This window comes from Chlamydotis macqueenii, chromosome 9, assembly GCF_036417535.1.
Source record: "Chlamydotis macqueenii isolate bChlMac1 chromosome 9, bChlMac1.mat, whole genome shotgun sequence".
In the NCBI taxonomy this organism is placed as follows: Eukaryota; Metazoa; Chordata; class Aves; order Otidiformes; family Otididae; genus Chlamydotis; species Chlamydotis macqueenii.
Window position 1 is genome coordinate 26944715 of NC_141564.1, and position 71158 is coordinate 27015872.

At 49.6% G+C, this 71158-nt stretch overlaps 1 protein-coding gene and 2 long non-coding RNA genes across 4 annotated transcripts; 1 reads left to right on the forward strand and 2 right to left on the reverse strand.

Annotated features, from left to right (window-relative positions):
* Window positions 1-29452: 29452 nt before the first annotated feature.
* RAP2B (RAP2B, member of RAS oncogene family) lies at window positions 29453-33843 on the reverse strand. Its single transcript, XM_086754652.1, has one exon. The coding sequence runs from the start codon at window positions 33725-33727 to the stop codon at window positions 33176-33178; it is 552 nt and encodes a 183-aa protein (XP_086610778.1). The 5' UTR covers window positions 33728-33843; the 3' UTR covers window positions 29453-33175.
* An 813-nt stretch (window positions 33844-34656) lies between these two features.
* LOC147599748 (uncharacterized) lies at window positions 34657-50496 on the forward strand. The gene is made up of 6 exons (XR_015259352.1): window positions 34657-35254; window positions 36254-36311; window positions 40397-40621; window positions 41234-41378; window positions 42938-43127; window positions 46387-50496. It is a non-coding gene; the product is annotated as an uncharacterized LOC147599748 (long non-coding RNA).
* A 3318-nt stretch (window positions 50497-53814) lies between these two features.
* LOC147599749 (uncharacterized) lies at window positions 53815-56932 on the reverse strand. 2 transcript variants are annotated; one of them, XR_015259407.1, is made up of 3 exons: window positions 56720-56932; window positions 54543-54659; window positions 53815-54350 (listed from the first exon to the last, which is right to left on the reverse strand). It is a non-coding gene; the product is annotated as an uncharacterized LOC147599749 (long non-coding RNA). The 2 variants fall into 2 exon arrangements; XR_015259408.1 differs by having other exon boundaries at window positions 53815-54464.
* Between the last annotated feature and the right edge of the window lie 14226 nt (window positions 56933-71158).

Here is a 71158-nt window from a genome sequence, read left to right on the forward strand (position 1 = left end):
TCCCCACCCGCAAGGAGGGGCGTGGTGTCGGTACGGAGCTGGACCCAGAGTCTGGGAGCTGCTCACCCACACGGTGCCACCTTCCCCGTCAGAAGCTGTCAACACCTGCCCCTGTAACTAGGCCTGTGGGAGGGACACGACCCCTTTCAGTGAATTGCTCAGTACCGAATTGCTGAAGGCAGTTTAGGCAGGATCCTTCTGTTGAAATGTGTAAGAGTGGGGAACAGATCGGCTTGAGAGGATACGATTGATGGAGGTACGAGAATCAGCAATACAAGTACAATAATCAGGCACCAAGGACTTCAGGATTAGGTCACCGAGGCCTGAACACCCTCCAACATATAGCAAATATTTCCATTTCTTTAGGCATTTAGTATTTCTAACGTCTTGTCAGATTAGCCTCTGAACTGACACACAGCCTAATGAGAAGAACTTAGACTTTATATATTTTTAAAAGTATTTTTCTGTTTACATGACTACAAGCAACCTTGCAATCTCCTTAGGGGAAGTCTGTAAGAATTAAGAAAATGAAGTTATTAAAGCTGCCAAACCTAGACACGTTCCAGACAATGTAATGAGGTGTATTCCGTAGCTCCGCAGGGTGGAGGACGTTAATCCTCCACTGTCATTCCTTTAGAGAGCTCTGATCAGCGCTCTCTGCGAGGCCTGACGCTTCACACTTAAGGCCGTTAAGTTCCCGAGCCAAATTCCTAACTGCAGTGCGGTCGTGGTGGGGATACTCCTCCCGTTCTCCACGGCTCACAGACCTTGGACCGAGGTCCTTAACCTCTTGGAATTGTGTCCGACATCCATTCTAATAAAACACCGCTGTAAAGAATAGTATCAGAAGATGAGGTAACGCTATTTTCCTCGTCCGGAAGGAAGGTTTTCCTGTTTGTGTCTGAAGTAGATCGGAAACATCACCGCTTGTGTATGGAAAAATGATGTTGGGCAAGCACTGCAGGCACGGCTGGTCTGTAGCGAACCCGCCCGCACCACAGTCCAGGCCGTGACGTTCCCCGACGCAGCGCGGCACTGGCAGAGCAGCGGGCGCCTGCACCGCCCCGTGTGCTTCTGCCGCTGTAACCAAAGGGGGATTGGCAAGAACTGGCTCTGACAGGCAAATCCTTGGCCACAGCAGAGGGAGGCCGGTAAGCGCACTGGATTGTGCCTGTGGTGCTTGGTGGGGTGCTTAGCGGCAATTTATAGCATCTGTGGGCTGCTGGAGCCCGCTGGGAGCAAGACAGAGGGGGTGGGGAGCCTGCCCGCCTTCCAACGCTGCCGATGGACGGCGCGGCCAACGTGGGGACAGCGAGGGAGGGCTGAGCTGGGCAGGCGTCCAGGGTTTCGAGATGCTGAAGAAAGAATTAGCGGTAACAAAGAGTTTGTTGGACTTTTATCCTTTCTTCTCAGTGTAAAAATAACAAACAATAGGGAGAAACCCCGATATTTACTAAAGCAGTTACTATGCAACATAGCTCCATAAATGGAGGAGAAAATGCCGCTAACTGAACGTAGAAGCTGTGGGACTTGCGTTAGCCACAGAAGGAGACCTGGTAGAAGTTATTTTTGTGTGAAAATAGCTCTGACAGAGCTCACAGGGGGGAAAATCAGAGGATTAAAAACGCATCTAGAAAATAAATAATAGAAGAATTAAGATGTGATGGACGGGTGGACGAAGATGCTGTACAGAAACCTCAGGAACTGCAGGTGCATCCTAAGAAGAGGAGTCGTCTATACAAACATAATCACGAGGAAAAAGTAGCATTAATCCTGATCAGGAACAGACTGTGCATTTAACTGAAAAGTTAAGATAAAACAGATAAGCAAACACATGCCTAGAATTAAACAGTTCATAAGGTAAAATTCTTAAAAAGTTAAAGGGAGTAGTGAGTGAACCCAGCAGCTAAGAGTTACATGTGGAGGGAGCTTCACATTTTTTATATTCTCATCTAAGATTCAAAAACTGCTAACTGTCTCCAAAAAGGGGGGTGTGGCAGGGAGAGCTGCTGACGTAGCCTAGAGTACAAGTCCAAGAGGGCACATCCCTTCAGAATGCCAGCAGAACTGGCATGTGAAATAGCAGCTCTTGGACAAAGTGTTTCATGCTTGTTTGTTTTCCTAAACATTATTTTTCCTGGCAGCTTGGGGTGAAGGTGATACTGTAAATTATGACCAGAGAAGGAAGAGACCTGAGGGCAGCGTTCAGTCACAGCGTGAATGCTGAGCACCAGTGCCCAGGGACGCACCCTGCAATTGCGTCTGCTGCCTCCGTCGGGCAGCTGCTCCTGGGAGAGAAACGAGAGAAAGCATCGCTGGGGCACGGCGTACCATGCTGACAGCCTTTTTTCCTTGGAAAACAGACTGGAACAGAGCCACAGAGAAGTGACTGGGATGACGGTAAGAACTGAGAGCCTGGTGAGCCCTGTCAGGTGAAACGAGCTGCTCGGGCTGGAGGCGGCGCTGAGCAGGACCTGCCAGCGAGCGCCTTCCGCCCAGAGATCCTCCGACTGCTAAGCGCTCTCTCTGATTGCGGGACGAAGCTCTGGAGGCCAGCAGCGCTCGCAGCAAGACCCAGACTGGTTCTGAAGAGCAGCCCCACTGGTTTACAGAGAAGGGTTGCACACAGCTGCGGAGGGGGCCACAGCAACCAAACCAGCGATGTCCCCAGTGAGAGGTGGCTGTGAGAGCACCTGGCCAGAACAGCTTTATTAATATTATTGCCATACCTTTCTTATAAAACAAATGACTGTGGTTCCAGAGTCACAGGCGTCCTCGGACAGAAGACATCTTCAGTTGCCAGGCCATGCCCACTGTGCAGCACGGGCGCTGATGAGCCTGGGCTGCAGGGGTGTTCTACGTGCAAAGCCCAGGAATTCTCAAATGGGGCAGCAGTAAGGGATGTCACGCATGGACCAGAGACCTGGGTTCTCAGAGATGCTGGGAGACACTAGAACAGACTAAGGCTTTTCAGCAAAGTTATTTTCTGTCTAGGAAACTGATATAATCAAGCTGTGTAATATGAATTATCCTACCACACCGAAACATCAAGCTGCCATTCTTTTCAGCGGCTGCAGCAGATTTCCACCCTTGTGCGTAACCGACAGGCCGTCCTACCACACACAAACCACAGATTTGACTGTAAAACCAGTAAAGAACGGGTTGCTTACTTAACATCCTGTATTTCATCTGATACTGGAAAGATAGCTTTCAATGAAATATTCTTTACGGAAACCTGGAAAGTTCATTTTCAGCTGTATTTTCATTGACAAATTCATTAGTGTGGAGCCGGGGCCTGATGCTGCTGCAGCCAGCACATTTCCCATTTGGTTCCTGCTATCGCATGAGTACAGTGAGGGTGCATTCGTTTTACTTCCACCAGCAGAAACATGTCTGTTTGATATAACATTAAAAATAAAGCTGCCAGAAAGCAGCCAATTAGAAAAGGCAAAGATAAACAGCAGCCATCAGATCCAAACTAAGGCCACGGAAACAAGAACTCAACGTTTTCCTTCTCTCCCCCGCTGCTGCCTGGCTGCCAGCAGCTTCCGAGGCAAACGCGGGCACTGCGAACGTCACATCTGCTCCGAGAGCAACTGGTGCACCTACAGCCCAAACCTGCCAGAGTACGCGGTGCCACACAAAGTGCTTTGTTAAAACCAAAGCAGGTTTCTGTGCGGCTTTATAGACTCCATGGCCACAACCAAGGCGGTGATCTCCTTGAGAAGCAGATGACGCAGGGAAGAGGGCAGAAAACATTGCCCCCCGTCCCCGGTTCGTTGTTTTCCGGTGCGGCTGACCCTGAAGGAGAATCGGGCAGTGAAACGCAGTAGCCCGTCTCCGTTGGTTTAGGTGTATTTCCAGAATCGTACTGCAAGGACAGAATTCCCCGCGCTGGTCGGGTGAGATCCACAAATACAACTATCACATGCTGCCAGCTCTCCAGAGCTCTTTGAGAGCGCTGTCTCGTTTATGAGATTCCTGATTGATATGACTGGAAATAAAAGACACAAAGGATGTCTCAAGGGACACAGCTTTCCCCAGTTCTGCTTCCGTTAACTTTGATGAGGAGAACTGTGAAGACCCTGCACCCAGCGTGAACGCACCTCACCTGGGTGTCCCGAGAGCCCAGCCGAGCTGCTCCGGTCCAAAGAACAAATAGATTTAAAAGGGAAAAAGGAGGAGGGGGTGGGAAAAACCCTGCAGCTACTCAAATTGCAATATGTAGACAACCTCAGATTAAAACAAAAAAAAACTGAATAGCAACCCAGGCACAATTTTTGATTAAGTACAGCTGGAGATATACAGCTTTATTCTGGCTTGATAGCTAATTACAGTCTCCAAACACTCTAATAAAACAAAACCCGCAGCCAAACAGGGGCTCTAATTAGCAGCCAGTCACTGGCTTCCTATACTCCCTTGAACAGAAACAAAAACCAAAACCCAGCAACGCTGCCCTGCCACTCTGGAACAAAGAGGGAAATGGCATTGAATTGTAAAGTTATTATACCTGGTTTCCTACATTAAAAAAATTGAAATAAAAATCAGAAATGCATATGTCCTATCTCCAGAGAGCAGCTGGCGTCCCAGCACTTCAGGTGCCACACTGCGTGCTGTGAAATGACATGAAACCAATTTATGCCATCTAAACGACTTCGCACTGACAGCGCGTATCGGCAGGCACGTATTTATAGCCGGGCCAAGCACATCCAGATTAATTAGCAGCTTTCCCCAAATGAGGAATGCACGGCATTTCAGCCAGACCGTGTTATTGGTGAGCTTCTGGGAAGACATATTTTAGCAGCACTGTAACACGCACAAAAGATTTACTTGAAAGAAAAAGGCATTGAGAGGACCTGCATAAGGAGTGTGAATCTTCAGAGGAAGTTTTGGGGATACAAAATGCATCTCTCATTATTTTCAAATGCACTGGGAAAGGATCCAGCTCACCCAACTCCCAACAAGTACTTACCATATCATGGAAGTTTTTTTAGAAAATAAGCCACAAAGAAATAAGTATTTCAGACAAAGGAACTGTGCTTCAATAAAAATTACTTTTACTGTTGGTGTTCTCAGTTTTAGCCTTTTAAACACCTCTTAAGCTACCGTAGCAGCTCTACAGTTCCCACCTTTCTCCCTGGTTCAGCTAATGACATGTCACGAAGACATCGTGGAATAATTTGGAGCTATTTATTAACTCTCTGAACCAACAAACTGCAGTCACTGATATCAAAGACCTGACAGACAGCCTTCGGTGTAAGTACACCTTTCACAGGCACGTCTCCAGCTTATGAAAGAAGCTGACAAACAAAGCTCAGGGGGGAGTTCCTCAACCAAAATAAACCACTAATCTGATTTTAAGGAATATGAGGTGACAGATGGTATTCTTCCTGTTCCAATGTGAGTTTTAATTTGTTGAAAATTATGAAAAATTAGAAGTGCTGCAAGTCAAGCAAACCAGTCTGATTTAAAAATAAAAAAAAATAAGACATTGAATTAGATGTGTCAAAATGCATTTGTTCTTTAAAAACTGTAGACTGTTTCTTCTCCCCAAATCAGCTTGGAGAAATAAATGTAAATTTAAGAAACACCTGACAGGCTTTTTGCTTCTCCCCATCAATCCTCCTCCACAAAATATATTTCTACAAACATCACCCGATGTCCATCTGATTAGAGACAGCGCAGACGGCGCTTGGCCTTTCCGAAAAAGATCTCTCACTCACTAGGAAGGAGCTGTAGGTTGTGTAACGGTAAGAACGAGGCAATGCAGTGATCTGGGCAGTGCAAAATGTATCTTCTATTTATTTCATCTCATAGATTTGGGAAATACTTTAGCACAAAATATAAAACCAGTGTGTAAAACACTAATCTTGAAGATTTTTTTTTTCTCTTAAAACCAGGTGTAAGAAGGATCCTGACATAGATCTAACATCCTCACCTGCACCTGGAGCTGAAGATAAACCCCAGCCCAGCTGAATCCCAGCCTAACAGCCTACCGAACACAGGACACACACTTTGAGCTTTGTGTGTGTAGTCTTGCCATGGTTTGCATGCTGATGTGTACTGCTAAGAGCCAGGGGCATCATCATAAACCCTTTGTCTCATTTTCAACAACAGCCTTTCAAGTATTCACTCAGGTTGAGAAAAACACAAATAGGACATCTCCAGCCGACATAAGGAGTGAAGGCTGCTGGAGAAATCTGCGCTCAGTCCTTGCACTCGGAGAGTACTTCTGCATTAGGTGGCAGTGGGGTCTGCAAAATAATTGCCCAGTCCTGGTTGGTGGGCATTTGATCATTTTCTGCTTGGAAAGACGGGCAAAAAATGCTCCCTTCCGACATTCAATTAGGAGAGCTATTTGGTGACAAAGTGCTGAGGGAATTTACTGGGACCAGTTATTGCTGCTTTATGCATAATTCTGAATTTGCTGCTCTAATGAGCCCTTCTCCATGTCCTTCGTGATTGTCACTCATCTTGGTGGAAATTACTTGGCCTGACAAATCCTGTTAAGCCTCAGAAATTAAATGAGATCTGAAAAGGCTGAGTACACAGCCGTAGCTCCGCGTACTGTTCTGATCAGCAGTGTTAGTTAAGCAAGCTTGGAGGAAAGCCAGAAAACCTGCAGCTATCAAACAGGATCACCAGAAGCAATTAACTGGGCCTGAGAACAGGTGCTCCCTACTCCTTAAGATCGCCCCCAAAACAGAGAGGATAAAAACAATTAGCAAAGATACAAGCTAATTACCTGGAGCCATCCAGGTCTATTCTGGGCAGAGCAGAGTGCAGCAAGCCTTACACCTGGAGCTGCAGGACAAAGCGATGCCCGCGATGACGGACGGCACGGTCACGCAGCGCTGCGCCCTTCACCAGCCACGGCCCTGACAGCAGGGGCTGGGGGGCGTGGGAAAACAAGGACCTGTGCTTGTCTGACTGCTGACCCCCAGAGCAGAGACACTCAACTCGGTTATTCCTCAGATGCGACTGCCAGGTCAGAGGGAAAGGCGCAGTACCTTCGCAGAGCCTGCTCAGATTCCTCAGCTCTACCCTGCCAAATCCTTCTCAATACAGACTGTCAGCAGGAGTGCGGTGCCCCCATCTTCATCTTCCACTGGCCAGCTGCAAAAAGGAAACTAAAAAATAGTATTTAGGGGAAAAAAAAAAGTACTGGACTGGGTGGCCTGTGGGATTGTCCTGCCTGTGACAGAGCAAGGCAGGGAAAGTTGGAGTTGAGGGGGAACACTTGGACAAGCTTTTGGATTCAAGACCTTTCTTCAGATCTCCCAAACCAAATCATGCTTCCAGGAATTGGTTCTGACTGTTATATTTTTAATAATTTATTTAAACCAAAAGATCTCTAGTAGTAGACAAAAATTAGTAGGGGCATCAAAAAAGTTATTTAAAGGAAAACACAAGGGGAAGGTGAATTTTATAGTATTGATTTTAAAGCTGCAAAATAAAAACTGATCAGTGAATATTTCCTCGCATATTGTAGGTAGAAAAAAGAGCACAAAGACCATGAGAATATCTAGCAATTCACCTTCAGGTCCAGATCGAGATCAACAGAAGCCATAACAAGCTCACGGCAACCTCAGGGACAGCCCATCTGGAGGCTGGTGGAGAACGCAGTGACCAGACCCCACGAGATGCCCGAAACCCTCAGGACTGGCCTATTTCCCGTGTCTGTACCGCATTCCTGCTGGCCAGGGGGACCAGGTTACACTGGGAGGACAGCGATGTCCGGTGGAAAGCTCATCTGCCTGGGTGCTGTCCTCTCTTTGATACTCCCTACAGCCTTTGAAAATAGTTCCTTTGAGTGGGAACGCCAGTCTGCTCCTGCTGGGCTCACGTGGTGAGAACTCCCGGCCACAGCACCTCTTCCCATCACCTCCGCCCCGCAGCTCCCACCGCCCTGTCCCGGGTGCCAGATTTCATTTGCTCCCATTCCGGAACTACCCAGCAAGTAGCTCCTTGCAATTTTCAGTAAAGCTGAGTTAAGAAAACGGGCTTTCAAGACAGTTGTGCAATGTTACTGGGTTAAAGAGTCAGAACAGCGAGGAAGCGAGCCGGGGTCCGGCGGGTGCGATAGGAGGGTGCGCAGCCGCGACATGCTGCTGTCCACAGGCAGAATTCAAAGGCAGCTTTAAAGGTCATGCAAGTTGACAGTGACGTGGTCTTCCTCTGCAGCTCCGGCATGTGATTCTCTCATGATTTCAGTGATTTGATGTGGGGAGAGAAGACAAGTCAGCATTTCAACCAAATGAGAATCACCGTATCAAAGCAGCATCAGTCAAAAACACTAACCACTAGAAACCCAGCCGTCCCGGTTCAGCTGCTCTGGAAGAGCCTCACTGTGCAACTGCAGGAAAAGCAACCATCTCACCAGCTTTGTGGCATCATTCTTTTTTTAACCCTAACAGCTCTACAGACTGAAGTTTTCACTGAGTGCAGCTGCAGAGGTGTACAAGTACTTTATCCCTGCAGGGTATAGCTCTCATTTCCCTTAATACAAATTCCCTTAATTTGTACACCTAACTACAGTCTGCTCGTGTGACCGAGACACGTTTGTGCCAATCCACCCGAAGCATGAATTGAGAGGCATCCCTGAAAGACAGCCCCAAGAATCCAAAACTGGGAAATGAAATCATAATTCAGTCTGACAAAATAAAACTAGAGCTCAGCTTCAGTCTGATAGCGATTTGCCCTGCTTCAGCCGTATTTAACCCAGCTTCCTCCTCAGCGCATTTCGCCGGGGGAATCACTGCTGACTGGCCTGTCCAAGCCAGGTATTTACTGCAGTTTCATCCATTTGAAACGCATCCAGCTGCACGTGGCTGTTGCACACCCAAGCCTGATACCAGTGCAAGAGTAAGGCACGTTAGATGCAATAGAGTGTGAACTTCAAACGTTTGTCATGTGCAATCTCTGCATTTCTCTGCTTTGAGGGGATTTATCGGATTTTGTATTCCAGACTGAAGAGTCAGTGCTGAACGCTACGGCTATAGTAACATAACACATATTTGTTTGAATAACAACTGCATTTTTCCACATAATCCCTACAAGAAAAGGAAAGAAGGAACAGGACAAGGCTATCTCTTCCGTTGCTGACAGTAGTACCGGTTCGTTCATTGCTCAAATACCAGTTGCACACCGCTAAGCACAGCCCCCAGCACTACGTTTTGCTCACGGGCAGCTCACTTTCTCACTCGCGTGAGCGTACATCCTTCCCCTGAACTTGGTTCCAGCCCGAGGTAAGCCTTCAGATGACGGAGTGCCCAATTTCACGTAGCTCACAAGAGCAGCACTACGTGACCGAGTCTGACAACAGCCAGATCGTATCGGGCAAACCAAAAAACACACACACATTAACAGAATTCCCCTTGGTCTGCGTAAATACAAACTGACTTAGAAAACCAGAAATGGAAATATGCCTCAACCGGCCTCTTTCCCTCGCTCCCACAAAGGAAACCCCCCATGAATAATACACTCTGAGATCAACAATCCCAGAACAACCCGTTTCACGCAAACAACCCTCTTTCTTTGAGGGCATATGGGGTACATTTAGTGCACTTTTAAATATATAGATATATTTATATAGAAAAATAAAACTACAAACCACATATATGTACAGTGTCTAGAATAAACACAGACAGTAAATAGGTATTTAAACACCAGATCCCTGGGCATTCAGTCCAGCCACAGTGACGTGCTCACTGCACGCCTCGGTGACCCAGCAGACACCACGCAACTCGGGCAGAAGACCCTTCCCGCGGTGGCTGCACACACTGCAAACAGGATTTAAACGCTCACAGCTGTTCTGAGCGCCGCTGCTGACAGGAGAGACAGGGCTCGCTGCAGCAAGGTAGTGGGACCCACGGAGACAACATTAAACATTTTTTTTTCTTGAAAAGGAGGAGGTCCACGTGTGAACATGTCCAGCCATCGCAGAAGAGGCTCAGTGCCACGCAGCCACCTCTGCCCCTCCGACACCGGTAGCACACACGCAGGCAGGATCTACCGGAGGTGTAAGCCTGATGCCCAGAGCCCTTCCAGACTCTCCCTCGCTACAGCTGGCAAACAGAACAAATGGGCAGAGACGGAGGAAGGCAGAAGAGTAAAGAGCAGAAAACTGCAGCAATGCATCACTACTTCTTTCTGTATTTTCAGAAGCAAGTAGCTGTTTGGACCCAGGGTACTTTATAGCCATCAAAAGGATGCCTTCACTCAACGGTGGATGTTACAGCCAGGGTACAGACCTTGTTCACCCAGATGCAGTGCCAGCACAGTTACATCAGCGGTGCAGGAATTCAGCAACACAAGTTAAAAGCAGCATAGGAAGCTGAGCTGTCAGGTACAGTCACTGGCAAGAAGTCAGCAGCGGAGCGTGACCGGCAGGAATGCTGGCGCAGAGGGTGCGTGCCCTCTCTGCCCGTGGGCCTCTGCTACGGCTTTGTGACTTGCCTGTGCTCCTAGCCCGGTGGGCTCAGGCGTGCCAGTTGCAGGGACAGAGCGACACCTCCCCAGCACGTCCCCGTAAGCGGCACAGAGGGCACCCGGGGCGGCGGCCAGCCGGAGCTTCAGCTGTGTTTAAGCAAGGCTTCTCTGACTGTTTGCAGATGGGAAAGTTGTGAGGATAACCTTTAACACCGGGCACACAAAACGCTCCTCTGGTCCTTCTGTGGCTGCCTCTGCACTCTGTCCCACGCAGCAACGCATAGCACATACATGAACCTGAAAATAGCATGTGAAAGCCGGGACCTACAAACACAGGCAATGCTGGATGCAGAGCATCAGCCAGGCAAAACAATCGGTACACAGCAATGCTACAGCAGGAGAGAAGGAAATCCGAGCCAGCCCAGTCAGACAGGTCGCTCATTCATTGTCCTTTCAGCAATAAACCAGCAAAGCAGCCAAAAGAAACTTCCAGTGGTTTCCTTTCCATCGCTCCTCTTTTGAGGAAGCAGCGCTTCCCCGGGAAAAGAGAAGCCTTGCTCTTTACTGATGGCTAATGCCTAAGGTGGTAGGAAACCATCGCTCCGGCCTTGCTCTCAGGGCCCCAGTTCTGACACTGCAGAAGCCGCAGGCGAAGTGCAAGAGCAGCAGCGTGCATCAGTGCGCGCGGCAAGACAGGAAACCTCCAGCAGATCCACCCTTCCTTCCTGCGCTCCCCGGCCAAGTCACACACCCCGCGCAGGGGCGGCTCGCTCAGCGCTGAGAAAGCTGAAACAAGCATTCTGCCACTACATTTAGAGATTCTCATACAGCACAACCACTTCGCAGAATCTCCGAAAAGCCACCTTGGGTGTAAGGCAAAAGATGAGACAACACATGGTAGGGAAACACCCTGATTTTTCCTTTCCATCCCGTTTATCTCATTCTGGACTTTACCGTGACCTTAAAGATGTGAGCAAGGCCTAAACTCACCCAGATCTTGTTTGGACCCATGAGGCTCGTTATTTATTTATTTAGCTGTCTGCGAAGAGTGACCGCTCTCTGAAACCACAGAGCTGTTCTGAGTGTTACACCACCATGAAAGCCTGGAACAGTACAGCTGACACGGCAAACGATAGATCTTAGGACAACATCTGGTCCCCCTGAAGCAGGGGGAGTTTTCCCAGAAAAGGACCCAGACCCGCACTTCTAACTTCCTCATCTTTTAACGCTTTTTTCCATGACAAAGGTAAACAGCAAGGCAGCACAAACCCCCTGCGCAGCATTGCCTCTGGCAAGCACAGCCGCCAAGATTTTTTTCTTCATAATTAATGTTGCTTTTTTTTTTTTTAAACTACAAAAAGCAAACCGTGCCCAGGAGCCCCTTCTCCGTGCAGGGGGTAAGCGGCGGTGTTTGGGTGTTTCCTATTGACGGACCCAGTGCAAACCGGCCTGACTTGTCAGGAGCCTTGATTTGCAGCCACCTCTCTCCGCACCCTGCAAGCAGAGCAGCATTCACAAAAAGTGGCTAGGAAGTGTTGGTTCTTTCTGCCAGTAATAAAAAACCCACCCTGAAACAACCCCCACACAAGAAAACCCCTCTGGCTGCGCTGCACAGAGCTCATGCCGCCAGACTGAACTGCACCGTTAAATCCAGCGTGATGCTCTTCAGCCCAGCAGCGCTGTTGGCAGCCAAGGCAGCAAGAGGTTCTGCCTGCACGGCAAATTGGCACGGTTTTCATTCCCACTCTAACATTTCTCCGTGCTTGACAATGGTATCATTTAGGATCTATTTTTATTCAAATCCCTGATGAGACCGATTCAGCTCTATAAAGAGCGATGTGAAATTCTTCAGCGCAGCAGGAGTATTACAGGCAAAGGTAAACAAGCTACAGGGTATATTTTTCTTGGCTATTTACTCCACCACTATTAGTATTTACAGGTGGACTGAAAAGTCACATCTTTTTGCTGTAACAGCTTTTTCCAGCCTCATTTGCTACATAATTCACAAAGCAAATCTCTCAGAGTTGGCACATTCAGGCGTATTCCAAACTTCCAACATCTGACAGACCCTGACAAAGACACCGTCAGCCAGAACAGCAGCAACGCCACTTGAATATCTGGAGCAGTCAGTGAGGAAGGTAACGCAAGCCAGCTTTTTTTTCCCCATTTACCCTGGTCCAGCCCAACTAGCAGCTGAGAGAGTCTGAACCATGCCAGCAGCGTGCCAGAAAATTGTGAGGCGTGATGCGGGGCTGCCAGCTCGCCCTCGTCCTGGCTCTGCAACGTCCCGCCGATGCCATGACATCCTTCTGGAGAGGCAGAGCTTGGGAGGGGGGACACAAGACATGGCTGGCTCTCCAGGTGCCACCAGACGCCTGCCCTTGGCCAGCAGCAGCGGCTAGCTCACGCTGCCGGCCAGCTTGCTGAGGACGTGCAGCAGCAGTGGGATGCAACAGCCCAACGTCACTGCGTATGTAGATGGCCACTTCAGAAGTGCCTAACTGGCATCAGCCATTTAAGATTTATTTGCATTAGGGGCAGCATACACTACAAGTTCTTCATGGACTGATGGAGGATTGAGACATCCCGCAGCGCATTCAGCGATCCAGCTACGCGGAAAGCCTTTTCTGCGCTGTTATGGTTCGCAGGCAGACCCGGTGCCGCTGCACCGATCCCTGCAGAGGAACAGCATGCAGAACATTGTAATACTTCACAAACAGTTTTAAGGGGAAATTATTTCTACAGCCAGTAGGATGAAACTGTGGGAAACATCTACAGAAGCCACTGTGTTAGGAAGCCTAGGGCCTTCCAATAACAGAAAACTGGAGGACAGAGGACAATTTCTCTGTTCCTACCCAAGACACAAGTCTTCCATCAGCAGATGCACCACTCAGAGGATCGCAAGAATTATTCTCAGTTCTATCAAAACCAGAGTCTACTCACATAATCTTTTTTTATTGAGGGAATAACAGTATTTTACTTCAATTCCACATCCTTGAGTTTTTAGTGTCTTTTTAGCCTCACGCTGGTTGTCAGTCGTACTGGTATCTGCACATATAGAAGCAGCACAGGTCTCCTCTTTACATCCTCAGCTCCCTGTCCATCTATGCTGCCCCTGCGTCAGCCCCAGCAGGAAGGCATCCCACCACCACGCACTCTTGTCGTTGCCTGTGGAAGGACACAGCAGGTACTGCAGTTGTAGGGACTGCTTTTAGGAGAAGGGCTGCCTTTGCCCATCTGCCCAAACGTGGCTCTGGGCAGCTGGCAGCACACGGAGGCTGGTGAAACTCTCACACGGCAAAGCCCACCACATGGCAGTCCTCATGGTTAGGTTCTGCAAAGGTTCAGTTTGACAGTCTTGAAGAAGCTAGAGCTGATGCTGTTCAAAAGCGCCGAAGTCCCCAGCAAGCTCATGGTTAGAGAATTACAGATGGTTGCTATCTACCTGAATTTTTCAAAAAGGGAAAAAGATATCATGGCTAAAAGCTTGTGAACTAGATAGACAGAAAGGCATAAAAATTTGTAACTGTCAGTACATACACTCCAGGAAAAAGAAAACGTTGCAGCAGATGCTTTGTCCAGAGGTGCCACCGAGTGGGAGGGCCCAGCACTAAAATTAGGCTCTGCCTGCAAGTTGCTGTTAGCCTGTAGAAATACAGAAGACGGTCCGACTCTCCTCTCCAGAAAACAAACGCATTCCCGTTGCTGGCAAGTTACCTGCAGCAGGAGCTGGAGCGCGGGGAGCTGCGAGCCAAGGACAGACAATGGAATAACATCCGCCTTGCTCCGCATGGGTGCCAACGGACAAGGAGGCGTCGGGGCTTCAGAGAGGCCCTTCGTCAGTCCCTACTGTCACATGTGGTGATGTACTTTGTGGTTCTCCTGAAGAGAACAAAAATGGTACAATCACAAGGATAAAAACTCATGTAAGCCCCGGAGGACTCAAAGACGATGACACAGGATCCCTCACAAAAGTTGCTACTTTAAATCAGAAGCTCATCAGCCATTTCAGCACGTGCAGCTTGCGTTTCTAGGAAGTCTCATGCATTCTTAAGTACGAGAGCATCGTCTTAAATAATTCAACCGTAGTCATCTGCCAGTCTGATTAAAAACACTGAAAACAATTTCATACTGCTCTCTGAAAGACATTAACAGCTGTCTCCTCATTGCAGAAAGACTGGGATTTACATATCGAATCCTAAACCCCTATCTAAAATTTTAGACTTTAAGTCAAATAAAAAACAAAAGGAGGAGAGGGCTGATATATAGCGTAGTACAGTATATATTGCGTGGGTGCAATCTGAACAGAGAACCTGTAAACATTCAGAATATGCACACCTTATTCATCCACCCAGTATGCCTTCTATAAAATCCAACTCCTTCCTGTTTTCTATCAAAGCCAGACTGCCACCAGCAGAAACAATAAATCATATTCCTGCCTCCTGCTGAGGAAATCACTGTGTGACTGAAATGGCCCCAGAGCAGGCCCCTCACTCCCGTCGGTTCCAAGGTCAAGTCATGGTCGATTACAAAAATACTGTATTGCAGCAGCTCATCTGGAAATCAAGGAAAACACGGGTTTGCTAAGATGCATTAAGCATTATTTTAATTTTGATTTTGTTTTCTATTTTATAGAGGAAAAAGTAGATAATGTCAAAGACACTACACACATACATTTCTAAAAATCAAATGCACAGAAACAAAACCGATTCTTGCCTCACTGTGGAAGTAAGTCTTATTGTGGAAATAAGATCCAAGGGCTCACACAACCAGTTCAGAATGACAGCATATGGCAGGTGACATCAAACTAGAAGTCTGGATTGTCATTCAGTGAATAAGAACCAAAAAACCACAGCACGTTATGCAAACCACAGAAATCATTAAGAACTTTGCTATTATTGAATTTATGGGAAAGGACTCAGATATCCTAAAATGATCAGAGTGTTGTGCTGGAAGGAACTTTCTTCTTCTCTACTGGTAGCTAAATAGAAAAGGAACATCAAAAATTCAAGCTACATGGAAGGAGAAACAGTTGGAATATAAGGCTGCTCAGCAAATAAAACACGGATGCATTAGATCAAAATGAGAAATGTTTTGATTTTTGTTCTAGCACCTTCACATTTAATTTTCATCAAATTTTAAATTGAAAATAAGATGTCTTAAAGGAAAACATTTTTAGCACTTCCTAGATAAAACTTGGTTTTGAAAACATGAAACAAAAGGTTTCTGATCGTTTTCCCTGTGCCCTCCCCCGCCCCATACAAACTGCTCACTGTGCGCAGCTCAGGCTGTGGAACAGCTTTGGTCCTTTTTTTCACCCCACACTCAAAAAAGAAGTTAAAAGAAGAACCTTTCTTACACCAGGTCTTCTGTGGCTACACTAAAAGCTAGTCCATTACATCCAGTACTTGCAAAATATATTCCAGTTACTCCCCCACGTAAACTGCTCCCGTCAGCCGTGCAGGCTCTCGGTTTTGAATGAAATGTGAAGCCCAGTGCCCAAATCAGGAATTCTCCTTTTGCACCAGTGTGGTATCATAAAAGAGACCAAATTGGTCACCACCATTTGAAATGCACTATGAAAAGGGCTCTTTTCCAGTTCTTACAGTTGAACCTGAATGCCAATATCACTGAAAGAAAAGTGAGTTATGAAGCCCCCTGAAATCCCCGCAATACGTTATAGTTGGATCCTCTCACCTCCACACATCCCCTCTTCCCTGGCACACTGCCCTCACTCAGCGCTTATCCATTTGCACGAGCCATCACCCTTTTCTGGTAAACTACTATTTCCTTTCCCCAGCCTTTTTTTTTCCACAGATTATAGTCAGCTCCAAGCAGTCACCTCTCTTACTAGGGGAAAAGCCTCAAAACGAGGAGTCAAGATTACGACAGACAGGTGCCCAAAAGGCAAAAAACAGAGAAAGACTTGGCCTGCAGAAGCCTGCCGCCTGCCCTGGGAGAGGTCCAGCGCCTCAGCAGCTCTCCACTGAGGTCGGTACTTCAAATAGCGGGGTGCTTAGAAGCCAAGTAAAATCTCCGTGGACCTAAAACTGACTGTAGTCCACCCAGGGAGGTAAGATCCTGAGCTGGTCTAAGTGTCATTTCCTGGGCCATCCTGCTGTTCAGCCCTGGAACCCAGCAGAATGGCAATCCCTCCTGGTCTTTTTCGTCTGTTTTGTGTGTGCATGATTAAAAAAAAAGCCGGACAGACTCCTTAATAATGGAGGAGCCTCATCTTGTAGCATTTCTGCACTCTAGACCAAACCTTCTCCTCCTCTTATACCTTTCTGTCGCTTTCCTACAGAAGCAGCATTTTATTGCTGTCAGCCTCCTCCTGTCTCGAACCGTCACGCTCACATCTCAAATTTAACAGAACTCCTGCTGCCGTGGGAAGCACAGAGCATCTAGGGTGAGCTGCAATTAAAAGATTCCCAGTGTTAATTTGCAGGCCAGCTGTAATCACAAGTACTTTGACTATTTATCCACTCTGTGCAAGTGTAAATCAGCCTTTCCCTTGCCTTTTCATTTTTTAAGAAAATCAACCTGTCTTTCATTATTCCAAGGAATCGTTCATTGCTTTTACTGTCAACAGCACAGCATTAAAAAAAAAAATTACTGTTCAGTAATGAAATGACCTGCAATTCTGTGCAGCCAATTTATGAATGGGATAAGCTGCAAAAATTCACCAGCCCCACCACACAGGTGAGGAGCTGGCAGATCCAGGACCCACAAGGTGCCGGGAAAGACCCCGCTGCCCAGGAGGTCTGAACTGACCCGAGAGAGACCAAACCGCTGCCATGGCTCAAAGGAGGTCCACATCAACAGCCTCATCCTGGCAGGGACAGCAGCAACCTCTGGTGCCACTTGACGAAAAAGATTACTAAGGGAAGAGCCTGAGTTTGAAGTAAAAGGAGGAATACGGGCAGCTTAGAATAAAGATTAGCAGTGGTAAAAATAAAGAAGAGAGGCAGCGTTTTCCCCAATCCTTTCTCACATCCCTCATTTACATTTTCTGATGCCAGCTCGCTGATACAACATGGAAACGGTTTGACCAAGTGATGTATCTGCAGGTTTCTATGGTGATCAGCACATAAATTGCCTGCCCAGCCGTGTGTGAAAGAAACCATCCGTTCCAGAAACGGCAAATTCTATGCAGAAAAAAAAAAAATGTTCCCTGAATCAGAGTATCAGAGGATTGTGCTGCACAACAGAAAGCCCAGCGCTGATTTACCAAGCTGGAGATTTCTACTGGTATAGAGACAGACTGTGTGGGACAGCACAATGAGGCCATAACCCAGAAGAGGACAAAAAACACTATTAAAAATAATGCTAATTACCACTAAATACCACATAACATCCTTTAAAAATATTGATACAGACAAAATACATACAAAATATTTCTAAATATCTGAAATATTGATTCATACAGTAACACCTGAAAACCCTGCAAACAGACAAAAACTGGCTGATTACACACGGCTACGGGGTGCGTAGCTCCCCTAAACGCGCCTGTGAGAGGGAGAGCTTGGAGGCAAGCCGCTGGGGAAACTGCCAGGCTCCAGCTGGATTTGGGAGGCAGGCAGACACTAGAAGGTGTGACAGGAGCTTAGACTGCTTTGTTTGGTTTACACTTTTCTTGAAAAAGGTGCCTTGAAAATGTTTGCGATCTACCCCGATACAGGCAAAAAGGCTCCACGCAACCAACAGAGAGGGTGCTGACCTCTGCGTTTGTGAGGGTGGAGATGTGGAGGATTTTTCACTTTTTAGGGAACCTTCACCTAGAGTAGGAAGAAAAATGCCAAATGAGGATTTTGTACTACAAAATCTGATAGGGAAGTTTTTAAAGGCCTTAAAAATGATGCTAAGACTAAATCTGACAAAGCGAAATTATTGTCATTATTACTACTAAGAAAAGGAAACATAGGGCAGAAATGGTTGTTAAGAGACCCGAAGCAAATAAAAGATGCCATGGACACTCGGCGAAATTCCCATACTGAAGCTTTTTCTTTCTTTAATGCAGTACCTGAGCTGGAGATTCTGCTAGTCTCTGATTAATCACCTACGCATAATGGGAAAGTTGGAGGGGAGCAGAAAGGGCTGTCTTATGCTGGTATCTTCATTTCCTTGAATTTCTGTCCCAGCCTTAATCCCAGAATAAATATGCTTGACAAGAGTAAATCATGGTCAAATACATATGATCGAAGTTAACACCAAGAATAAACCCTGAACAGGAATTCCTATCAAGGTTTCAATCATCTGTACTCAGGAGTCCCTCCACTGGTTTCCCACCAGTTCATCAACAGATCAAATCCTGTTCCATCAAAAATGAAATTGTGATCTAGGGACAAGCATCTTTGTAGCACTCAAAGTCAGCATCCAAATATTACACAGCAAGCTTTCACCATCTATCCAGAAACCCACAAAACTGATTTTACAAGTACACGGAGAAAGATTCCATGCCCTGTTTTCCTGATGAAAAAGCTACTTTTATTCCAGTTCAGAAAACAGAATTCCCCATGATCAAGCCCCCATCACCAGCAGGCGGAGGCGGCAGCCCAACATGGCAGCCCCGGGGTGGTCGCAGCGCAGGTCATGCTAGCCACCAGCCCAGCACCCCGGTGGGCCACCACAGGGGAGGCACAGCCTGGCAGGTGCTGCTAAATTTCTCCAGGGAACATTTTGATTTTGAGCAGGCACGTAAAGAAAACACTTCAAAATAAATAAGCATATTCATTATAGTAAATAATGTTTTCTGATTAATATATATACATATTTACTAACATTTTGGTACACCAGTGGAGCAACACACGTACTATTTCTGCTTACATGGTGTGAAATATGAAAATACTGTATCTGGAATTTCCAAGTGAAATTCCAGACAGTTCCTGAGCATTGTCCACTCCATTCTGTGGAAACTAAGTGGAAAACAAACAAACAAACACACACCCCGCCCCCCCCCCCAAAAAAAACAAAAAACAAACCAACCCAAAAAACCCCTGAAGTTTCATACCACACTAGTTTTGATGCAACGGTTTCTGTTCCCCTTTCCTAAATTCCCCTCCTCTCCCCATTACCTGCCCCGCTGGTGTTCCTCGAGCAGGGAGCTACGTGCCTTCCCCAGCGCAGAGGGGCTGGCCCGCCCCAGCACAGCAAGGCGGCCACGTCTGTCAGAAGCACAATTAGCATTTTTATTACACACATCCCCAAATCAGAAAAATAACTTCATACGTGTCCCTACCAATGAACATCCATGCAGACAGCAGTTATTATGAACATCTATTTTAAGAAATTAAAGCTCAGAGGAGGGCTTTTCTTCCTTAAAGTATAACTGATCTGTGTTAATGAAACACCTAGGCATGTAACAGCTGATCTCCAACAGCAAGGACCAGCTACGCTCACGGTAACAGGGCAAAAGAGAAATGGTGAAGAGGAATTAAATTCATGTACCCTATAACCAGCTGGTTGTATAACCTATCCAGAAGGCTTCGGACTTTGTGCTCACTGTTCCTGTGAACAACGGCATAAAACCTTGTCTTTATAAAAGTGTGAGCCCCTTACAGATCTTTACGATGCTGAAAAAACCCCTCAAACCCTGACTGCCACACACTTCAGGCAGAAGCACCAATTCCATCCATTTAAGGTATTCCCAAAAGGAAAGCGTGGATAATAACAGTGAGCACTGGCAACATGACAAACCTTGTTAATCGATGTAGGCTAAGTCACTGGCTAGCGCTTTGCAGGGAGAAAGCATCAAGTACATTCCTCTTGGGTACCTTCCCCTGCGCCCAGGACTGTGACTTGCCGATCGCCGTGGCCAACTTGGAAGGCGATGGGCTAACGGCAGGGGTTAGTGCACTTGGTGCCCTTCAGGAATCAAACCTGGAATTGGTCAATTCAAATTCAACTTGGAGTAGACAGTGATCTAAGTCGGGGAAAAAAAAAAAACCAGGGAAAAAACAACAACAACAACAAAGTACGTTTATTCTCTGTTTTTCCACAGATAGGCTTTGTAGTGCCAGCCAGTTCTGTTTTACCCTGTTATGGAGAAACATAAATGCCAACTCCTAAAACATAATAGGAAATTAGTATGGCTAAGAAAAAGGATATAATATACACAATTATTTTCTTTTCCCAAGTCAATTAGTCTAGCTCCCAAGCCTGAATTCAGCAGCTGCTCCGGTAACTCCCTTCTGCAGGCTTGCCGACTCTGCTGGAGCGCAGCAATGGGCTCCCAGCCCCGAGCGGGAACCCCAGGGTGGCCTGGCGTTCTGAGCTCGCTCTGAGCATCATTCATCACCCAGGGCCCCACGGTGCCCATGCCCTCCCACAAGTCCATCGGTAGTTTTGTATTTTGTTAAGCGCCACGTGATCCCACTGCATAGACAGGAGGAAAGTGAGAGATGTGGGTTCCATCAGGCACCTCCGGCATCGCGAACTTGCTGGGCAGCTCGGATTTGCTGTCCGTTCGGGTCACACAAAGAACCGTTAACTACCAACATCCCTGTCACCATCATTTTGTAACAGTTTTACATACAGCATCACTGTATGAAGAGCCGGACACCTCCTGCCAAGACATGGGACCTGAGGGACATACAGATCCAGAGGATCACACAGCCAAGAGATTATCGCCTTCTGGGAAACCTGCTTGCACAAAGAGGAGGATGCAAGAACAGAGCCATAGCACCACTTCTGCTACCTCACACGTGCCTAAAAACCCACAGGAGATGCATGTGTTCAAGATGCCTGATCCATAAATAGTAGAAATATGCAGCCCGTGAACAATAAATCTATACATTTCTTTAGCATTATGCTCCAAATAGTTCAATAAATACAAACCTTTTAACACATAGTCAGTAGTGTGCTGACTGCTTTTAATCAGAATGCTTAAACTCTGATCATTAATCAGCATTTATTGCTTAAAATTAGAGACTGAGAGTTCCATTACTGTTGCCCATGCTCGAAGATGAGCATATTTCAATCACCAGCTAGATGATTTTTTCCAAATCAAGGCAGAGCTTCTGCCACATGGCACCTGTTCTATGCACAGTGAAATTAGCAGTGACTGGAATAACCCATGATTGGAAATTTAAATTTATTTATAACCTTTGTGTCAACCTCTTGAGCTAGTCATTTAGTGCTGCAGCAATTGCTGCATTTTCCATTATGCCAAGGAAGAAGACGACACTCTGCCCTCAGGCGCTGGAGGTGGCAGGCAATGCAAGACAATCACTTCTGCAGCCACGCGTCTTCGTGGGTGCAGGAACTGAGGGTTGCTGCAGCTGAACAGAGCATTCAGCCACTCCAAATGCAGACATGGTAACACGATTCCTTCTTTGCCCCCAAATACGAGTTTAACCACTTTTTCTTCTGTTGGGCTAGAATGGGAGGAAGCAGAAGTATGTGTGTGTAAAAGGGTCAGGAAGCTGAAAACAGTGAAGTATGCTGAGATCTTCAGAAATTTTTCCTCTACAAATCTGAAGGGAGCAGGCACAATTGTCTACCAAAGAGAAAAGACAAACGAGTCGCAGTGAGACCCCGCTAACATGGAGGTGGGCCGCTGGCACTGCAAAGAGGGTGAGGCTCCATCGCTCTTTGCTCTTCAACCGCACAAGTCTCCACTGGAACAAGCTGCGCTGACGCCTGTGCGAAGCTCACCGTGCAGAACACCCACCAGAGACACGTCCCAGGAGACGATCACCTTCCCACGGAAGGGCTCCAACCGCCTGACGGCAGGTTTTTCAGAGCGCTGACAAAGCTGCTCTGTTCCGTACAGCGTAACCACGGCCCTGCAAAGCTGCAGGAGCACTGAAATAAGTCAGGGCTTATTTCAAGCAAGGCTTGCTGGAAACCCATCATCAGGGAAACAAACTTCCTAACAATCACTGCAACCATGTGGGCAACAGAACAAGAGACTGGCATGCTGCCTTCCAGAGAGTGTTTGCATAAATCAGGATCTGATTATGCTACATTCTGAATAGTAGATTTTCCACAAGATGGTGAGGCACAGAGATATAGAACCTGTTTTGCATTGGTAATTGAAATAAATTATCATAATCCTCCCCAAGTCCTGCAGTCACTATTTTTTAGATTGAACCTTTCCTGAGGGTTTTAAATTTTTTTTTCTTTTCCCATAAGGATACTTATGAGATTTAAAAATAATACCTACCCTTGAAAGAAAGCTGGATCCACAACTGAGCACGCACCCTGTCACAATGCCGTAGTGCGGGAGTGAAATACTTGCCTTTCCAACACCCCACTGGATCAACTCTTTTTATTAATTTTATGAGTGCTGTGATGGATCATCACAAAAGCCCTTTTTGAAGTAAGTGTGTTTAATCTTCCAAAGAGATTGATTTGAAATTGACCCAGTTTCAAGTGAATAAAAATTGCAGCAGTTTCAAATTGATTCAATTTCAAGCCTACTCAAATCACATGTTTTACATCTAACCTTTGGATCTGAGAAATATTTCCATTTTTCTTCAAAGAGCTGCGGGTGGGGCCACTCAAAGGAACTAATACTTCTCTTTTCAGAGTTTCTACAGCACAGTGTAGTACTTATGCCAAAGCAATACAGAAGTCTTGCTTCCTGAAGTACAGAACTGCAATTTGAAAAAAAATGTTAGAATATGTATGTTTTCAAATACGTGGAGCATGCGCCTCTGCAGTGACCCACCGGCTCCGAGGCTCAAAGTTCATCTGTTTCCAAGTACAGAGAAGGCAGAAGGGCAGGAGGGAAAGGCAAGTTCATGGCACCTTTGTTCTCCCTCCAGTTCTGACATAGTTCCAGGGCTTATGTAGCTCCTGGCATCAGTCGTAAAATAAAAAAAATAAAAATAATAATAAAAAAAAAATTGATGGCTTCCTGTAACTCATGCTCTTGGATACAGAGTAGAGCGGCTGCGGAGAAGAGTGCTGAGGACACAACCTCATTGCTGGCTGTGATACATCGAGGACATTCACCAGGACTGCTCCAGCTGCGACGCTGCTCATCCCACGGGCACCGTAAGGCACACACCTCCAAAAGATTCAGGCAACAGACATCCCTGCTCTCTCAGGTGTCTCGTATGACTGCAGAGTCATGACCCAGAGGACAGTGACCGTTTACACACATCACCAAATACCCAGTGCGCACAAAGCTCAGTGCCCGGCCAGCACCTGACCAAGGCGTGCTCCGACCAGCACCAGGAGCATCAGAAACGGGAGCAAGCTGCAGAGTCTGAGCAGGTCCAGGAAAACCCTACAGCCACGTGGGAACAGCCCTGCAGAAGACCGCTTTTTGCACTGGAGAGCGCGCCCAGAGCAGGACCTTTATCTGAAAAGAACCCAAGGTGCTTCTCTTCCTGGCTGGCCACTAGCGCAAGTCTTCCACTTTCTCTCTGCTTTTTTTTTTTTTTCTTTCCTCCCCTCTCTCCTCTTCTTCAAATTGTCACCAAAAGGAACTTTCACTGTTACAGCCAATCTACGCCATCAGCCATGCAAATAAACCACTGTGCCTGTAAGCCTGTCTCAACATCCTTCAGACAGCATAGGGAAAAGTCGTCTTCTGTCATTTTCACAAGAAAAATGCTGTTAAAGCCAAACGAGATCTGTAGAGGTCTTACACTGCCAGCGCCCCAGCCTCCCGCTCAGCCAGCGTGCGGTGCCTGTGCTCTCCTGCACACCAGATCCAGGAGATACCACCACGGGGAGAAAAGGCTGTCCACTGGCTGGAAAGTATGAGCATGAACAAGCCTTACTGAAACTAAAATACAATATAATACGAACTCCCGATAGAACGGGAAGAAACAACTGTATAAAATACCTATTGCTGTTTCAAGATGGCATTCACAATTCACAAAAATCCAGTATCACTTCAAGATAAAAAAAACACCCATTGAAGGAAATTTAAAAAAAACAAAAACAAAAAAAAACCAAAAAAAACCCCCAAACAAACAAAAAAAAAAAAAAAACCAAAAAAAGCCCCACCACACCACCATACCACAATAGACTAGTTTACATTTTAGACATCTGAAAATCCAACTAAAGGCACGAGGGAAGGCTTTTCTAAAAATAATTCACAACTATTAAAAAGGACAAAGATGACACTACCAGGTGCATCTGAAACATTTAAAATGCAGACTGGGGTTAAATTCTGCTCTCATTACTTAAATAAAGCTCTGATTTCAAAAGGGATACAAAAGCACAGGGAATCTGGCATACATCCATTTACAGAACCAGAGAGTAAGTCAAGTTCAGGCTTCTTACAGTGTAGGTCAGTACACAAGCACAAGTTCAGTCATGAAGTTATATTAAAAACTCTATCGTAGGCAATTAAGATACCCAACACATCTGTTTAGAGTTTGTTTACATCTTGGAATAATACGCTTTGTGTCTTCATATTAGTATGCACGAACGTGCTTGCCAAATGAACTCCAGTTCCCCATCAATTAATTTCTGTTAACCATTCCAAGTGCTGAGAAACCCCGAGCAATGACAAAGGCAGTCAGCGTCGTCTGCGCACCTGAAACCAGCTGCGACCAGCTGCACAATGAGCAACTCCAATTTATCATCAAGTGTGTAAAGAATTCAAGAATATCTATCCTTGGACTCGTAGTATTTCAGTATCACATGAAATACAGAGGTAAGGCACGAGCCAGAAGTTTTATTCACAGAGAGCACTGACCACAAAGAATTCAGACAAGTTGGACAGGTTGCTATCCCTTCATCTGGTAAGAGGCCACACACGTTTAATAACCACAGTGATTTTTCTGGTTTAGCAATGCTGAAAATGAGTTTGTGCCAGGCGAAAAATGCTTGAAAAGAAACACAAAACTCTTTTTAGGTGCTTCTAATTGGCTAAATAAATAGGTACCTGAGATTCTACGCTACTGGTCTGATATTGAGCGAGTGTAGGCACCCAGTTCCTGATTTTCCATGCTCAAGAGTAGAAAAATGTGGATGTTTCCCAAATTGTGGACACCAGATACAACTTTGCATGTATGCATAAATCTTTATGCTCAGAAATCTGTAACTTTCATTCTCACTACAGAAGTTGAAGTATAGTGATACTGTAAGTGAATAAATACTAAAATATCTGTGAACACACTAACTCACTCCAAGGCTGACCCAGTTCTTTGGTAAATAAGCTTCTTGAAGCCATTTCTCTGCTGAGAGTCCAGGTCTTGGAAGTACCTGAAACACTGTTCTCCCTAAACTTGTTTTTACTACAAAAATCCATGGAGTGCGTGGCATGTATTCCAAGAATACAGCTTGTGCTATACAGTAATTCAAATGTGAATCTCCTCTCTATTTTTTCCTCTAATTAAAGGAAAAATCAAAAGACCCAACAACCAAAGAGAAAGCAAAACCCACACTAAAGCAAACATAATATTTGAAATAAGAAATGCCACAGAAAATAGACAGCCAATTTGGAATGTGGCAGAGTATTCCAAAAAGGAGGGAAATGAAGATCTCAAACATTAGAAACTTAATTACCCAAGTACTTCATTAGCATGCTTTCATCTTAACTTTGTTAATCATCAAGTAAACCTGGCAGCAGACTCCCAACACTAAATTGAGGTACGTAATAGTACTGTAGTTCATTCAGGGAACGAACTTATCACTAATCTCATCCTTAAGTACACATGGCTCCCAACTGAGTCACACTGTAACCACCATCATTATAAAGCTCCAGACAGTTTAGAAGAGATTGCGGTGATCAGTGGTGTAAGGAAGCTATGAAACTCAGTATAAACGTAGAACATCAAAATCATCCTTGGTGGATAAGACTTTCATTGCACAAACTTCCTTTGCACTTTCGAATCTGCCTGGCACCATACAGGGGGGAAAAAATACCCACAAGACAGAAACGATGTTTCTTTACACTTGAAATAGAAGAATTCACCCTATCTCTCCCAAATTCCCCTTGCCCCCAGGGAGACATCCTGCTTCCCACCCTTCCATGCAAATCACGTCTGGTGTTTAGAAAACCTGGCAATGTGTGCCCTGCATCCAGTCTCACACCACAAACCCAAACACAGTCCTCCATCGCGGATTCCTCTCCTACCTAGCCAGTATTTTACTAGCCCTGCACTGCTATTTCTTGATCACTTGTATCTTTCTTACAGAAATGCAGGGGAAGTGTGTTGTTTAATACACTGAATGTCATGGACATGTATGTACAATAACACTCCAAACTTACTTTTGTTACATGTGTGGTACATATTGAACACGCATTTAATTTCTGATCACTCACAAGAGTTTAAGCACCAGACTTTGTTGCTATATTAGGAGTGGTGTGCAAGAGGAAGAAACTACAATCCAGTTGAGGAAAACAGAAGTCACATTATGGGTTTGTGAAGAAACACTAAAATATTCACTGTTCTGACCTCTAAAATACATCTATTTTATGCATCTATGGAAAGTATTTTCAGGATATCTGCAGAAGACTCATCTTTCAAACTCCCTTTCTGGACGAGCAGGAGTGGACACAACACACGTGCACACCTCCTCCTCAGAACGCCAAATCGCATCCGTCCAAGCGCGCTGGACGCCACCACTGTGTCAGCCATAGGAGGATGCCGCGAGCACTCCACTCATCTTGCGGGGAATGGCTCTGGTCGAGGGCTAAGCTAGACACCCCTGTTACAGCTCTCCAAGTCAGAAATCTCTTGCTCCCTCCTTTTCATTTCTGTCACAGATGCAGTAAATGACTCAGAGGCAGCAAGACGGTAAGCAACTCAAATGATCTCTCCCATCAGGAAAGGGTAACGCTTCCCCCCCTCAGGGCTGCCAACACCACGGCTGGAAGGAACACTACCGGTTCTGTCATCTCTTGGCAAGGTAGGGAAATGAGACAACTCACGCTAATTCAACAATAAATGCATCTTATCCTTCTATCTGTTCTCTACCCTCAGAACAAATGCTATCACAAGGGTATCCACAGCCACGTTTCTCAGGAACACTTTTAGGTGGATCACTTCCAACAGCTGAAACGAGACTTCTTTCAGAGACCCACATCAGGCTCCACACCTGAATACCTTGCCTACTAATAATAACAGAGCAAACACAATTGTTCAACTGTAGCTCAGTGCTTACTGCCTTTCCTGCAGTTCTACCTCTAATAAAATAACTAGAATTTGTAAGAATTCATCCTAATTGTTTAAATTGGGATAACAACAGTAACACTGCAGAAACAAAGCATTAGATTAATATATCATAAGTGAGAAACTGGTAATGGAATACTGATGCTAATGCTGATCTGTACCTTTTTCAATATCCAATTCAAAGGGAAAAAAAAAAAACAAAAAACAAACCCAACTTCCACTTCAGATGAGTTTCTCACCCAGAAGTCCATTTACAGCCATCCTCAAAACCAACTGCAAACGTCTCATTTCATCCTAGCACCATCATACAGCAGGATAACAGGACTACATCAAAAGGCAAAAAAATTAGCAATGTCATTCTCATCAGCCTAGTTGCTGCTGCATTTCTTGTCCAGTCATAATCAGTCAATCAAGCAGAGGAGAAACATCTGGGATCTGTCTGTTACCTGGACATCAGCTCATTAACTCTGCACTTTTTATAATGTTCCCTTAAAGGGCTTTGTAGAAATAAATGTGTTTTAAATCATTAAAGCTTTTTAAATCATTAATGTTAGACACCATTTTCCTAGAAAATCTCTCTCTGTCAAGGATTACCAAAACAAAGCTATGAATTCCCAATCACTTAGCCTCCTCTTTGCCCAAACCTCTGAAAGACCCAGACTATGTAACAAAGTCGTTACAGAACAGCTGCTTCCAATATTTTAAGACTTACTTGAACAACTTACAAGTTCTGGTTAACTGACTTCTAATTTTACAGTGTTTTATACAGGACCTAAGACCTTGTTAGATATTGCAGATTAAGTATTTATGTTATGCAGAACATGTCATCTACGGAATCACTATGCTCTAGCATCAACGGTATTAAGGCAGCACCTGATGTGTATTAGAGCAGTCGTGCCCTTCAAAAAATTTACAATAGCTATAGGGAATTTGAATGGCTCTTCTTAAACTTTCTGCATGTAAATCTCTCTGCTCTCGTCTCTTATCGGTCAACCAGTGCAGGTTTCACTGGGCGTTTTCTCCAGTGCGATACTGACTGCAGGCAGAACTGAGATCACGGAGGCTGAGATCATCTGTGGTAAGGGCAAGAATTTTGATTCCAACCCCAGTGAAGTAAGGACACACACATGATGACTCTTACTTGGAAAATACAGCGAGATTCTCGATTACAGACCAACAAACCCTTAGTCTACTCAAATTAAAAAACAAAAACAAAAACCCCCAAACCCAACACACCCAGCCGCAGCAACGCACTTCTGCTCCATTTCTCATCGCTATAACTCACTTGAATCTCTTCAGCTGTTTGAACTAAAATCTGCTATTGAATCACTCTCATCTGCTATGCACACATTTATCAAAGATTGTCAGCCCCACACAAATAGTTTTAGAAGTTGGGCAGATGTTGGATTCCTACCAAAATGAGATTCTAGTGCACCAGCAACATTGTCCAGTGAGCCACTGTAACACTGTGACAGGATGAACAATCTTTTTTACACACACATTTTGCGCAAGGCTATAAACACCGCAGGAGCAAGGCTATAAGCTATGACGATAATTATTTAAAAGTTTTTCACCTTTGAAGAGAGCTCATAAACATATTTGCTTCTACAGCAAGTCTCAAATCTCACCAGGACGCAAATGGGCACTGCAAATAATTGTTCCCAAAGACAGAGTGAAGGTCTGTCAGGAAGAGCGTCTGGGTTGCCTGCTATACAAACCTGGAGAGTAAGAGAGCTTCCAACAGCAGCAGGGCTCCAGCCATTTTCCGTTGACAGTTGTGGGAGTTGTCCATTAATCTGAATGGGAGGAGATTCAAGAGAACACACATGCCACTTCTTTTCATACAAAATTCTTGAAGAAAATGGCAGCTTCTGCATTTTGTCACTCCTTGAGGAAACCTGACACTTAACAACGCTTGCACGCAATGAGTATCCAAATGAAGAAGTCATAAAGAGCCAGCTGCCCTTTATTTAAAATGCCCTTTGCAAAATCTTGTGGTACATTCTTTTGAGAGAAGCAGAACCATCAGGAACGCCACAGCCACAGAATTCAACATCATCTCCAGAACCATAAGCATCAACAAAGCCTGAGCATCATGTTGAGAAGAACCACACTTGTATTGAAAATGAGGTTCAAGATACTGCACAGTTACAATCACAGAGACCAGGATTTCAGAGACACACTTTCTTGCAATAGAACAAGCTTGGATTTTTAAAAATACAATCATTATGTACAGCAAAATATGTGGCCGTAATACCAGCCTTAAACTAAGGCCTTGTTTACACAATTTCTGCATTGCCAGGAAGTATTTGGGCTGGGAATGTCATTTTTCTTCCAAATCCATTAAATATTTGCAATTCTCACTGTGAAAAGAGCTATATACCACCTTTGTATTGACACGGATATAACATATTCCCACAGGGAAAAGGAATAAAAGAGTACCTTTATATTGATACAACATGTTCCTCAAGTGTAGAAGCTAATATAGCTTTCATTATTCAGTCCAGTTAAAGCAGTATGACTTTTCTCTACTTTACAGACAAGGCCTATGTTTAACAAGCACCAAAACACTTCAGAGTATTTGGAAGGTCAGACTACCGAGCTCTACTTTTTGTACTGTCCTCACCAAGTCACAGAGAACACTGAACATCTAAATACATTCAAAACTCTGACCAGACCCATGCTGTGGTTTCTTAAATCCTTCACTGTTTAACATACGCACCTTTTTGGCGAGAACTAGAGTGTATCTACAAAAAAAAGCCCAGCGTAATCCAGCACTTACTAGGCTGCCTCCAGCTGCTCTGCTAGGCTGAGGAAAACGGGACTGTATGTGCCGCTGTGTGCTACAAGCACCCGTTTTTGCATCATTCCTCACTCACAACACGGGCAGTAGGGAAACAGGAGGCACTAGAAAACATGAAGGATCTGCTACCTGTTGGGGAGAACAGAATACATATCTGCTTTTATTAATCAAACAAGTTACTTGCAATACACTGATCTGGAGCAAGGCCTGGTGGGCGTATAATCCCATTGAATTTAAGGCAAAACTGAACCATGGCAACAGCTGAGACGTAAATTTATGGCATTTTCTTTTTAAACTTCAGACGAAGTTTTTTAAACTGCAAGCTTTCTGTTTTCAATGCAGTGTTTTTGTTAAAAGAAATCCCTCCTATTAATAAGCGTTATTCCCCTGGCCCTCTAACATGGAAGTCCGAGGAGCTGGCTTCTACTTCATTTTTAGAAATTTCTGAAAGACAACCATCAAAGAGGTTTTCTGTTTTCACTTAAAAATGGGGAGCTGGACCAATTTGTCTGTTACTTGAAGGCCCCGAGCAGAAGTTGAGGGACCATCACTTGGGCTGCCTTCTCTAACCTGACTGATTGTATCGGAACAGGTCCTTACTGTTTCAAAGGATACACGCAAAGCTCAGGAGAAGGGATATTCAATACTTAAATATAGAATATTTTCCAAATTTTCAGTAGATACTGTGTGTTGCTAAAATAAGTATCCAATTGGCAACTAAAATAGATTATCATTCTATTTTCCATCACTGGGATTTCAATACATAGAATTAAACTACGACTAAACACTGTCCTCCCAGTGCTGAAGCAAAAAGTTTTCCTACTTAAAACAGAAGAAGTTATGAGATTCACAGTAGGAATCACGGCAGTTTTTAGTTGGCCTAATTAAAAACCCCTTTACACATCATTGGTCAACTTTTGCTTTCATGTTGTAAGATAATTTTTGGATGGGGCAGGGGGAGTGGAAAAAAAAAAAAGTTGCAAGTTTTGTGTGCTAATCTTTAAAGAAGGGGCTAAGAGAGGAAGATAATGGAGATAAATAAACTCCCTAGATCTTCCAAATGACAGAAGGTACCAGTCCTCTCCCACACCAACCTCTCTGCAAACCAGGAAAGAAATAATGGTCTGATGCATAATTCTGAAGAGTTATAAAGCAATGAGATTAAAAGCTGAAATTTTATAAATAATTGACCTTTAGAATTTTACCCCAATAAACTATGCTGTTCCCAGTAAACAGTAAGGGCCTAATCTTGCAAGTCACACTACCTTCCTAAAGCTGCCTACTGAGTACAGTGTTCCACTCTGTGCTGGCATCACATAGGGTCAGGACCTAAACACAAATGAAAAACTGTATTAAAAATTACCACACGTTAGGTAAAATAGCAATCTTGTGGTTCGTCTTTCCTTTTTTTTTTTTTTTTTTTAAACACTGTCCTTAGCTAAATCGAGCCCCCCACATGCCTTTCACTTCCATTAAGATATAAACCAGGATTAACAACCTATGTGAAAGTTAGTGTTTCACGTAATACATAAAAGAGCAGAGAGTTGTTTTCTAAAAAACAGCATTTGTATTAAAATTTTTTAAATGGATAGACATCTCTTAAACGCATGTCTGGAATTAAAATGACAGTTAGAAGTTTCTTGATACATCACAACGATAAGATTTCCTTCTTTGCTGGCTGGAGGTACATCCCACAACAAAACCACGGGGAGGGGAGAAATAAAAAGGGGGAAAAAAATTTAAAAAGCCCACCTCCCCAAAATCCCAAAAGGCTAAATTCTTGTAAATTTGAAGTAAATGAAGCCCGAACTTGCAAGACATGGCAATTACAGTTAAAAGGCTCAGATGGAAATAAGAAATAAATTCCACTAACAATAGGCCCTTTTGTCCTGGCTTGTTCGGTACGATTACTGCAAGGAAACTGTTAAGTAGTTTTTGGAGTAGCAGATAATGGGATTCCGTGGAGCTTTCACAGGTTGGCACCGGCTGGAACAGCTGAGTTTTGAAGGCACTCGATAGACACAGGGCTGCTGTTGGCCCTGCATCGCACGGAGGGAGTCTTTGCACTTTAGAGAGCTAGTCATCAAAATCAGTTATTGCCAACCCCGAACAGAAACACAAACACCGCCGCTCCCCCCCGCCCCAGGACAACTGCAACAAAAGCGAAATCACACACACACCTAAAAAATTGTGCAGATTTGTAACATTTTCACAGCTGATTTAAAAAATAATAATAATAATAATAAAACAAAACAGGAAAAAACCCAACACGCTAGCCCTCTCCTGCAGACTCCCATCGATACAGCAGGTAAACAGGACCGAGAGCGGCTTCCCGCCCTCGCGGCGGGCCCGCCGGCAGCCCGCGGTGCCAGTCCGCTGCGCGACCCCGCCGGCCGCACGCCCCGCGCGGCCGCCCGGCTTTGCATAGACATCCTCGGGGCGGGCGGCAGGCGCTCCACGCGTGCCCGCGGGCGGGGCCGCGGCGGCGGCTGCCGGCGCGTGTCCCGGGCCCCGCTCCTCGCCGCGGCTCTCCTCCCCCGTGCCCGCGGCCGGCAGGCACCGGCAGGAAATATGCAACGACCAAGACTGGACGAAACGTACACGCCGAAAAAAGCCACATTTCCAACACGGATTTTTTTTTTTTCTTTTTCTCCCCGATTTTGTGTGTGTGTGTGTGTGTGTGTGTGCGGTTGGGTCTGGCGGCCGCCCGGGACGGCGCGCCCGCCCCGCAGCTCGCACCGGCCGGGGCGCGGGGCCGCTGCCGCCGCCTCTCTCTCCGCTCCGCTCCTCTCCCGGCCCCGCCGGCCGCCACCGCCGCGTCCCCGCTGCCAGCCCCGGCCCGCCGCCGCCGCCGCCCTCAGAGGATGGCGCAGGAGGAGCAGCACTGCTCGTCCCCGTTGGGCTGCGAGGCGTAGTTCATCTGCCTGACGATCTCGGCGAAGAGCTCGTCCACCGAGGCTTTGTTTTTGGCCGAGGTCTCCATGAAGGGGCAACTCCACTCCTCGGCCAGGGCTTTGCCCTCGCCGAAGGAGACCTCCCGCTCGCCCTCCAGGTCCACCTTGTTGCCCACCAGGATCATGGGCACCCTCTCGTACCTCTTCACCCGGATGATCTGGTCCCGCATGGGCTTGATGTCCTGGAAGCTCTGCTGGTTCACCAGGCTGTAGACCAGGATGAAGCCCTGCCCGTTCTTGATGTAGAGGTCCCGCATGGAGGCGAACTGCTCGGTGCCCGCCGTGTCCAGGATCTCCAGCACCGACGGCGAGGAGTCCACCTCGATCTCCTTGCGGTAGAAGTCCTCGATGGTGGGGTCATACTTCTCGATGAAGGAGCCCGTCACGAACTGGACGGTCAGGGCGGACTTGCCCACGCCGCCCGAGCCCAGCACCACCACCTTGTACTCCCGCATGGCTCCCGGCGCGCCGCCTCCCTCGGCCTCCCGCTCGGGGCTGCCGCTTCCCTCCCGCCCTGCCGGCGGGCGGAGAGACGGAGGGAACGGCGGAGGGAGGGGCGCGCACGCCCCGCCGGGCGCTCACTGGCGCCGCGCGGGGCCCTGCACGGCGGCTGCGCGGGGAGGCGGCGCCCGCCCCGCTCCCATTGGCTCCGGCCAGCCGCCCCCAGCCCGCCGCCCGCTCCCATTGGCTCCGGTCCGCCGCCCCCAGCCCGCCACCCCCTCCCATTGGCTTTCCGGCGGCGGGCGGCCGCGCGCGCAGCGCCCCGCCCCGCCCCGCCCCGCCCGTCAGGCCCCGGCCCCGCCCGCCCGGCGGGCTGGGCACGCGGGCCGTGGCAGTGTCCCAGTCCCGTTCTTCTCAGCGCCGTGCCCACGGGCAGCGGCGGGGTCCCCTCGGCTGCGGGGCGGGCTCAGAGCCGCGCTGCCCCCGGCCTGGCGGGCAGGCGAGCGGCGGGGTCCTGTGCCCGGCACGGGAATGGGAGAGGGGCGCCGGGGACCAGCAGCACTGTGTCCCCGTTATCGGCGGAGGGCGCGGCCCGGTTATCTCCTGCCCTCCGGCCCTCCCGCCCTATCGGCCCCCGCCAGGGACGAGGCGCCCCTCGCCCGCGCTGCTGCGGCGCCTCCTGCCCCTGAGGACAGCGGGCTGCCGGCGGGCCCTCGGCGCTGCGCGGCCCCCGGGGAGCCGCTGCCCGGGCCGGGTTCCCCGCCGCGGCGGGGCTGCCGGCAGCGCCCGCTCCCCCTGTGCAGCCCTGAGGAGCCCCCTCAGCTTTCCCCAGCGCTTCCCTGCCCGGCCGGCTCCGGAGGCCGGAGGTGCCCGCTCCCCGCCGGGGAAAGGCTCCGGGGAAGAGGCGGCTGGGGCTGGCCGGGCTGCTGGCCTCCCGCCCCGGCTGGGGCAGCCCCCCGAGCTGGGAGGCCCCTCCAGGAGACCCCAACTTCTGTGTTTTCCCCACCCCTCTGAAGGGGGGAGCGGCCGATCTTCCAGGCTGAACATGTGGCGATCGCCAGATGCTGGTGTTTGCGCTTCGTGGCCTGTGAACAGCAGTTCGGCCGGGCGGTGTTGACTCAGGAGAACTGGCTATTTGCCACTGTTTGTAGAAGTCGTTCCTTGGACTTCCTATCAATCAGACATTCCTTTCAAGAAAATATCATCAGTTATTTTGGCACCCTCCAGTCTTTGCTTTTATATCCTACCCAGTTCTTTACTGTTCTCAGTATTCATTCAAGTACTTGTGGCATGCGGGTCCCTTCTACCCCACCTTCTTGTTTAGAAACCTGATTTAAACACAGTACTTGGGGAAACAGGCTGTGTAGACAAAGGCAAAAGACTGAAATAAGTTTTGTAAGCAGCATTCTGTTCTTTCTGAACACTAAATTCTACTTAAATTATTTTTGCCAGAGCTCCCTGCGGGGATCCGCTCTGCCGGGTCTAGCTGTATGGCATTCCCGCGGTCATCTGGCGCATCCTGCGATTCCGCTGATCCTCTGGTGAGTACCGCATCACTGGAGATCCCCTGTCTTTAGGGGCTTAAACTAAACCCCTCTGCTGCTGCTTGTGTAAGTCTTTGCAAATGAAGCCTCTCCCAACGAGTGTAAATGTTGTGCGGTGGACAGCAGTTCTTAGTTAACGATATCGCGTATCTGACACCCGGCGCTCCCTGTATTCAGTTTGTAAGTGCAGGCTTGCTCTGTACCTGTTCATCGGGGGTCCCCGCCGGGGACGCTGGTCTGCCAGGCCTCCCCCTGCACAGCCTTCTCACTCACCTGCAAAATTTGTCAGCTGCAGGTAACCACATTACCTTTAGCTTGTGACGAGCCTGTAGGCCATCTTTTTTTCCAGAGCAGTACTACAGTTTTTTGAAAAAGTGATGACAACTTCTACAAATACTTACAACCTTGTGTTCCATGGATGAGTTTCCTCTCAGTGGCTGCTCAGTTCGTACATAGATGTGCATGGGTGTTGGGTTTGGAAACGAAATAACGGAGCTCGCCATGAGGCTTTGAAGTCCTTTCCCCAGCTCTTCCTGTTTCTCAGCTGTCCCTCTGATCCCCCTGCGAGGAGCACTCCAGAGGTCAAGCGAGCACATCACGCGCTTCCCACCTTCGTGTAAGCCAGCCAAAACCCATCACCAGCCAGCAAGTATTGGCAAATACATCTTTCGAAATGGCTGTAAAAATTGGTTGAAAAACTACAGTATCACTGCAAAAATATTTTATTTTCTTGTTCTGCTGACACACTTTGCTTATGCAGCTTTAAGGTTTTGGGTACAGTGTGGATTTGTTTACCTTCATCACCTCTGCAGCAAACCCACATGTGAATTACTTAGGTTGCGCTTTCCCCTAACATAACAGTAGCCGATTTTATAAAGACCAGGCAATTGTGATGTTGGTTTAAATCCAGTCTATTTAATCCCAATTCACTGTTGAATTGTGGTGTGGGTTTTTTTCTCAGTGACAGAATAAAATTACTTTCTATATTTTTCTCAGTCTACGCTGTGCCATTAATTGGTGCTGTTTCTACAGAAGGAAATCTATCGTGTTCAAGGTAACAAATTATCTTTATGCTGTTGAGTTTAAGTATGGAATATTATTTCTCAACTCCCAGTCCTCTACTACATCTATTTAATTTAATCTCTCTTGTTACCAGCCAGCTCTAGGTAATGTCTGCAGTACTGCTTTTAGGAATTTGGAGTCTGTGAAGTAGTAGCAAGGAGTCTGTGGGAAGTAACTAAAAGATGCAAGTCTGGTTTTGTTAGAAATAAATTTTCTGTGCATGGCTACAGACTGCTAAGGGGACCTGCGAGTTGAAAAGGCTGAAAATCGGTAAAACTATGCATAGAAGCTAAGATTATTTCTTTACATGGTTTAGAAAGATCAAGTCATTAGCTTCTTCTATTATAGTTATCTTTGTCTGTACAAGTATCAGCATTGTAGAACTGTAAAGCAGTGGGTTGCTTCTTTTTTAAGGATTTTGCTTATTATAGGCAAAGACTAATCTTAAGTGTGGTTTAAATCAGTAACACCTATGATATCCAGAATTTCAGTACCGTGAAAGTTTGTCAGTGTCTGATCACAACAAGATTTAGCGCTATAAAAAATAGGTAAAGGTGTTCTGGTGTTACTGAAGGGACCTTCTCACCAGCCTCTCTGGTACTCCTTTAAAGAGCATAGCCAAACCTCTTACAGCTATGGGATTAACTCCCTGCCAAGGTCAGTGTTAGCCAAGGGATAGCCGAGATCTGATTAAGTACCACTGAGCTTATTTAGGAGGAGTGCTTTATAGAAAAAATGTGCTACACCTGTGGAACAGCAAAAATGATGTGAGCGGTTGTGGGTTGAGGTGCAAGAAATGTCCCATGGAGCATTTGTATGCTGCTGAACTTTGGAAAGCCTGAGCTCTGTAAATGAAAGAGAGCTAGAATCTGTAGGAGATGCGTGGCTTTGATTAAAACAGACACTTTGAAAATATGCTCAGAATTAGCTGAGTGTGTGAATGTGCTTGTGTCAGAAATCTGGAACTCTGTAAAGCTGAAGTGGAGACAGGTGATAGCCTTCACTCAGATTTTCTCTGGCTTCTGTTGGTGACTACTCATTTAAATAATTTTTGTTAGTACGTGAGAAGCTCTTGTGACTGTGAAAGAGGCTCTTCTGGGATCACAGTGCTCTGCCATGTACTAACTAGGCACGGTGATAATGGGATTTTAAGGCTACAAATAATACTAAGTGTCTTATTTTGATGTTCATGTTTTATGAGATAAAAGTGATTTTAGTAATAATTTAATAACACTTATTTATGTAACACCTTTCATTTCAACAGGAAGATGCAGTTCCATATACCTTTTTCCCCTCCTTTCTTCTGTGGCAGTGGTGACTAATGGGCTTGATGCTCTTCTTTGCTCTCCGTTGTACAGCAGCAGCTTTCAGGTCCGTGGTGTAAGCCCTGCAACGGATCTGTGGTGAGAGCAGGCCCTTCTCTTGTGGGTTCTGCTTAACTGCTTACGGGCCACTGGGGCCAGATGCAGAGAGCTGAACGGTGAGGTGGTCCTCATTTTCAGCAGAACTAAAGGCTTCGAGAATGCCTTGATGTAGCGCTGCTGCTGCGAAAATCCCAGGGGAAGTTGTGGTCTAAGACTGAGAATACCACACGCAGTCATTTCGCTTCCTAATGTCGGGAGTGTTCCCTGGATGTAACAGAGAGATGTTACAATTCACTTACGTTTTAATGACTTAACTGGCTCATAATCCAATATAAAAGAGTTAAACTGAGAAGGTTCAGAATCGTTTGTGGAAGAGACCCTGTTCTGCCACTCCCACGCTGTTAGTGTGCGACATTAGTATTAGCAGCATTAGCAGTTCTCTGGTAAAGGGAGAATAATTACCGAGGGAAACTAAGAAGATGAAATAGTCTTTAAGAGTTCAAAGCACAGCGTTGCACTAAGGCTTTTCTGGCGTTGGACAGATCTGGAGAGATTTTTCAATGTTTATTCATTTCAAATATATGAAATCGGGCAAGATTTCTGGGCCTGAATTAGTTTTTAATTCAGTGGTACACAAAGAACTCTATTTTGGATTCACCAACAGGATAATTGTGGGTTGGTTTGGGGTTCCTTTGGTGAGGCTTGAAGAAGGTGAAAATGACCGTCTGAGCACAAAACCTGAGGTATTTGCATTTGAAAGTATTTGCAAGTTTTAATAACCACTTGATAAACAATAGTGTTGTTAAGATTTTGTGTGCATGTTTGATCAGTATGACCTCCTCTCCCTTTTAGTAGCAGCTAAGAGCGGGTTTGGTTACATTTGTCACCATAGTGTCTATTAATACTGGCACTGACATTCAGTGTCTCTCGTTCTCAAAGACTTTAGTTTTCCTTATTTAAACTGGGGGGCTCCTGTTGAACAGTGGTGGTGCACTCAGTGCTGCGCAAGAGACAGGCTCAGTCCTCACCCCTAAAAATTTGCTGGCAAGCATTAACCAAAAATGAGCAAGAAAGATTTACATGGTGGGCATGAACTCCTTTTAAGAATAACAGAGGAAGCTGCTGACTACTTTTGAAAATCTGTCCACACCCTGGCAATGGGGAGTTGAAGATCTCTGTTCTCCTACCTTTACTTCTCCTACTTCATCCTTCCTCTTTCCCGTACCAGTAACCCTAAACACTGATCAGAAGGTAATGAAATATATTGCTGTAATAATAAATTACTCTGCTCTCGTGCTCTGCCCAGAACCCTGTGCAAAAAGCTGGACATTTCTGTTATTTATAAAAGTGCACTTGTTTTTCTATGTTCTACGTTACAGAACATTCATATTTAAGAGAGAAAAGACCTTTCAAAATTCTTCATAAAAATAATCTGGCATTCAACCGTATTTAGATATAATAATTAACTTGTCTGCACCTTGAGTTATTCCTGGCAATTCTGTTTGTGAATTCGTATCTGAAACAAGACTGCTTAATGTCTATTTATCTTAATCCAATGGTGTAAGGTGTTCTTGTTCTAGAATCAAAATATCTATGTGGGGAGTTAAAGGAGATAGACATTTAAGGTAATTCCATGGGTAGGCTGGTTTTATTGTAAGTGAAACTATTCCATCTGCTCAACACCCAGATAATCAGAAAGAAACTGATAAGACAAATTGCTGAGTGACTCAGGCCAAAGGAACTGCTTAACGCTGTAATTGGATGTGTTTGTAGTAGTCTGAGCTGGTTTCTCCCCTGACTCAACCAGCTTTGCCAGCTACTTCCTGAGGAGGAACTGATTTATGCAGAGTCATCCTTTTCCTGCCTGTCTGTGTTAGCAAGTCTGGTGTGCTTGTCTTTGGGAAATGGAGCCCTACTGTGGCTTTCATCTGCAAAAAATTTCTCTAACGCAGCATACCCAAGTTTCGTTTTTCAAGAAATAATAGCAGCTGCTGGTGGGTGTAAATAAAACAGAAAAAAAAAGTGACACATACACAGAAGAAAAAGTTCATTATGTCCATCAAAAGTCCTGCCAGAGATCTTATCACTACTGAAAAAAATAGCCTGTACTGCCAGAACTTATTGCCTATCAACTCACTTTAATTGGTGTAGTAATGCCACTTTATAAAGAATGTGTTCAGTGACATATTTATGTCCCGCTCATAGAGGTGATGTTTATAGTCAAAATATGCATAATTGTCAAAATTCAGGTCTATTCCTATCTCCTTCCTTACTTATCAACCCCCTTCTGTTTACCGCAGCAGCAGTTTATGTAAAAGGTGATGAAGATTAGGATTTTGGGTAGGCATACGAAACAAAGAGAGAGCCCTTATCTGCTGCTGTGTGCAGCAGTCAAGTTGTGTGTAGGTGTAGTGAAACAGCTCTTGGAACCGTAAATGCAGTTTTGATAGCGCTTGCAAGGAAACAGTGCTATTGTATGGTAATGAAAATGGTATCGCCAGCATGAAGTGAAACCGATGAGTAACTCAAAAAATAAACTTCCTGTCTGCAGCAAGAGTCCTTTTGTAGAAAATTGTATTTTCTTCATTGACCCATGGCATTATATTGCATTGCAGTACTAACTCATCTGGCAGTAGTGTTCAGATTCAGCTAAAAGTTATAATTTTGAGAGGTTTCACTCTTTAATTTGTTTAATTCCTCCTTTCCTGACCAGGAGCAGAGCTTTGTCTGACAGCGTCTTCTGTGAAATGGCAGTGAGGAATGAATACTTTCAACTCTGATGTTATCGTGTTTCGTAAGCGAGACAGGAGATTTCCAGAAGTCCTAATGAAGCAGAAAGCGATGTTTGAAGTTCACCAGGTTATGCTCTTTTCTTCCATGTGAGGAATCACTGTAACTGTCTGCCTTTGTCTCAGTTTGGCGGTGTAACATTGTGATTGTAAGTATTGCTAGTTATTCAGTTCTGGAGATTATTTTCCCTAACTAGTAATGAGAGAAACACATTCTAGTTTTTACAAATGAGAGTACATCTATGGAAGGAAGTCTCCTACATAAAGCCAGAGTTATATTCCATTCCTTTTTCATGGCCTGTAATTCCCATTAATGTTACGAAGTGATAGGTGTATCCCACAAACCAGTGAGTCCCTAGCCATGATGTAGATATTGTGGAACTGGCATGAGCAGGGGGCCGGTAGATGGGTGAAGCAAGTGGACCTGTTTCCCTTGTGTACCAGAATAAGAGAAAGAAAAATACTTATTCCATTCACTAACAAGAAAAAGCGATTTAAACACAGTGAAAACACATTAAAATTGGGGGGTTTTTATAGTTTTCAGTGGACAGAATGGAATTTCCCCCTAGAATGTAATTTAATCAAAATCTCTCTCTGTTGAGCAGTGTTTTGTGGTACATTTTGATTAACCCTAATAGTAAGTAAGAAATTAATAGCTGCTAGTGCTTGCTTGCTTCTAGTTCAAGTAATCATGATGTGTCTTTCAAAGCAAACTCTTCCTGTTTCCTGACATTATTTCTCTTGCTGCATTTTAAAACCAGTGTGGACAATATCTCCGCTTCTGGATTCAGATGGAGCACCTGAAGACTTTGTGATCCCCAGCTGAAAATTTCTGCAGCCGCAATTTTCCCTGCATCGTGAGCTGTATGGCAGCTCCTGAGGCCGCTTCAGTGCGGAGCGAGCCAGGTAACGCCCTTTCTCAGTTAAAGCTTGTGCTGAACTACAAGGAGGTTGTCCACAGCTTCCTTTTTTTTTTGCTAGCTTCCTTGTAGCTTCAGTTGTAATAGACATGGAGGAAGCCTAGCCTTAAATCACAGTAGATGTTTGCAAAGTGAATGCATTTAAACACAAACTCTCCCTTTTTTTTTGCCACTGTACTATGTGCTGTGAACGTTTATGTCGGCTACAAAGGGGAGATGCCAAGTTAGGAACATTGATTGCAACAAGCCAAGTTGAGTTATGGAAAAAACTTCACTTATTCGGCCTCCAGGGACATTTATATAAATTCACATCTTACCTGACAGATCAATGCAGGTTTGCCAACTGACTTGTCGTTCTCTGTCCTGTGTTACCATATTTTATCCTTTGGGCTCCTGAGCCAAATTGGTTAATACTGAAGGAGACTTGAAGCAGCATTTCCCTGATAGCAATGGCTGTAAAAGGCAAGGTGCAGTTTGTGTCTCCGGGTTTAACAAGGATCGCACAGAAATCGATGACCAGTCGGAGCTTTAAATCCAAATAAACGTACAGAGTAACCATCAAGGCCTTTCGCCTGCTTTTGGTTTTGTACTTGTGGTAAGAGCTGCGCAAGAGAAAGTTGCTACACAAGCATGTTTTGCTCTCTATCTGAATCTGTCCCCACATGACTTTTTCAGGAACAATGATATTACTAGACTTGCAGAAGCTCACAAAGAATGCACCCATTTTTAGGCGCTTGGTACAAACTCATATTTACAGTATGGCCCTTCAGGAAGACAGGTGAGCCACAGATCCCTCAGTCTCACCCTGACTGAGTCTTTAAGACTGCAAGAGAAAAGAAATTAAACTAGACAAGAGGAACTGCCTGCTCGATTGAGCTTTATTTTGTAATACACAGGCAGTCTGCAAGGTCAGCAAATCTCTGCAAGCTATGTGGCCATATGGGCAATGGCAGTTTATGAAACAACTGTGCCAGATTTGGCAGCCTTGATGCTGACCACATGGCAGGTCAGTGAAAACCTTCTCAATGCCAGTTGTATAATTTCACTCTTCAGTCATCTGAGAAGAATACTTAAGACAAGGTTTTAGAAAGGGTGGCATTGTTTCAGCTCTGAAACTTATGCTATTCTTTATATAGTATCTAAACTTCTAATGTCAGCAAGCAGAGTTCTTTTGCTATGTCTTAGCTAATTGAAAACATTTGAGTTTAAATATTGTTATTCTTTACATGTGTCTAGCCTTCTATTTGAGTATTTTGAAGTAATTTTAGGGTAAACATATCAACAAAGGAGATAAGGGTTTTTTTGATAGAGAAAACTAAGACTCGTGATAGGCTCAGGCTGACGTAAGTTATTTGCAGCCTCAATAGCCTTCAGATCTCTTGACGTCCTCTGCTTTAACAAAACGCCGTGTTGTCTGATTGTTTTAAAGGGCTGCTGCTTTTAGCTTACTTACACTTAGGTTGTTTCTGGCTGGTCAAGGTTGGAGGGATCGTTGTGGCTGACCACTGATTGTGTCACCAGCCTAAGTACTGTTTCATCTTCCAGGCCTTCGGCTGCTGGGGCAGATTAACACAAATGTGGGAGCAAACGAACTCTTGCAACACCTGGCCTCAGCAGATAACCCCACCCAGCTTGACTTCAGGCCAAGTCTCAGCACAGATGGCTCTGTTGTATTGACAGATGACCTCGTGAGAAGGAACAGATAAGACAAAATGATGTTGATCCTACTTGATCGGTAAGCCGTGTTCAACATTGTCAGCCAGGGCAGTCAGGAATGCTGGTGTGACCACAAGCCCTTGGCAAATCTATTTGAAGGCTGGCTATCATCACACCCTGTCAGGACACGGGCTGCTCCCTCAGGGCTTTGTTCCCCAGCCGGCTCTTGGCAGGCAGACTCCTCGCCCCACTGCTGAGGCCCACTGCTCTGAGTCTTCTGGAGCTGTGGTGCTGTAAGTCTTTCTGATATCCCTGTCCACAAATGCAACAGTAAATATAAAATATTATCACTCACCGAATGTAGGCATAGTTCTATTTCTGCATGCTTTATTTTGTTGTAAGGAGTCCCAGTCAGAAGATAGTGCAGGAGTAGCAGTGGCAGTTTATCAGTGTAACTGCCTCTGTTGCTGGCACTGTACTGCTCGAAGTGCACCCCAAACATACCCCAAACTAGTCCTGTCATGTGAGAAAAATAGACCGGAAAGACCAGACTAAAAATTACTTCAAATGTCAATTGATTCTGTTTGCAATCCATCACTTAACAAGGGTGAGAGAGCTGCAGCAGGCTCACAGAGACTGATCCCATGGTTCTTCACCTCTGGGTTGTGCCTCACCGGGGAGTCGTGGGGAGCAGGGTAATGCGGTGTCAGGAGCCAGCCCATAGTACAGGGGAAAAAGACACAAGTTACTTTATTTACAGAGAGCATGTTCCCCAGGACAGAATTGAATTCTGCTTGCAAACAGCAAACAAGACGTGGTCCTGGGTCTATTCCAGGTTACTAATGCTTCTCTTCACTTTGGCCAGTTCTCGATTGCTCAAGGAGAGGTGAACTTTGGGGATCTCTTGGTATCAGTGAAACAGATCTGGCATCTTAACACTGTAAGCAAAACAAAATGTCAGGATAGTCAGGGAGTTCCGGCTTTCCTCTGTAGTTCAGGATTTTTTGCTTGGTTTCACCCTACTAGTGAAGCCTGCAGGCTGCTTCACCCTATGAGCAGATTCTTTTTGTGTAATGGTAAACTAAAAACTAAAACTAGACACACCATTAAAGATGGGATACAAGGCATAGAGGTTTGTCAGTTATCCAGTTTATCACTTAAAATCCCAATTCTGTTCTCCAGAGTGCTGACAGCCAACTTGATAACAGCAGCAAATTCTGCATTGGAACTCCCTGATGTTCAAGGCATCAATACAAATACAAACTGCATTACAAGTCTTTGATATAACCTCCAGTTTTATGGCAGACCAGTGATAACTACTCTGAATACAATAATATAACAACGCTGTTTTCTTATGGGAAACAGGGTGTGGGAAAAGCTTTTCTGCAGTCAAAAAACCATCAGATCCACTGGCTCCCGCTTACAATGTATGGCCATTTCTTCGGACAGAAATGGAAACTGTGTACATTGCAGAGTGGTTTGGTCATATCTATGTCTGCATTCGCGTAAGACGTTTCTGAACAGGTTATTATCTTCTAGATGCTTTCACAGACTGCTTAATGAAGCGATGTAGTATTCAGCCAGGTATGCTGACACTGAAGTGACTGACTAATGCAAATATACATGTAAGAGTCAGTTGTGATGGCATCGTTAACTAGTGCCTCAGTATCTTTGTACAGTAAACAACATATTTCATAGTTTACATCAGATTGACTCCTTCTGCAAATATAAACAAATACATTCCTGAGAACCGGAAAGTAAACTCTGCGGGACATTCATGGCTGCACTGACAGATCAATTAAAAATAGTATTTTATTGTTGATTTTTCTAAACTAAACCATCCGGCACTGTAGTGTGTAGCACCTACAGCAAGAACAGCTTGGGGTCTGCGCAGCCTGGGGAAGCATTTGGAGGAGGGTTCTGGGTCTCATGATTGCTGGGATCTGGACGGAATGTGCTAGTTCTCTGCTTCATGAGCTCGTGCTGCACTGTCATTGTTTCAAATAATGGTGTTAAAGCTCCTTTTAGTCTGCCTGATTAAAGGCTCTGATATGGAAAGGTTTCCCTTACCCTGGAAGGACTCCTGTGGCAGACTGTCAGAGGAGGGGTGAAAAAAAATAATTCCCATTTGGTTTCACTCTCAGTTCACTGGAAGCAGAAGGGCCTGCGATCCTTATTCTGCGTGTGGCTGGTCTGGGCATTTCCCTCCGGCTGGGGTGAGGAGCTGGCGTTTGGGGAAGGGGCTGACCTGGCTGGCCAGCTTGGTAAGGCTGGGCAGCAGCAGGACGAAAGCTTTCGGGGAGCACAGTCACCAGCGTTGAGCACGCGCGAACCGTATTTGCTCTCTGTCTGACGGATTCATACCTGGTGCGAGCACAGCCATGCCGGTACCAGGGTGCTGCAGTTAGTGTCCTATAAATACCAGCCGGAAAGCATGAGTCATGCCTCCTGTGTGGGGCTGAAAGCCACTTCTGGGACTCCAGGGAGTGGAGGGAAACGGAGAGCACGTAACACCTGGGACATTTGGTAAGGTGTGGTGCTGACTCAGGCTAGCTACAGCCGTATCTTATGATTTTTCTGACCAATAAAGAGAATTAACCAGTAACAACAACAACAAAACCCCATGACTTAAACATCAACAGCACAAAGTGGCTGTCTGCCGTACTGTGTAATGTCACCAAGAACCAAACCTGGCATCCCGTCTCGGGAGGAGGATACAGCCTGGAGCTGTAGGGGTTGGGAACCACCACGGCAACGCAGCCAGCTGCCTCTGCGCGACAAATGTGGTGAGAGTATCCCAGCGCACGGATGAACACGTACCCTGTGGCTCTGGACAGCCATACCTTTACACGGAGATCTGCCTTGGTTCTCAGCATGTGGTTATCACGCTCAGTCATGGGAAGATCGACAGCTATTAACAAGTCAATTGCATTTAAACTCAGTCTGCTCCCCGCTGGCGCTGATGAAAGATGGCTAGACGCTGTTACCAAATTGGTGCAAAGACCTGGCTTTACTTTTAGCTGGATTTGTGGAGAACGGCAGAAGTTGGGGCAAATTCCTTGCATCTTTGCTGCCACTCGCATGTCTGCAGAGAGAAGGCACCGCCAGGGAAGACAACAGCGGGTTTGATGTTTTAGTGATAAACAGCACTGGTCTGAATGATTAAAAAAATGCTGCCCAAATGGCAAATTTGTTAAAAGCTAATTCTCTTCTTTTATATGTAACACAGCCATTTATTCCATCATCAGTAAAAACATTATAGAAGTTATAATTATATATAATTAACTTCTCTCTTTTCTTTTTTTTAAACCAAACGCTTAAAAAACCTGTGATCTCAGAAAAACAAGCTGTGTTAGAAGGGGAGTGCTGAACACGGAATCAAAGTCATCATCTGTATGTGCTCCACAGAAAATATGCCCTGGGTTTTGCTTCACATGAGAAAGAGCAGAGGCTCCAACAAGAAATACCCGGATATTAGGAACTTTACTGTTATGTAGTGACTATTACTGTACTATCTCACAGTTGTAGTCACAGTATCTGAGGCGCTTGAGAAGTCCCGCAGTTAAATGGACTGGTGCTGTGAGACGGCATTGCCGGTGCATCTGCGCTCTCCCGTTCCTCCGAAGGGCGGGGCTGAGGCTCCGGAGCAAGGGGGCTTGTCTGAAGGCAAGGTTGGCCCATGTAAGACATTTAAAAGAGAAGTCTTTTAAGTAAAAGTTAGGTAGCGCTCTCAAATTCCTGATCTTCCTATCACTACAGAGACAAAGGGCATTTAATGTTTTTAACAGTGTGGGCTGTACTCAGACTGTACCTGTGAAGGAATATTTTAAGGGAATTGATGGTAGTTCCTGGAGAGAGAAAAGCTGCATGCTCTGAAGTTGTCTCTGAATCCAGAGACGTTTTTCACCGATGTGACAATAAAAGCTGTATGAAGAAACGCATGAACATAAATGCTGCCACAAGCAATATGGTCATTGCCTGGGGCTCGCGGGCTGGGGTTTGGGGGTGAAGAGGGTTTCTCAGAGCTGCTTCTTTGCACGTCCTCAAATATGAAAGAACAGATTGTGAAAAAGGAGTAAAAGTCATCTGGAATGTTAACAAACCCCAGTGAAGTGTAGTGTTATCTTTTTTGGGGATGTACCATGAGTCTACCAACAGACAGGCTGTGTCCTTGCTGCAATTGCTTCATTTTTAAAATAACAAATTAGTAGCAAAAGTAACATTGACAAGTAAAGTTTAGTGTCGATAAAGACCAAACCACTGTTCCTACTCCTGCTTGCCCTATGTAAAAAGCCATGGAATGTTGCAGCTGTGCCAATAACTGGACCCAGAGCACAGGGAAATTCTGCAGGGTATTTAGGGACTGACAGGAGCCCTGCTCCCCTCACACACTGCGCCTCTTGTAAGGGCGCTTCTTCAGCATCGGGAAATCTATCGCTTCATTAACCTCTTGCGTGTGTAAGGCACTATATAAATGCCGAGTACGATTCAGTTGTCAGTATCTGCACATAAATTACATTTCACGCAGGGTTTGGAATCAGAAATTCCATAACATTTGGCAAAATGGCTTATGCATTCCCAGTAATTTTACATAAAACCTATTCATAGTGTCCGTTGGCTGGAAACAATATGTGTGATTCTTTTAGTCGAACTACTTAATTCAGCAGATAACCACTGCAGCTTCATAGTTCACGGGGGAGAACTGGGGAGAGCAGCTGAGGCATACATTTGAATGGGATTAATGACAAAGGCCGCGTTTCAGAGGACAGAGGACACACTGTCCGCTTAGCTCCTAGTACAGAACGAGAAGTCAAAGTGGCCACTTCCAGTTGAATAGTAAATCGTGAGCTCGTCCGGCCCTGCCGTGTACGGAATGAAGGCACGAGGAGGTGCGATGGGTACATCGCTGCACCAACGACGCTACGGAAGCCAAACTGCTGACAGAATTTTTTTCTGACATGCGGTCAAAGTGAGACTGCGCCAGTAGCTTCTGGTTTTGTTTTCCTTTCCTACTTTTGACGATACCAGAGTTGTTAGGGCCTAACACCGTGCTCTTTGCACGCGCGAAATAAAATCAGATTAAGGGCTGAGACTAGCAAGATGCAAGTTTGCACGGTGCGAACTAGAACCCAACAAAAATACCTGCAGAACGCCTGTGGAGGGGAGAGATGGAAAAACTGCCGTGGAGGGCTGTGACGGAGCGTGGCCTCAGCACAGCACTGACCGGTGAGAAACAGGCGATTGCGATAACGTAATTGCCTGATGGGTTCTAAAGCTGATTCATCTGGAAATTTGTAACAGCAGAAGATTTCTCTCTCTGAACTGAGTATCTCAAGAGACTGGGTTGCGGTGCTCTGGGACATTTGCACTTCAGAAGATGACAGTTTGAGCTCAAGGAGGAAATTACTGCAATACATAGACTAGCAGAATGGGTTCTCCTCCATTTTTTTGGGACAAAATCCATGAGGCTTCACTCAGAGAGCTGTAAGACTAGCTTCTGGTACTGGTTATTTCCTGAAGAATGTGTTTTCTCTTTGGCTTTCCTGTTTCATGTTTCCCCTGTAGATCTCTCGAAGCTACGAGGAAGTCCGGTCAGATACCACTGCTTGAGCCAAGCCCTACCTCTCAGCACCAATTTGCCTGGAGAGTATTCAAAGTTAGGACCAAGTCTAGTGGAGGACCAACAGCTTAAGCCATTTATGCTTTTCTTACATCTTTAATTTGAGCAAGAGAGGTCTGAGACTTGTAAGATTTCATCAGCACATCTGCGGAGATGATGAGCGTATTGCAAACACACTATGCCCTTACTGTGTGTTTTCATTAAATACGAAATTCTTGCAAAGCCCCTGGTGGGGCTGAATGACTCACAGATGGGTAATGGGATTAGATCACTGGTTCAAGACTAGTTCAGGACCAGTATCCTGTAATCTGATATGTGCGGCTAAACCCTGGTTACTCCAGCAGCGTTCTGTGGAGAGATCCTGGCTTTCTCCCGCAGATCGCGATGCAGGGGGTAGAAAAATCATAGAAACATAGAATCTTTAAGGTTGGAAGAGACCTCCAAGATCGTCAAGTCCAACCATCAGCCTAACACCACCACATCCACTAAACCATGTCCTGAAGAACACAGGCTAGAAGTGTTGGCATTCAGTCACTGGGTCTGCTCACATTCTCGTTTCTGTTCCCAGTTCATGTTCTCATTGCCAGGTCACATCATTAAATAAATATAATCTTTTAAGCAATCGCACAGAGGAGAAGAAGATATTTTTGCTCCTGCAGTCCTAGGACACCAGCAGGACCCGCAGCAGGGCTTCCAGCCCTACCAGCAGCTTCTGGAGCCACCAAAACTTGCTCTTCAGACACGGATGAGGGGACATGTCTCTGCCGAACGGTGAGGGGTCCTGTGCTGCCCTGCCTTCCAGCTCAGCCTGAGTCATGCTGATCTGTGATTAAAGACTTCCAAATTTTATCAGTCTAGATAGGAGACCTGTGTCATGCTTGGATTGGGGTTTTGTAGAGCTTGTCCATGCTATTCTTTAATTCTAACCTGGGAAGGTCTGCGACATGTTAAGAGCTTTTCATGCCTCCTCTGAACAGTAGGTACAGTCATTCTCTCTCATTTTCTAATACAAGTTTTTTTTACTTTTAATACAGAAGGATAGCATCTTTTTCTTCTCATTTAGTGCAAGAAAGCCTTGCCATGGCCAAGAGGGAAACCTTTCAAATTGCCTGAAGCTCATAAATTTCAGAAGGTAAAAGTTCCTATCTGCATTGGCTAGGGTAAAAATATTCCAACTGTATTCTGTAAGAGCATCGGCACTGCTGCTGTTTCTTTCTTTGGAAGAGCTTATGGAAGGAGAAGGTAAAAGTGGGCCTTCACAGGTGTCACCGCTTCCATGTCACCTTTGGAAACAACAGGAGTCCTCACTTTATTTTCCTGTCCAGCATGGAACTGCCAGTATGTCCATATTCTTTCTGCTCTAGCATCATCTTTTCCCCGTCGTGCATGTTTTAAGACACCCTAAGAGTTTTACAAATATTCTAGCTTATTTTAGTGTCAGCGTCTGGGACCCGGAGTAGTTTGGGAATGCCACCTCCCCAGCGTGGGGGCGACGGCACTCAGGCTGCCAGACACAGGCTTAGGTGGGGGCAAAATTCCCTCCGGCGGGGACAGCTCTGCCCTCGCTTCCTGGGGCGGGTTTTTGGGTTTGGAGAGGCTAGGGAAGGAGCTGAACGCTGGAGAATTAAGCTGTTTATCTTCAGTTAGCTGTCTCGGGAGATTTTGGGAATCTCCTAAAGCTGCCTGCAAGTGGTCTTTGGGGTGGCAAGGGAGGCAAAGAGGAATGGAGCTTCATTATTTCTGCCATCACGGGGAGAAACTGAGTTCAAGGAAGTTATATGTATGTGCATATATATGTATGTAAAAATATATACCAGGGTATTAGATATTTACGTATGCAAATATTAGCTATATTTCAGCATCTTATAGATTATATATTTGCATCTGTAATAGAAATTTATATTCTATTCTATATAATTCTATATGTAATAGAATGTATATATTCCTTATTAAATACATACATAAAATTTTCTCTTCTCTGTGTCTTTTGCTATTCCGTTTCTGGGAACTGCAGGCATCATCCTCACCCCGCCTGGTCAGGACCGCTGGGACCTGAGCACAGCAGCACCATTTCTGCCGGCAGCCAGGTCGTCTCCCCCACACCCCCCTTTCTTTCCTCCGTAGGTTTTCTCTTCCTGATGAAATTGTTACTCTAGTTGCCAGCTCTTCCTAAATGACTTGCAGAAGGCAGTGACAGGTTGCAATTTTAAAGCCACTTAGCCATTTTTTTTCATGAATAATCCTGTTTGACAGGCTTTTCCCCCTCCCTCCTCGTCACTCGGCAGGGCCGCAGCTCAGGCTGAGCCGAGTGCAGGGTAAGCGCCGTGGTGAGGGACACCCACGAGGTTTCCAGCTGCGGCAGCCTGAGCAGGAACAGAACTGGTGTCCAAAGCCCAGCTGAAGGGTAGTTGGATTTGTTACATCCCATGAATGGATTTTTGGGCTGACATTTGAGTGTTGTTTCACTCAGCGCGGGATGTCCTGGCCCGGGATGCTCTGTGGTGCTCCAGGGGTCAGGGCACTGCAGGAGCTTCACCGAAGAGGTGGCGGGGGTGCCCTCGGAGCTGGAGGGCTCGATGAACCCAACACGTGTAAGGCCAGACAGCACTGGTGCAGCAGGGAACTGTTATTTGGGGCATGACTTTTTTCTGGAGGTTCATTCCCTAGATTAAGCACGCACCCTTCAAAAGGCACTGCCAAGCACTTGTTATTTCTAGTGCAGCCAGCCTCCATCGTGCCGACGTCCTTCACAAGCCAAATGCTATCAGCCTTGGTGTCTTCGACAGCGATTTTGAGGAAGTTGGAATTAATAAGATGAACCCTGAGTATTAACAGCTGTTGACTTCAGCCTCGCTCAGTGATCGGTTGTATGTGTGTGCCCTGCTGCATCCCTTCATGTTGAAGTAGTCTGGGAAAATTAATTTATTTTACTTCTTATTGATTAATTTAAAAGGTTTTTGCTTACCCTGTGCTTCTGGAGAATACATAAACCTAGTTATTTTGAAGCTAATGTAATTTTTCAAATTGTAATTGACACATCTATTGCCATCACGTTTAAGGTCTGCTTGCCTCACGTCCAGTTGTCCGAGTAATCAGCAGGCAGAGCACACACTCAGATATGTTTGTTATTCTAGAGAGAGGGAAATAAAAAATAACCTCCTGCTGCCTTTTTAATTGCTCATTTCCTGCTTAAGAGAGCAAATGCCACTTTGCTGCTGTAGGATGGATAACTGGGGTGGGACTTTTTTGCACTCTATTAAGAAGGCAGTGCTTTGATTAATTATTACAGAAGCAAACTGAAAAAAAAACCCAATTATTAGGAAAATAAGCTAGAGGTAACACTATTTTCTTAAGCAATTAATAAATCCAGGTGATTTCCTCCAAAAGCATAAAGGCTCCAGAGTCACGCACTGTTGTGCTAAGGAATTCGACTCCTCGGTGCTCCCCGCTGAGCCGATGGGTTTGTGCCCGTGCCGCAGAGCCGGGCCGGGGTCACTGCCTGCGTAACGGCTCCGGCCTTTCCCCTCCGGTCACCTCCGCTCTGGGAGCGACGCGGGGCTTGTCTTTCGCAGCAGTTCTCCTGACTCTCCACGTGCGGCACTTTGTTCCTGGCTTGTTCTTTGCATTTCATCTGTATTAAATTCCCTTTAAAAACCCGTTTCCCTACAGTTTTCATGGGCTTGTTAAATGCCTGAGGTGTGATTAAAGGCAACACATCAACCCTGGCCTCTGTGAGGTCCCAGCTCCAGGATGCTGTGGATGTCAGACAGGAAAACCAGTGACGTGGCACAGCTGGGAGAGCAGAATTCCCTGCCGGGGCCGACGACGGCTGCACCAGGACCCCAGCGATGGAGCGCCGGGTGCTGGCCGAGGGTGGTGGAGCCCCACCATTGGCCGGGGTGGGCCAGGGATGTGGCCCGCAGACACCAGTGTGGGTCTCCTGCTTCCTAAATAATTGTGACAGAAATCTGAAAGCTCGTGTTTCAAAGTGGTGCTAAATTCATGTAGACATGTCTATAGAATAAAAAACGAGAGTGCACGGACTGAGCCAGTATAAACGTACTGAAATTTCCTAATTAAGTGGCTACTTAAGCACCTTTGAGTTGGTGCTTTGGGGATCGGAAGCCCGAGATGCGCGCGCCTGGCGCTTGCGCAGGCACTGGGACGCAGCGCCGTTCCATGGGGAGCCGATGGGTGACACGGCAGGAGGCCACCGGCACTGAGCTGCTCCGGATCGCAGGGGGAAAAGCCAGCGTTTGGAGCACCGTCAGCCTACCTGAACCACCTTTGGGCTTTTTTTCTCCAACTTTGGGCTTTTTCCTTTAATCTTTTCTCTGACTGGAGTCAGCGGGGTTGCCTTACCCTCAGCCTGTGAAGGGCTGGGTGACCATCAATTTCAGGCTTTGATTTGGCTACAGGAAGAGGCCAGAAATATAGGCAAGGACACAGACAGTACTTCATTCCGTATTCGCAGCGTCGGCACTGCAAGCGGCACAGCAGCCATCTGCCCCTGAGAAATGTTTGGTTTTGTGCTGCCTTGTCCTTGCACTCCTGGGATCGCTCAGTCATGTGGAGCTAAACTTTACTTTGCTGGAAAAAGACTCTCATTAGCTTTGGTGAATGGCTTACACATCCAGCCCAGCTTTAGTTTGACTTTCTTGCATGGGGCAAATTCTGTGCCGATCAGCCCCTGCGCGGTCACAGATATTTCGGGGATATCTGGGGACGGGGCGGCAAGGCCAAAGGCAGGCTGAGGTTTGGTGTCATGGCTCCCCCAGCCCCGATGGTTTGGAGCAGGGAAGGTCCCGTCTGACATGTGCCACTGCAATTCCGGCCGCTGCCTCCTCCCAGGCCGGACAACAGGAACACCGAGGCTCCACAGCCCGCCGGGAGCTCTCGAGCACCCTTTGCTGCTCTGGTTTACAGTCTTGTCTGCTGTAAAATCAGTTCTCCCAGCCTGACAAGGGACAAAAGGAGTCAGGTTGGTGCCTGGAACTTTCCAACCACTGCGGCAGGATGACAGTTGAGCGTAGCCAAAGCTACGGGATGGACGCAGCGCAGGCCACGGGGCCAACGAGGGGATTTGGGAGCGGCTCCCCTCCGCCCTCACGCCAGTGGACGCTCACAGAAGGACGCGGCACACATGCACAGAGCGTTGTCTCATTCACACCGGCACTGCCACCGCTTTTCACACCTGCCTTGGTCTGTGCTATAAAAACCAGGGAGTTTGATGGGAATCGGTCATTTTGGCCCAGGTCCAGCAATATCCCCATGATGAGGACAAAGCAAGAATTCAAGGACTGGGTCAGCAGCTGGTGGAAACCATTGCGATCCCACTGGCTTCCACCGAGTAACCCCAAATTTTGAAATTTGAGTCCTGGGAGAGTTTTAAGCACTGGGTAGTACGGCCTAATGCCGCCTTATCGATGCATCTGCCGCTGCTTTGGTTTTAACCCTTTATCTCCAAGGCAACCGCACGCCGCCCAGAAGCGGCATCACGTTCAGCGATGGCGGCGGCATGGCCTCGCGGTGCTGTGGGTACCGGGCGGGATGCTCTCGGTGGGTCAGCGCTGACAGCTGGGTATTTTCAGCACTGCAACGCTCCGGGCATATTTAAGTTTATTGGGCACATCTCTGCCTCTCTCCGAGTTGGGCTGGGCGTGGGACTGGTTCTGGGTTCAGCTGTATTTAAAGACAAAGACAACAGGGCTCCACAAAGCCACCGTTGCTCTTCGTTCAGGGCTGGAAGTCAGTGAGTCAAAAACCAAGGTCCAGCTTTAAACGAGGTTCAGCTCTCTGTACGCAAGGGCATGGTCTCTTTAGTTCAGCAGAAGGATAATTAGGGTAATTGGACTCCAACTCAGGACCACCTACCAGAAGCGCGCCAGTTCCAGCTCTCTCTGTGCTGGCCAGAACCGATCCGCGATCCAGCGGCCCCAGCTCCGGCGTGGCGGGGCGCAAGGATGAGGCAGGGCAACGCAGCCTGGAACACTGGGAGGCCCCTCCCGCCGCCGGTGGGATTTTTAAAAGGCGGCCGTGTTTTCCTAGGTGAGGTGCTGGGCCAGCGCCGCTCCGTCCCACGCGAGGCGTAATGGACAGGCCATCGGCCGAGCCGCACAGGGGCCAGCGCGGACCGGCAGCGGCTCCTCCGGGCGCTGGGCAGTGGCCGCAAAGGCTCCTCGCACCGAAACCCGGGGGGGTGAAGAGGCCCCCAGATCCTGACCCACACGGATGGTGCTGGGGGAGACTTCCCGCAGCCCACGCCACCCCGCAGCCCACGCCGTGCCACAGCCCACGCTGCCCAGAGCGCACGCCGCCCCGATCACCCCGGCACCCCCGAACCCCCAGGGCCGGGAGCCCGGCCAGGGGCACCCCCCGAGCGGACCCCGCCGCCCCGCATCTCCCCAGCCCCACCGCCGCTTGTCCCGCCGCGCGGGGGGCCCCACGCGTGCACCCCCCCCATCCCTCGCTGCCGCCCTTCCCCGCGGTTCCTCTCCCTACCGGGCGCCGCTGCCGCCACCTAGCGCCGCGCGTGCGGGGAGCGCGGGGCCGCGGGGCACGGGCGCCGCGCGTGGGGCTGGGGGGGACACGGACCGCGCGCGTGGGGCTGGGGGGGACACGGACCGCCGCGCGTGGGGCTGGGGGGGACACGGACCGCTGCGCATGGGGCTGGGGGGGACACGGACCGCGCGCGTGGGGCTGGGGGGGACACGGACCGCTGCGCATGGGGCTGGGGGGGACACGGACCGCGCGCGTGGGGCTGGGGGGGACACGGACCGCTGCGCATGGGGCTGGGGGGGACACGGACCGCGCGCGTGGGGCTGGGGGGGACACGGACCGCCGCGTGTGGGGCTGGAGGGGGACACCGACCACCGCGCGTGGGGCTGGGGGACATGGACTGCCGCGCGTGGGGCTGGGGGACACCCGGACCGCTGCGCATGGAGCTGGGGGGCACGGACCGCCGCGCGTGGGGCTGGGGGGGACATGGATTGCTGCGCGTGGGGCTGGGGGGGACACCGACCACCGCGCGTGGGGCTGGGGGGCACGGACCGCCACGTGTGGGACTAGGGGGGACAAGGACAATCGAGCATGGGGCTCGGGGGGAACGTGGGCTGCCACACGTGGGGATGGAGGGAGAGACTGCTGCTCCACGCGTGGGGATGAAGGAGGGGACATGGACTGCCGTGCCACGTGTGGGGCTGGAAGGGGACACAGACCACCATGCGTGGGACTGCGGAGGGACACGGACTGCCGCCCCACATGTGGGAATGGAGGGTGGAGGGACCGCCACGCCACGCGTGGGGCTGAATGGGAGGGACCACTGTGCCACCCCTGCGGCTGAGGCTGCAGAGGGGGGCCACCGCTCCACGCGTGGGGCCCAGGGGGCAGCGTGGAGGGGGGCAGAGCTCTGCCTTCAGCTCCGGGTCGCCGTGAGTGCCCGCTTGGGAGGGGTCGAGGGCGGGAGCCCCTCACCAGTGGGGCATTTTGGGCAAGCGCACCCCAGGCCCGAGCACAGTTCCACGAGGGAACTGTCCCACCCGGGCTGGGAGCAGCTGCTGCTCCAAGGGCGAACAGGGAACTTCGAAAGTCTGGGGATTTTCCTTAACGCTCTCAAGCCAAGGCCACCGAACCCTCGCGTGCTGCAGATTTCCCGGTAAACGTCAGGAGGCCGGCAGAGGGAAGGGCGCTTTTTGGGCGTCAGTTCGCCAGTGACAAAGAGTTTCTCACAAGAGAAACTGCGTCGGCCACGGGTGTGAGGCTGTGGGCACTGTGGCCCGCGCCCCTGCACAACGACAGCGTGGCGGGCAGGGTGCGGGCAGGATGGCCGAGCTCCCGTGGGGCAAGCGGGATTGGGGTACATGGCAGCCGGCGGGGACAGTGCCGCGTGGCCGGCAGCACGACACCGAACCCCCAGACCTGAGGCCTCCCTGCGAATGCGAAGGGGCGTGCGGAGCCCTCCCCACACAGCCCACGTGCTGCCCGCGCAGAGACGGGCCTCCCTCCAGACCCGCTCCCGCACCGGCTGCCGCTGCGCCGCGATGCTGCCTTACCCGTGCGCGCTGCCCTTTCTGCCACGTGTCTTTCCGGGATGCGACGAGCAGCAGTTTCGGGTGTTCGGTGTTTTTTATCTCATCTTCTTCCACCCCGTCGCACCGCGTTGGCAGCTTTCTCGGAGCCCGGCCGCGTGCTGCTTTGCCGCGGCTCGTTGCCAAGCGTTACTCACCGCGCGGCGCAAGGCTTATATATTTAGCCGGTGCAGAGACAATATCACCCACTTACTTAAAGCAGGCATGAGCGAGCCCGCAGCTACTGCGAGCAGCGCCTGAGCGTGCAGAGGGGCCGCATGTCGCTGTGGGGCAGGACAGCTTTGGACGCGTGTCCTGTCACCACGGGCAGGTGCGACGCCAGCGCCACAGCCCCCCTGGCCTTGCCCATCTCACCTTGCCAGGCGCTGAGGCCATGGCTCTGCCCAGCGCCGTCCCTGATGGGGCTCCACGCCATGGCCGTCGCCGAGTGTGACTCCGTCCTTCCACGCCCTCCCGCCCGCTCCCGCCCGGCTCCCCGAGCCCGGCCGAGCTCTGGGTGCTGCCGGAGCACCCAGCCGGAGCCTGTGCCGAGCGGTAACCATGGAGATGCCTGCGCTGCCGGTCCATCCGCGGGTGGATCTGCGGAGGAAGAGGAAGGCTGCTTTGCAGAAAAGCAGACTATTATTTGCAGTAGTGTATTTTATTTTATTTTTATAAAATAGTTATTTGTTCTCCGTCTGTATGGGTGAAGATCCGGTGCTTGGCTTGCCCTGGGTTGGCAGGAGCCTGCTCTGCCCAGCGCAGGCCCGATGGAGCCCGGCTGCCGAGCTCGCCCTGGGCTGGGGACCGTTGCCAGGCCTGTGCCGGTGACACCCTCCCTCTGCTGCGGCCCGTCCTTCGCCCCTCCTGGCCCCTCCGAGGCAGCGCTGCCCGGCCCCTCTCCCTCGCAGCGGTGTCCAGCTCTCCAGTTGAGAGACCACACTTCCCTAAGCTGCCCAGCGCGGTGCCTGGCCGGCTGCTGGTAATTCCGTGTGGTACGAGGGTGCCAGTGACGCTTGTGGAACACGTCCTGCTCTCACAAAGACGCGGGTCAGCCAGCTTTGCAGGACATGGGCCCGTTGCAAACAGCAAGCCCGACGGGCGCCGGGCGGGCAGAGGAAGCTGGGGTGCAATGAGCGCGTTACCGCGCCTCAGGGGAGCGGAAACCCCCAGCGCAAAGGGTGCTTGCTGGGGCGTTTCTAAATCGACCTGTGACACCTTACTGAGGAGCTCGCGCTGTAACACCGTCGTTCTTGTAGTGGGATCAGGACAGTGCTAAGCTGGAGAGGTGAAGTACATCATCTTTCCAAAAATAAAACACCCCATGATTTGAATGTGACTTCTCGTTGCTGACACACTTGAGCAGGCCGTGATGCCAGAGCGCTCCTCCTTCAAGCTGCCGGGCGTACGAGAAGGCAGTTTCACGTACCCTGCCTCCATCCTCACACGCTTGCTTTCGCATCCAGATCGCCGCTTGCCGAGCACGCTGCTCGGGCTCTCATTTACATTTCGCCAAAACATCACGACTCCTTTCTTAGCCTCTTTCCGCCCACCTTGTTTTGCTCCCGTCCCCAATTGCGGTGTTCAGCGTGCCCTGTGCGATGGCAGGGTCACGCTCGCGCCGTGCGAGTGCTTTCCATTTTGGCACTCCTGCGGCGCTCTCTGCCCCTTCCCTTCCCGCTCAGACCGCGTTACCCGCGGCTTTCTCCCCTCTGCTGCCACGGAAGCCGGTGCCCAGCTCTCCCCGTTTGGCCTTTCCCGTGCACAGCTTTACTCCAGCCCGATGGAAAAAGGAGAGCATCCCTTGGGAAGCGACTGGTGCCTGGTCCCAGGCTCCGCTCCGTCCGGCTCTCCACACAGCCCAGCACCCCGTGACAATTTCTGCTGGGGTTCAACGTGCTGCGGACGGGATGGCATGGCTGGAGGGTTGGCACGCTCCCCACCAGCAGCTGGGGCGGGCAGCCAGCGGCCCCTGACCACGTTTCGGGTACCTGGGAGCCATCACCCAGGCTTCAGAGGGTGGGAGGCGGCAGGAGACGGCTCGGTCCCCGGTGCAGGCCTGCGAGCAGCAGCGAGCACCGCGCCGCGATGCACCTGGGCCTCCGGCGTGCCGCTGAGCCACAGCGTGCTGCAATAAACGGGCGGTTTGCGATGAAAGTGTAGTTGGCAGAAAACAGCCACTTTCTGGCTCTAGGCACAAACCAGCTTTCTAAATCAACAGTGCTTTTTTCCCTCGTTGACTTTGGCAGCCTGCTGACTTCACAGTCGCTGCAGGCTGCTGCAAACGAGGTCTGAAATGGAAATGTTCCGCTGCCCCAGCGCGCCCGGGCTCCAGCGGCGCGACGCAGCCGGACGCAAACCACGTCGGGCCCTGCTGGGGCGGTAGGGGAGGTTTTGCTCCTTTTGTTGGATTTTTTTTTTTCAATTACAAGAAAGCCGCTTTCTGCCAGCTGGGCAGGGTCCCCTCCGGCCGGGCTGGGGGCTGCAGCGATGTGGGCAGGTCGGAGCAGCCTGGACCCCATGCTGGAGAGGCTGCAGGGAGCCGAGCTTCGATGGGACCAGCCCTGAACAGCCAAACCACTGGAGCATAAAAGTAGTTTAAAGTTTTTTTTAAAGCTCCTTCTTGAGGCGCTGGGAGGGGAGGATGGAGCCTGGGCTGCAGGCAGGGCGAGGGGGCTGAGGCTGCCGCAGCGCGGGGGCTGAACCGAGCCGGAGATGCGGCGATATTGCAAGAAAAGCAGCCGTGGGAGTGTGGGATCCCTTGGATAACATTTTTTTTTCCCCCTGTCTACCGTGCAATAATAAACGTTAGCTGAAGTGCAGCCGGAGCCCGAGGCGCGGCCGTGGGCGCTGCGCCCGGGGAGATGCAGAGCCGGCAGGCAAAGGGAGCGCGATGGGGAGCGTGGAAAAGCTTGGGAAGAGAGGCTGGGAGAAGCGGAGGGGGGAAGCGAGGGGAGGCGGAAGGGAGCGGGGGTAACAGGCTGCTTTGAAGGGCTCGGAGCAGCGGGAGCTGCTGGTGCCAATGGCTCTGGGGCTGCCCGCACCGACCCGCACTCGCCCGGCAGATGCTGTGGGGTCCGGTGTGGGGCTGAGCCGCTCCCCGCTGCGGGCAGAGCAGGGCAGGAGCCGCAGCCGCTCCCAGCGCCCCCAGTGCTCCCAGCCGTGCTCAGTGCTCCAACACTGGCGGAATAATCGGTCTCTAAGAGTTTCTTTATTATTTTTAGCTTTTGTAGCCCTTGGCTGAAAGCACAGCCTGGCAAAGATTAGGTTGCAGCAGGGATCTGAAGTGGAAGTGCTTGGCAAGAGCCGGGGAGCGGCCAGCACCGGCTCCCGCTTGGCTCGGTGAGCGCTGGCCGTGCTCACGGCGAAGTCCGGCACCCGGGCGAGGTCTAGTTCCAGCGCACGAGGCCTCCTGGCAGAGATGCTGCTTCTCACGGGTCTGGCGCGAGGCTGGCAAAAGTCAGGAGGTTTTCTAAGCAGGAGGGATGCAAAAAAAAATGTAGTTACACTAAGCCGGACTTGCCTAAACCAACACGGGTTTGTGGCTTGCGGAGCTGGCGAAGGACTCGTTTGACATCGCCCTGCTTCAGCCCGTGACAGCTGTGCCCTGTTTTCCTGGGTATTTAATAAACAAAAAGCTGAAGGAAGCCCAGGACGCAGAGATGGCTGCAAGGAGCTGGGCAGAGGACGGACTTCTGCAGCAGATCTCTCCTGACAGTTCCTGCTCGTTGGAAAGAGGTATTTTTCTCCTGAATGCATTTGGGAAAGCAGCTTTTCTTCTGGGGGGACGCGGGGAGCCCAAGCCAGCGCCCAGGGCCTGGCCGCGCTGCCCCTCCCCGCGCCCTGCCCCGCGCCTGGGGCTTTCCTCGGAGCTGGGCTCCGTGCTCAGGGCCCAGAGCCGAGCTGTCCCTGTTGGCTCTGGGGATTTTTTAATTAACAGATTTTATAGTGAAGGTACGGCAGTGCCAGAGGAGCAGTTTCCCAGTTCTGTGTGATTCTGGTATAATCAGATAATGTTTCACTTAAAAAAACAACTTTCTCCGCGATTATGCCCGCCCGGAGTCCGGACACGAGCTTTCGGACGCTTCAAACTCCCCGCGCTCACGGACAGCAGAAATCCCTGCCTCTTCAGCTGCCGCATCGCTCTTTTAAAAGTCTGTGCACCGATTTGCTTTTAACACCCATTATATAGGGCGTTCAGTTCCTTGGTGGCCAGCGGGGTGAAAAAAAAAAATCTGGTATTTAAAAAAACGCCCTGAATATAAATATGTATGCCTGCAAGGGAGCAGAACAGCCGGCGGGAGCCAGCCCACCTCCCGCTCGGCGTGCTGCTGCAGCCCATGCATATGCATGCCTGGCTCCCAGCGCCTTTATAAACCCTCGGAATGAGCATCTCCAGAAAAGCCGGGTCGGCCGTGGGGTCTGGTGGGGCGTGGGGCTGGGGGCCGGCCCGCCCTGGGCTCCCTGGCCCGGGCGAGCAGAGGCATCTGCCCTGGTTCTGGGAAAAAAAACCCCACGTGGCACCTGCAGCCCACTCGGGAGCTGCTCACTCCCCGGGGTGTAAAATGATATTTCCAGAAAAAAAAAAACCAACATGCTGCAAGCGGCTGGGAAGCACAAGTGGCAGGAGGTGGCTCTGAGCAGCTATTTCGGTGCTTTATTTTAAAAACACAGGCAGTGAGTGCCCCTGGCAGAGCCTGAGATGCCAGCGTTTCAGATAAACGTGTTGAAGAAAAGAGAGAGAAAAAACCAGAAAGATTTCTACTTCCTTAGGAGGCTTGCAAATGCAGCCCCGAGGATGCTGATTAACTTCAACAGGCAGACAAAGACCCTGACATCAATTAAATACCGCTGATGAGGTGAGGTCAATAGTAATTACAACCTGCTCGTAGCTTCACGCGTAACAGACCTGTTTAATCTTTCTATTGAAAAGCTTTTTACTGAAATTGTGTGGTATGATAATTTCCTACAGTGTCCTGTTTCTAATTAAATAGTTGGAAATGCGGTGGATTGCACTTAGTCGTCTCTGCCTCCGCTGAGCCCTTGCTGAAGGACTACCTTTACTTTCATTTGGGTTTTTTTTCTTTAAACTGCAGCCTTTTAAGCGGCTTTGAACACGGAGAGCAGAGATGCGTGGGTGTTTATACACCCTTTCCAAATGTGAGCCTTGGAGTCAACGGCCTTGGCCGTGGGACAGCCGCACCTTTGTGTTTCACAGGGAAATCCATTTTCCGGTGTTTCTGGCTTTGCCCGACGCTCGCCCAGTACCAGGTCAGCGCTAAACGGGAAAAGCGCGCCGGGCGTTCGCTCGGAGCCGCTTCTCGCCGTGTAGAGAGAGCTCTTCCACCCACGAAGAGAGACCGCGATTCTCCCTTTTTTCCCCGCCTGGCCGGGGAGGGGCTGCCCGCGGCAGAGCGAGCCCCGGGAAGCGCGGCCCCCGGCCCCGTGGCAGCCAGGCGGGATGAAAGCGCCGGGGACAGACGAGGGCACACGTGTGCTGGGACTTTCCAACGGCCGGCCACGCGAAAGGGGTCGGCCAAATATTTTAAACCTGGTTCTGAAATCTCACGGGCTGTTTTAGGGTTAAAACAGACGGTTACAAGAGCTCGGCGACAGCAAAGCCCGTTCGGACGGTTGCAGTGTCCATGCTGTCCGGGTGTGCCACGCGTGCCGAACTCACAGTGCAAGCTCTGCGAAATGAAATCCGTGACGTGCACCTCTCCGCACAGCTACCCAAAAGCCCCGACAAGCGTCTTCCACCGCCGCCTTTTCCCTCCCCGTTCCCCACGGCTGAGTCCTCGCCGACGGGGCCCGCGGCGGGGAGCCCAGGCGAGCCCCGGGCTGGCCGACCTCCTCTGCCAGCACCAGCACGGAAGGGGACAAAGCCTCGTCACACGGCACAGCTCTCTCCTAAAACAAGGCTGCTTTCTTCTCCGCGGGGCGACGGACAAACTCGCGCTGGCTGAAAGCAGCCGGCGAGCGCAGGCGCGGGTGAGGGCCAGGCGCCCGGGGCTGCGGCGGGCAGTGGTGGGCGATGGCTGTTACATTCAGCCGCGCACCGCCAACCCCGCATCCTTTCTCGGAGTGGAACCAAGCCTCTCTGCCACCTCGCGAGAGCCGCACGCTGCTCCCCGCCGTCTGCGGGTGTCGGTGCGCGGCCGTGGGGGATCTGCCACCAGTGCCCCTGCCGAAATGGTTTGGGGTGACCCTCCTTGCTCAGTATCGTGCACCTCCGGATTGCACGGACGTGTTTCTACGTGAGAGCCCGCGGACGATGAACGGTAGCCCAGAGGGAGAGCGGGAGGCTTCAGGACCAGCCGATAATTCAGCAGTGACAGATTCCAGGCAGATCCATGGGCGGGGAAGCGATTCCAGCCCTGACACGTGCTTCCCGTGTGAGACCGAACCGCGTCACGGGAGCTCTTCTTCTCCGTTGTTGCTGTTGACTTTTCTTTAAACCACAGCACGGGTGCCAGCAAGGGCATTAGGCGGCTGGGACGCGACCTCCTCCTCTCACGGAGCGTAGCCCCAAGGGGTTCGCGACGACCGCGTCCGCGTTACGCCTCGTTTCACCAGATGAAACCTGTTAGCGACTCTACAGGTTTGGAGTCGGTGAAAACGAGCATCACACTTGAATCACCTTCAAAGCGGAGATCTCGAACACCGCTGGCAGCCTGACACACTTCTCCGTGTGTTATGTAAAGGAACTGTGTACAGTGTGAGCTGGCAAATACAATAGAACAGAACTAATAATTAGATGACACCGAAATGTGACTCATTTTGAGTGATCTCATATGCATATTTATACGCTTTGAAGTATCACAAGGAAAGAAGAGCAAAAGCTTCTCGAGGGGCACTGGCCCGGCGGGCACGCTGCCGTGGCTCCCAGCCAAGGACTTCTGGGGGTGCACAGCCCGGATCAGCCCAGGGTCCGGGGATTTCTGGGGATGCACAGCCCGGATCAGCCCAGAGTCCCAGGGGTTTCTGGGGGTGCACAGCCCGGATCAGCCCAGGGTCCCGGGGATTTCTGGGGGTGCACAGCCCGGATCAGCCCAGGGTCCCGGGGATTTCTAGGGGTGCACAGCCTGCTTCAGCCCAGCATCCCAGGGGATTTCCAGGGATGCACAGCCCAGATGAGCCCCAGCATTCTGAGGATTTCTGGGGGTGCACAGCCTGGATCAGCCCTGACATCCCAGGGACTTCTGGACGTCCACAGTCTGGTTCAGCCCCAACGTCCTGCGGCCCCTCAGTGCCTGGTGCTGCGACGGTGCCCTCGCTGCGGCAGGCGCAGTGCAGCACATCCAGCTCGAGAGGCACCGAGGTGGGCAAACCGAGGAGCTGCTGGTTTGGCAACACTGAGCGGGATGAGGGCATCTCGGAAGACAGAGGAAAACTGTAGAAAATTAGTAACTCTCTGCGCTTTGCCATGGTAAAATGAATCTCCTGTCCTTATTTTGGCTAAATCCATCTGGCTTCTACCTCCTGAAGCCTTTTCCCTCCCAGCTCCAGGCTGGGGGTCTGCCCTCCCACCTGTCGGATGAGAGCACCCTGGGGGGCTGCAGCCTCCTGCGCCCCTCGGCCGCCCCACGGGCTCCCCCGTCCCGCCCGCGGAGCCGGCTGCTGCTGCTGCTGCTGGAGGCACCCCAGCTCCAAAACGCAAATGGGGAGCACCGCGCCCCGGCAAGGCTCCCGGGGCGCCCGGCGTTCCTGCCATGTCACCTGCTTAGCTCCAGATATTCGATCTGGTGTTTGATTACGGGCAGCGAGGACAGCCATCGGGCTTTCTGCCTCTCCACCCTTGACGGCAAAGTATCGGGATTTTCTGGCGTTGATGCCCTAAGAGGCTCCCGGTAACCGCCGCAAGGGCTGGTCACTGGGACACCCGACCTTTCGGAAGGGGCTCTCCTGCAGATGGGGCTGTGGCCACTGCCCCCTGCTCCCAGCCACCCAAATTTGTGGGGCTTTAGGGGAACACGCTGGCAGTACCAGCTTCCTCAGCCCCCGCCGAGCGAGGGTGGTGGGAACCGTCTCAGAGAGAAGCTGCACAACTTCTCTCCCTGCGAGGCTGGGTTTTGCAGTGAGCAATTTCAAATGTGGCAATTAAAGTGGAAGAAAAATAGGATCAATTACAATTGGATTTCAGCATTTTGGGTACACATGCACACACACGCAGTTATGCACACACACCAGATATATCTATATATATATGTACGTATGGAGCTGACGGCATATTTTTAGACGCAGTGTAAGTGGATCCTATTCACAAGCTCGCTGGGGAGTGCAAATCGATTAAGAAAAGCTTTTGTTTCTGTAAAAATGTGAAGTAGCCATGCGGTTCCGGGAAGGACGGTGCATTGGTTTCCCAGAGTTTTCCAGAATCCCCTCCCGGGCGGCTGGGGATTTGTCCCGAGCAGGTGAACAGCCCGAGCTGCCGCCCCACATCGCACCTTCGGCTCCGGAGTCGCCGGCGCACCGCCGCGTGAGCGGGTGGGCTGCAGGCAGGGCCGGGCTCTATTTTGGGTGCAGGTAACTATACTTAGGGCTGAGTCATCCCTTCCAGTATCAGTTGCAGGCGAGCTTAAACCAGCAGAGCCGGTGAGCAAAGCCGCTGGCGAAGTTTTGGGGCCGCACGCTGGGGCCACGAAGCCAACCCCAGAGCCTTTCTGCCGGCGCCCGCGGCCGTGGATCAGCCCGTGGGTGACAGCACGGGTGCCAGCTCTGGCCCCTTCTCACCGCCCAGTTTTGGCCAGTGGCTGGGAGCGGGTGGGTGGGTTCTGCGGCTGCGCCGGGCTCCCACTCGGTTTCAAAGGCAGCGTCCCTCCGTGGAGCCGTCCCTTCAGGGCACCGTGGCTGGGGTGGGAGCGCTGCAGAGAGCTGATAGCCAAAAATTCAGGTCTGCCTCCTTACGTACGCCCACTAAGGGCAACTGCTTTTACTGGGAAGGGTGTTCACTGGTGTTCACCAGTGTTTAACCTCTCTTCGGATCGGTGGCCTGTTGACGACCGCAGAGCAAGCCGAAGAAGCCTTCAGCGCTCTCGCGAAGAAACGCACCGGACGCTGGCCGCAGCAATGCTAGCGCTGGTATGGCAGCAGCCCTGCCAGCGAGCAGCGAAGAGGAATGTTTTTCTTTGCAGATTTATTCCCATGTAGAAAGGGAAGGCTAGAGAACACGTTCATTGAATCGCATCCAAACAGCCAAGTCAGCCTCTCCATCTGCTCGGAGGAGGGCTGAGCTGCTAGCGCGCCGTCTCTCTGTACCTGTGTTCTGTGGCGTCGCGTGGGACACCTGTGGGGCATCTTCCCTCTGATTTTTGCTGTGCCGGGTTATCGCTGTCAAATGACATTTTGCCCAGCACCTGAGGGAGAGGGAACAACTTGGAAATAAAAGATCATTTCGGTGAAAAGCTGTGCTGGTGGTAGAGAGCTGGCTTATAAAACCAGAGCTTTTACCCTGAATCAGGTCCCTTAAGTAATATCTGAATATTGGAATAATTTTTTAAAAAGCATTTAACATTGGAAATTTTATTTTTAGCGTGTAAATGTCAAGGGGAACAGCAGCCTTTCAGTTTTCCCCCAGCTGCTCCTGCTTGGTGCTCAAAGCTCCTGCTCCCCTCTGGCACCCCTCCGTGGGGCCGGGAGCCTCCTCGATGGGGAGGAGGAGGATGCTGCGCCCATGGGGCTGGGGGATGACGGGACGGGGGGTGACGGGACAGGGGGTGTCGGGAGGTGGAAGAAGCAGTCCTTCTCCCAGCTCCCTCCCTTCCCCAAAGGACTTTGTTTTAAAACAAGTAGTCTTTTAAAAATCTAGGGCAAGTCAGTCTCTTGCCAAAATTAGTCTTTGTGCAGGAGCATGAGAAGGAATGTTAATGGGTAGCTGGTATGTGGGGACGGGGGAAATGATGGGTTTCGCTGTCTAAGTGCTGTTTTAAATGAGGCTGTAAGATCCACCAGCGTTGCCGCGCTCACAGATATGTTTTACAGGAAGCATCACTGCCACCACTCAGTAATACAAAAGCAGATTAAACAACAACAACTCACTTTTTTTTATTTGTGCCAAACGTGTCCCGACACATTGCCGAGGCAGATGAAAGCAGAGGCAGCGCCCGGGCGCGCTGCTTTTGTCTGGCCTGGCTGTCGTCGCCGCGTTGGTAATTGCTACAAAACCCTGCAAGGCCATTTCGTGTTGGGTTTGCCCAACTGTGGCTGAGGGGAGCGAGGGGAGGCAAAACCCATCCCCTGCTGCACCCGGCCGGGGCCTGGAGCCTGTACAGAGCCCGTGGTCGGGATGGGGATGGGGATGGGATGGGACGGGGTGGGATGGAATGGGATGGGGTGGGATGGGGATAGGATGGGATGGGGTGGGGATGAGGATGGGGACGGGGGTAGGGATGGGATGAGGATGGGCTGGTTCAGCAGCGGGGCTCCAGCCGGTGGTCCCCAGCTGGCACTGCTGCCCCGAGCAGCTGCAGTGGAGGAATGCGGCAGGGGACATCACCGGTTATGGAATTAATATAACAGAAAATAGAGAAATGGGAGTTGCTAGAGTTAAAAATAATTCCATGACTGCGCACCCAGCTCCATCCTGGCTCCTGCCCCTCACCAGCACAACGCGGGCCCTGCGCAGCGGCACCGGCCTGCCCCGCTGCCCGCCCTGCCCGTGGGCTGGTCGGCACCTGCACAGCTATCAGAGGGGCTGACCCTTGGAGACTGATTTTTGCAAAAGTTACTCACTGCTGCCCTGCAGCGGGAACAGGACCCACCCAGTGTGCTGCTCTTACTGGTTAGCTGGGAGGTGCTGGTCTGTCCATACGCTGAGACAGAACCTGTGTGACCTCGTTTTGCATTCATCATGCCTGGTGTTTGTGGGGCAGAGGCAGCTTCTGGCCATGCCGGGGATGCCCAACGCTGCTGCTCGGAGTGTTTTGGCCAGGGAAGAACCAGCTGAAGGGCGGCTTTAAAACACCCAGTAATACCAAACAAATAAATAATTTCTCCTCTGCAATGCAAAGTTTATTTATTTTCCACGTATGACTGAACTTCTCAGGTGTTTATACTGAGGATATTCAAATTCTACGGTGCAAGTAGTCCGCAAAGAATTAAACTTATGTGGTTTCTTAAAAGTACTCTTTAATTCTGAAATTAATAATAGCATAATATTTGGTATAAAAACCCCCAAGAGCTTCTCCCAGCTGGGTCCCAGAGAGACCGAGGTGTGAGTCCTCATCCATTAGTGCCAGGGCTGTGCTCCGGCGCAGCGATCCAGGATGCTCGGCTGCGTGCGGGATCGACCCTTCCCCATCTCCACCAGCCCCTTCTATCTGATACAAAGGGCTGGACCTCGGGGCTACGACAGTCCCAGCGCCGGCTAGTGATGCCCTGCGGCTCAGAAGCCATGTTCTCCCGAGCGCTTGCCCCTTACGTTCTCCCCGCTCTGCTTTCCCGGCTGCTGGCGGGGTCGGCCCAGCGCCCGCCTCTCCGCTGAGCGAACTCCATAGCCGAGCCGTTTCTCAGGCACTGCCCTGGAGAAGGACCAGTTTCCCACAGAAGGCTGTTGTTCGCCGTGGAAGGAAACGCGTTTCTGAGCACTCGCTCTTTTACCCGACCGACCCCGCTTCCACAGAGAAATGTCGGCGGGTGGGTGTGCGTGCCCACGCGACGGGCCCAGCGTGCCCGTGTGCTGGGTGCCTGCTCTGGAGGCGAAGGGCAGCCTCAGTCCCTGCATCGCGGCGAGCTGGCAGCCACCGCGTTCTCTCACGCAGTGCGAGCGCGGAAGTGATCCCACCAATGGCCAGTAGCACGCGTTGGGACCTGGCTTTGGTTTTTAGCGTTGCTAACACTGAGCTGCGGCACTCACCCTGCTGAGTAAGGTCCAGGAGAGCAGCAGGGCTCTTGCTGATGGATTTCAGCCCGTCCCCGGGTCGCTGCCGCAGTCTCCGGGAAGAGCGTGCAGGGTGACAGCCCGTGCTGCTGCGTGGAAGAGCCATAGATGGAATGGAGAAGACTTTAATGAATTATTTACGTAAATAGCTCTGCTGTTCCTTGGCTCTATGGGAATGCCAGGAAGGGTAAATGGTGTTTCCAGCACTTTAAAGGAGTGGATCTGCTGGTGGCCACCCAGGGATGCGGGGACGCTCCCCGGGCAGGTGGCAGCGCGGGGTGCACACGGGCGGAGGCACAGCTGCTCGGGGCCCTGGTAACGGGATTCCCGTGGGAGCCACTGCCCGATTCCGGGCTGGGAAGCATGGTGTATGCCTGGGCGTTGGGACACCTGCCCGCTGGCTGCTGCCCAGGGACAGCACCAGCTGCCATGAACCTCGCCGGGATTGGGGGTGTTGTAGGTGCGGGGAGCCCGTCCGGCTGCCATACGTCTGCTCCTGCCCTGCCAGTGAGAGGGGCCCTCGCGCAGCCTCCCCGGGCACCTCAGCACCCCGCTCCCGCCGCGGGGCTGGGGAGGGCGGCGGGTCGCTGCCACCTCGCCGAGCGGTGACACTGTTCCCCGAGGAGCGCTGCGCTGGCGTGCGCGCCCCAGGGGCTATAAATACCTCTCTGTCCTCTCGGTACCTCACGTAGAGGCACTGCTAGCATTTGTGACACCCACACTCAGCTGCCATGGCACTCGTGAAGTCTCTGCGCATTTATATTTCTGCCAGCAGACAGGGTTGGCTCGGTCTCAGTGGCGCCAAACAGCTCTGCATCTCTCACGCCTAACCCGCGGTCCGGCTTAACCTAGCATGGCTGCGGGGCGGAGAGGCGGCTGCGGGGCTGCCTGCGTAGGCAGCGGGGCCGGGAGACCCACCGAGTCCAGTGGGGCTGTGTCCTGGTTCTGGCTAGGACAGAGTTAATTCTTACTGGAGCTGGGAGAGGAGTTGGTGGCCCCTGTGGCTGGGGACACAGCTGGGCCAGTTTACCCAAATTGGCCCAAGGGCTCCACCCCATGGGATCAGGCTCAGGGTATAAAGTGGGGATGGTGCTGGGGGAGAACATATTCGGCTGCTGGGGAGAGAGCTGGGCATCAGGGTCCAAGGTGAGCTGTTGTACTCAAAATTATGTGCTTTGCTATATTCTGTTACTGGTTTTGTTTTCCATCTTTGTTTTCCCTTCCCCTGCTGTTCTCTTTAACTGTTTTTATCCCAACCCATGAGTTTTGCCTTTCTTTGCCTCAATTCTCCTCCCCATCCCAGGGGAGCTGGCAGTGAGTGAGTGACTGCGTGGTATTTTAGCTGCTGAGTGGGGCTAAGCCATGACAGGCCATGTGCTGGCTGCCCACCTTGCTGCCGGTGATGATTTGGGGTAGATCCCACAGGAATGTGTCACTTCTCCTGGGGGCAGTATTGACCTGCTCCCAGCCTGCTTTTGGCTTGAGCCGTACAGCGGCGTTCCCAGCATCTCCCTCCCACCCGCACTGAGGCAGCAGCCTGATGCTGGCAGCAGAATCCTGAGCTGCATGGCTTGAAAGTGCCTGTTTTAAAAATTATTTATCTATTCAGCCCATTGCTTGTTGGCACAGGTTTGTCTTCTATTTTCTGGTGCTCTAAAATAATTTAGTTAAAAGTTTAACAAATATTCCTTATGCCCATGTGCTCCTTCACATCTGTCAGGGCAACAGCAAACTGTTTGCACGCTCAGACTGAGGTTAAAGGAAGCCAGAAACAAATGCACCATGGGTTCAAGTGCTAAAACGTGGTGTTTACATGCTGTGTGTTGCTGTTTATGTTAAATATAACGAGCAAGAGCAGAGCTTTACAAATCCCCGTGCTTCTCAGCCTGACTGACCTGAGTGCTTAGCGGTTTCCGTGCCCGCGTGTGTCCTCGGTCGTGTAGGAGCTGCGCGAGCTTTGTCTATCCACGCGTTCAGGGAAGGGGCCGTCAGGCCCTACGGGGTACTGGGTGGGAAGGGGGGGTTAGTGACAGAGCGTGACTTGTTGGAGGTGGAATCCATTTATTGGTAAGAAAAAAATCATAACTGAAGGGATATTATATTAAAGCTAAAAAATTTTTGTGAAGTGCAAAGATAGACAAAGGATGGAAAAAAAAAGCAAGCAGGTGAAATAAACAAAATACAGCTGTATTATCTCCCAGTTTGGGTCCCTGCAGTGGGGTTTGCCTACGCAGTTACGGGAACAGAGATGACAGCGGGATTCGTCCCCCGGCAGAGCAGCGGGGATGCAGCGGCGGGCAGGGGGCTGGCACCCCGTGCCCTGGCTGTAGAGGCAGATGTACGCTCTGGTCCGTACAGAGCAGGTGACGCGCTCCAGGCTGCCAGTTTACAGCTGCGTGCGCTGGGCAGGAGTGGGAGCAATGAAGACGTGAGGCCGAGCCGGAGCTGCCGGGGAAACGGGAGAGCAGGGCTGGGAGCAGGCGCTGTGCCCGGAGAGGGGATGGGGAGCGGGTGCTGGCTCAGCCCAGTGCCGCAGCCCCTGACCT

Coding starts and splice junctions, on each gene's coding strand:
- RAP2B (XM_086754652.1), bottom strand. CDS start 33,727: ATGCGGGAGTACAAGGTGGTGGTGCTGGGCTCGGGCGGCGTGGGCAAG.